General features: G+C 41.9%; 2 non-coding genes across 2 annotated transcripts; both read left to right on the forward strand.

Annotated features, from left to right (window-relative positions):
- The first annotated feature begins 24,486 nt into the window (after window positions 1-24,486).
- Window positions 24,487-24,593, forward strand: LOC120269878. Its single transcript, XR_005539507.1, has one exon. It is a non-coding gene; the product is annotated as a small nucleolar RNA R71 (small nucleolar RNA).
- Window positions 24,594-36,426: 11,833 nt separating this feature from the next.
- LOC120269825 lies at window positions 36,427-36,532 on the forward strand. The gene has a single exon (XR_005539458.1). It is a non-coding gene; the product is annotated as a small nucleolar RNA R71 (small nucleolar RNA).
- The last annotated feature ends 30,348 nt before the right edge of the window (window positions 36,533-66,880 follow it).

Genomic DNA, 66,880 nt, shown 5'->3' on the forward strand with positions numbered 1-66,880 from the left:
TAAAACCTATTCCCTAATTTAGATCAAAACCTTTCGTCCAGGCGAAAGATCCTTATTCACAATTAAGCCCAAGTACTAAGGATTTCTCAACACTTCACTTTGTTGCTCGTACAAGTAAGCCCCAGTGGAATAGATCTCTTAACACTTCACTCTATCATAACCGCAAAGAACTCTTGGAATGTGGAGGTAGGATAAATCATACCGAAAGGGAAAGGGGATGCTCCTCTACCTCTCGACTCACCCACTCAACCCTCTTCAATCTTGCTAAATCTAACCTAATGAAGTGTCACTCATTCAAGAGGTTACCAAGATGAATTCTCAACCTTAGTGTCATTCTAAGGGAAAACCAAACCAAAAATTAAACAATATTAAAACTCAATTAAAACATCAATTAAAGGAAACAAAATAGAAGTTAATGAAACAAAATCATCCTAGGGTATAAAAGTCAAAGTACCCAGTAAGGGTTTAGCTCTTCATGAAGCAATACAAAATCAAGGATGAAATCAAAAGTGGATGCAAAAACTTCATAAAGATAACCCCTTGCTTTCCGTGATGATGGTCTTGAAGAGCGGCTTCTACTTCAACAAAGACTCCTTTGTCGAGCCTAAGGCACACCTCGTCAAATCAATGCAGTTGAAAGCTCCCCCAATAACACTCCGTCGAAGAAAATCAATGTCGAATGCCGTAGAAATGCTCCAAAATCTGAGCAACAATCTCTCCTAACCCTAGCCGCACTCTCACCAAAAGATAGGAAAATAATAGGAAAAAGGGATCTCAAACGATATTTCGAAGCGGTATTTAAAGGGTTGAAATCGGGATTTCACACGCCCTTGTGGAAATTCCACATGGCCGTGTGAATTTCCAGGCTCTTTATTTTCCACGCGCTGTTAACAGTAATTGCTACAGTAATTTGCTACAGCACTTCTGAAATCATCTTCTACCATTGAGGCCGCATGGTTGAGCACACATCCATGCGGTAGATCATGTCGCATCCTCACTTTCCAACACATTAATGAAGCTCTTGAAAATACTACAAAAGTTGGAGCATGTATGTGTGACTGCCTTTGTGCTCCTCCAATTTGTAGGTTCACTTGCACACTTTTCGGAGGTTGGCACATACCCACATGCATTAATCACAACTTGTGCCTTGATCCTTGTTCGATGCAAGAGATTTCTTCAAAGATCATGTTCATGATCTATTTTTGTTTCTTTTCTTCCAAACTTGTCTCCACAACTTTAAATGCAGAAAAGAATACAAATACACACGAATGTGCCCTGTAAAATCCGATAAAAGTGATGTTCAATATAAGAAAAGTATACTTAGTAATACTTATACATATATACATATCAATTGGACATAAATTCAACCCAAGACCTTTTAGTGGTCTTGCGAAGTTCTAACCAATTGAACTACAAATAGTTGGTACTAGATTACTACAGAACATTATTATCATTTACTTGTACAAATACATTATTTGTTTGTAAATATTATTCATCTCCATTATTAATATTATTTAAATGAATGGAATATTTATACCAAATTATCATATAGAAAAATATTGTTATAGAAATAACATAATTTAATTGCAATGGTGCTTACTAGTATAAAAATATTATTAATTTAAAACCATAATCTTTTTTATAATAAATTTTGTGTATTTTTTTATGAAATCTCTGAAATATTGTGTATTTTTAAATGATTATCGGTTTAAAATCATAATATTATTTGAAATTATGACTAATAAATAATTAACTTAAATTTTTGTTAAATAAATAATAAATTTTTCATGTAATTTTAAAAAAAAATTAATTATAAAATTTTAACCATTTCCATGTTAACAAGATATTTCATCAAAAAGAATCTAATTTAAAATTAGGATTAATATATTCACAATAAGAAAATGTTAACAACTATCTCATTAGGAACTGTGGGGAGTTCGAACCTCTTAAGTTACAATTCACTTTCTGGATCCTCTGTGGTAGTTCTATGTAAGGAATGCCTCTCGTTCTCCCTGTTTGTACAACCACCATAACTGGTGCATCTCCGTTACCCGTTCGTCTTTTGCTTTGTCGACTTTGTAAAAAAAAAATCATTAATATTTAAAATTTTTGTAGATTTATCATTTTTATATTTGAATTTTTTATAGAAGAATAAATTTCTCATTTAATAAGATCTCTTCAATTCCCACTACCTAATGATCCAGTTTAATCAAATGATTATTAAATAGAATTACATTTAATCTTATGTCACTAACATCTCTTTTTGGAAATATTATAAAAAACATTACATAATAAGTATTAAAAAAAATAAATTGATAGTTATAAAATTTTTTAGTTGTTGTAATTTATATGAAATTATCATAGAATATTTTTAAATTTCAAAAAATTATATTGGATTTTTGGGGGAAAAATTAGTAATAGTTTAACAAAATAGATTAATAAATGAAAGTTTTTTATTATTACAATTTATATAAAATTATCTTAAATATTTTTTAATTTTAAATATTATATTTGTGTTTTGGAAAAAACAAATATTAACATTGTAGTTAATGGGATTCAAATTCATGACAACAACTATATAACATTATTACTCTACCAAACCTACCAACAAATTTTTTATTTATAATGTTCCTATACTAAATATATAAACAATATGTAAACTTTACACTATTAAAATTTAGTCCCACATCGACCAATGTAAGGAAAAATACATGGAAACTGCCTATAAAAAGGAGTTATGAACACGATCATAGTTTGGTATTGATTTTTACATTTTGATTATCTATTAAAATATAAAATTACATTTTAAATTTTATTTAAAAAAAATTTAACACCTAGTCGGCCAGCCCGTAAACAGGCGGCTTTTGGCCTGGCCCACCGGTTTGTAGTTGTGCCCCGAGCTGGTTTCTGGTCACCCTAACCCTCCTTGTTCTCCAGGCTAACTGGCCCAGTGGGGTGGCATTATAGGCCGGCCCGGTTTTGGATCAACCTTTGACCGCCCCGGAACTATAAACATTATGAAATTATTAGAATAAATAAGAACACTAAAAGGGCTAATTAGGGCACTATAAGGAGATTAGAACATTGTTAGAACAAATTAGAACAACAAAATGCCATTATGGCACTACTTGGAAAACCTAATGGACCAAAGTGTAATTAAGGGCAATTAATGCATATTTAGTGCTCAACCAAGAAAAATGAGAAGATTTTAAACTTTATGCCTTAAATTGGATAATTTATGATTTCTTTGCAAGTTAACAAAAAGAAGCTCCATTGGAGTGACTTAAAAAAGAAATTTGTCCTCTAATGCACTGAAAAGGAAAATGATGTCCTTCGAATAATTTGTACATATTTTCAAAGAAGAAGCTTTATTGGAAGTAGCTCTTTGCTATGGATGGAGAGAAAAAAAACTCTTCTTTGTTCCATTTGAAGCGGAAAGAAAAGAAGCGAGAAAAGAGAAAATAAAATATGAAAAAGGAAAAGAGAAGAAAATAGAAAATTAGAAATAGATAAGGGTACAATGGAAATTTTAAATTGTGATGGGTTAATATCTACCCATGGTTAGGGCCCTAGTTAAATTTATCAAGGATTGTTGATAAGTGCTATTTTATACATGTTTTATCAATTGTATTTAGAACTTCATCGATCATTTTGAGTTTTGTTTCTTTGGATAATTGATACTTAGTTGTTCATTTTATATCACACGTTGAAAGAAGCACAACAAGAGCTAAAGGAAGCAAATCAGGAGTAAATCGATGCCAAAACCATCAAATAGAGAGATACACGGGTAGGGTGCAAGCCCATGTACAAACCCATATAATGGTCTTGTCCTGTAGGTATAATAGAAGATTGAAGAGTTTTAGGGCATCCAAGTTTTGCGTCGAAATTGGGGGAAAAAGTTCTGGAGTTCTTCGGCTGTGGTTAAAGGAGGCTTGAAGGATTGAAGAAGGAGTTCAAAGAAGTCGCCGGAGTGACGATCCATTGATGACGATAGTGGCTCACATCATCTCCAACCACACAATATTGAGACAGGGGGTTTTCTTTATATGTTTAGGGTTTTAGAGATTGAGATTTACCTTGTATTGATGAACATGAGCCCATGGAGGTTTAACTGCCTTGAGTGCTCTAATTGATGTAGCTTTGGATTTCTTTTTCTTTTTTATTGCCTTTTTAATTTAGATTTATCTTTTGCTTCTAGATTCATCCTTATTTTTATTGTTGGTTTTGCGTATTGAAAAGTGGCTTTACCATTATGATTTCTCTTGTGTATTGATAAGTCCTTATGTGATAAGAATAAGAAGTGTTCTTTCCTTATGATGAGCATTACTTTTCTCGGGTTTTAACGCTAATATGTGCGCATTTATGTTACTTTCATTCATATAGGGTTGTGAAGCCGAAGCTTAGAGAAAAAAGCCAATGTAGATCGTGAATGTACCATTTGGAGGAAGTCTTGAGAAGGCTCAAAGGTGAAGACATAAGTCGAGTTGAAGATGCGAGAATGTGTGCCAACCTTCTTGTATTCAAGTTAGCCCAACGATTTGGAGGGGCACAAGGGCAGTCACATTCAAGCATTCCAGCTTGTGCATGTATAGCAAGATCTCCACCAACGTGTCCATTTATTGAAGAAGCAAAGCGATCAACGGCGTTAACGTGTGCCCGTTTACATTACCTCGATGAAAACATGGATTCAGGAGTGTTTCGAGCCAGTACTGCAGCAAACACTGTAGCAAGTACTGTTTATAGTCGGCCGAAGAAGGAGTAAAACAGAGAATCCATACGGGCTTGTGGAAATTCCACACGCCCGTGCGGAAAATCCACAAGGGCGCCGACATGGGCGTGTGGATTCCAGATTCCAGCTCTATTTAAGTCCTGATTTCAGTATTCTTTTCTCCATCTTTTCCCCAACTTGAGAGAGGGCTATGGCTAGGGTTTTGAGAGGTATTGGCTAGGGATTTGGAGAGGTTCTAGGCTCTGATATCGTGCTTTATTTGGAAGAAGGTTAGTGGGAGAGCTTTCGTCTGTACCGATCCGGCGAGGTGTATCTTAGGCCGGACAAAGGGATCCTTGGACGAGTGGAGGACTCTCCACAAGACCATCGCAACGACTATCGAGGGGGTTTTCTATGGATTCTTTGCTTTTACATTTGATATCATTGATTGTAATTAGCTCCATGGAGAGCTAAACCTCCTAGTGGGTACTTGGATATTTGTGAACCCTAGGATGTATTTGTTTCATTAAACCTTTTTATTATGCTTTCAATTAATTGATGCTTTATTTAAGTTCCAATCTTGTATGCTTGATTGTGTGAATACTCCCTTAGAGTGACACTAGGGTTGAGAGTTCATGTTGGTAACTCTTGTGACTGAGTGACACACCACAAGAGTTAGATAAAGCTAGATTGGAGAAGGTTGAGAGGGTGAGTCGAGAGGTAGCGGAGTGTCCCCTTTCCCCTCCGGTGTGATTTATTCTACCTCCATTTCCTTGAGCTCTTTGCAGTCATAGTAGAGTGAATGGGCTAAGGGATGACCTTCCGCTGGGGCTTAGTTGCAGGGGCAACAGAGTGAACCGTTGAAGTGATTTTAGCACCTAGGGCTTAATTATGGCTAGGGACCTTCCACCAGGACCAAAGGGTTAGGTCTACATCTAGGAAGAGGATTTATCACTTGGAATCCCTAGAACTCATTGCGATTCTATACGAGTGCGATGTTGAGATGTTATTCAATTTCTCCTCCGGGACATGTATAGAGTAAGGCATGGTTGACCTTAAATTTGGGACCATGTATTTAAGAATTTTCATGACTCATTAATGCATTAGTTAGAAAGCATAATAGAGGGTTTTTGCACTTGAAATGATTGTCCTAGGCGGAACAATATCTGGGTACCCCACTTATATCGATTGCCTTACCTCCCCTTTAGTTGCACTCTTTCTCTTGTTTCTTTTACTTTTGTTAGATCACATTTTGTCACACAAATCACTATTTACTTTTCATTTAGTTAAGAAACAATTTAATTATTTTTATTCTCTACTCTCTGTGGATACGATACCCACTCATCTGGGATTTATTGCTTCGACAAACCCGTGCACTTGCGGGACATACGCATGGGGCATTGTTATGTATTAAGAGATCCTTGTAATTAGATCACACTTGGATGAGTAGGTATCATTGATGCTCTCTAGAAATAGTAAAGGCCACATGTTCCTTTCGATTGGAATTTTGGTGGTTCATCCCCGATTCTTGACATGGAGATCCTAGAGACCATTGCAATCATGCAAGGATAGGAGTAGGAGAGATTCATTTCCATCCTCAGCATAGGTTCAAACACTAAGGATTCTTGAGATAACACTTGGTGTGTGTTTTGGTTTTCCATGTTCCGGTTAGCTAACATTTGGTTTTTATTGAATTGCAATCATCCTATTTGTTAAATTCCCAAGTGAAATCGATTCGGCACTTCTCTATTCATTGCATTTAATTCCTTACACTCTTATTTTGGTCTTATACTTGTTTTTATTGTTTCTTTTTAATTCTAAAAGTAAAATTTGATTTGTGTTTTAGTTAGCTAATGAAGATATGGTTAATACTTCTACTATCTAGTCTCTATGGATTCGACTTTGCTTTTGCATATATTACTTCAACACATACACTTGTATGCATCTACTTTACTTCGATCAGTTTTAATAAAAATGTTGATAGAAGTATTTAGACAACCGAGTGAGAAAGCTGGGTGCATACATGCAATTATCATTTTCAAAGGAGTGTATACTCAATCAAGATATTTTTAGAGGGTGTCACGGCCCAACCCGCGGACCCAGCACGCGACAAACATCACTGAAACTGGAGGAGAGATACACATACCACTCAATCCTCCAGTCGCCGCAAGGCTAACAAAACCCTAAAATAAACAACAATAAATAGCATATATAAAATAGAAAACACAAAGATACATAGGGAAAACATCAACAATATAATAACCTAATAGTAGAGTTCAAGAAATATACTGGTCATAAATACAACAAAATTTCCAAGAATGTAGATAAGGAAACAAACAATTCATATAGAGTTTGAACATGCTAGTGGATTCATGTCCTTATACAACATACTTATGTTCAACTGGAAATGAATAATGATAGAAGGAAAGTAAATACCAAGCACTCCGTCTCACCACCACGCGATTGATCGTTAGAGTCTGGAACGAAGAGAGAGGGTGAGGAACCTAAGTCACTTAGTGAGTGGGTTACCACAATTCTAAATGAATATAAAAACCAAATTGATAATTTGCAAAAAACCAACTTTTAAAATACAACTTATATCTCTGAATAAATCATTATGAATATAGCAACATACATATGCATATGATAAATGTAGATAACATAAAAGATCCATTTGGCTCAAATAAGGGTTTTGACATTCGAAAACCATTCTCAAGCATAATATGAGTTTTGAAGCAGCGAACCATAAAACTCGTTGTAAAACTCATTCTTTTTCATTTCAAGAATATAGGCGAGATCAATACAAAAATAATAGTTCATCACAAGAATATGAATTTCTCAAATACAATACTTTCGTCTCAATCAATCAATCATTGGTTTAGAAAATCCTCTAAACTCTAGCTGTAGTCATAGCTAAGTTTAGAGTTATCAAGGTCCTCATGTCCTTGATGTTGACCCACTAGTTTCGTATGGTGACTTCGGACTCCTGATGCATGGTCCAATTAGGGTTCTGCACACCACCTAAAGAGGACAAAGAAAATAGGTCCTCCATGCCACCTCTAAAGGCTGGTCTGTGGGGACCCCCTACTATTATAGGCGGGTTACAGACCCCATCACTATCCAAATCAATAAATACATGCACATCTCATCAAAGGGTCCATATTTAGGACAATATTTAAACATAGGGAATGCAATCCATATTCACAAGTATCCATGCTAGAAGCATGTTTAGATAAACAAGGGTCCATAAATCACTTCAACTCCAAAATACTATTATAATCATAAAAACATTCATCCAAACATTAAGGGTGTCATACATAATTCAATAGTATATAAATTCTTCCGAGCCGAGCAAAGCATCTATTTATTGTGATAGAGCCATCAATAACTCTCAAGAAAAACAATGAAGATTTTCAAGTATTATTCTAATAGAATCATGTAATCCCAAAACCCACTGACAACTTACGTGATTTAAACCTCAAGTGTACTACCCCTCCACTAGTTTCTTGCCTCAAATCGAGCTCTCACCAGCTAACAAAAACACACACACACACACACACACAAACACACAAAAACAAGCAAGAATAAGCTAAGAAACACAAGAATGAAAACTAGGTTCAACCATGCAAAGCAACCCTAAATCGATCCTAGGGTTGGCTCAAAATCGGGTTTCAGGGTTTCTAATAAATTCCTAAGGGTTTGAGCTTCACTCTAAATCAAAGACTCGAACGCACTCAAACGGACTTGGCCTAAATGACTGGGGCAAAAAAGAAGACCAAGAACCATATGAAGAATTGGTTCATGGATACAATTGATCAAGGAAGCATAACAATGCAAATTATTTTCTCAAGTTTGGATAGTGACAAGAAATCAAGAAGAACAATGATCAAGCCTTTCAAGCTTCCTCCATAACCCTAGATCCATTCATCCAATCAACGAAACAAGGAAGACAAAGAAAAGAAATGCTTACCTCAAGGTTTCAACGAGCAAGGATGAAGGATCTAGGAACTCCAAACCAGCAAGAATCACATAGACCCCGTCTCTATATCATTGTATTATGCCCATGAGCCTCATAGTCTCCAAGCCGAGGTGTGCTGGTATGATCGTTTTCTCAGTCCCTCTGATCATGTCTAACAAACCCATCCTGATGATAAGTTTAGTGATGTAAGAACCAGAGAAGAGGACGCCGATCCTGGCATATTGTCCCTGATGCCGTAAGTACTTTGCCAGGATGTATCCAAGGTGGATCGGTGTGCTTTGTACCATGGAATATAGATATAACAACTCCTGTCAGCTGAGTACACCGATGCTATCTCTATGGCCGTTCACTGATCTGCTCAGAACGGTGTGAATGTATCGGTTGTTCGGCCGGGAGAGATAGGTGGCCTATGAAACCCGTGGCTCATACTGACCCTGTCCGCACAGCGCTCTATGTACACGCTACGGTGTTAGGCTGCCGTGATAATCCGCCAGTAGCTGCTCATACTCCTCTGTACTAATGACGGCTCATCATACAGACCGAAATGGACTACAAACTGTGTGACACTCATACTATGATACTATCTGAAAGCAATGAACTAGATGACATCGATGCTACCAAAGCTGGAGTATGAACAGTCAAACTCGAACGATGCTAACACTTCCAATGTCAGCATCCGAATGGCAGGATCATGAATGGTCAATAATCTGCAGCAACTACTGACGGTGAGGAGCTTCTCAACCTTATCTGTCATATCATCCACCAGCTGAACCTCCTTGATCGCGCTCAAGTCTAGGAATCATGTTTGACCGAACTTGAGCTTCAATAGTCGCTCAAACCGAGCCTGGTGCTCCGAAATGGCGAACTCCATATGCTTTGGCTCAGGGGAATGCTCTTTAGGATGCTTGCCGGCTTGTTTCTTAGTTTTGGGTGCCATATCTGCAAGAATTGAAAAAGAATCGATCAAATTCACTCAAAGTAAAAATACTGCAGAAATCCACATGGTCGTGTGGAAATTCTACACGCCCAAGTGGATCCATGGGGCGTGTAAACCGCACGACCACTATGCAAAAGTCCACAAATACATCAAGAAATTCACTCAAAACTCTTTCTAAACAAGCACCAACTATTTTAAAATGCAACCAAAGTGACAATCACCAGTTTAATCAAACTAAATCAAGTACGGTGAAAGAAATCGAGAAAGAGGTCTTACCGACAAAGTGAATATGAAAAACCTTGAATATGGCCGGCAAACTACCCTAGATGCCTATATACAGATAGTGAGGAGTTTGGAGAGCCAAGAGAGTCACTGTTTGAGTGTTTTGGTGGTTAAGGAACGAAGGGGCATGAGCATTTTATAGAAAAGCCATGCCTCTTGATGTTCTATGCATCCACACGGGCGTGTGGAAATTACCTACGCCGTGTGACTCCACAGGGGAGCTTCACAGGGCATTCACACACCCCTGTGTGCTCTCAGGATAGTATAACTTACCTCTTAACACATCCACACGGGCATGTGGAAATTCCCTACGCCCGTGTGCCCAACCCACAGGGGCACCCACACGCCTCTGTGACTTCTTTGTCCACCCGAGAAATTTGGCTAAGTGTTCCACACGCCCTTGTAGAAACTCTGCACGGGCTTGTGGATCTTCACAGGGGTACTCATAGGGGCACTCTGATAAGTGCTTGATTAAACATGTTTTTATATGTGTTTTACATGCATTGAGTATCATTTTATACGTGGTTTATGTCTCATATCACGTATTGGGTGTTCTTTTATGCGAGTAGGTTGTGAAATACTTAGAAGATTCGAAAGGAAGCAAAGATAGGGTATTAAGGCACAATGTTGAGAGCTATTGTGCAATTCAAAGATAAAGACCCAAGAGTAGTTCATGAATGAGGAGATTTGTGCCAACTTCCAAGGAGATTCAAATCAATTCACCAGTTGGAAGTGCACAAAGGCAGTTAAATCTTCACATTCCTTCTCTTTGTGAAGGTTACAAGACCTTTTGAAGATGGGTCGATGAAGGAAAGTCTTATAGCCGACCACATGATCGTGTGCCCGAATATGAGGCCTTAAGAGGAGAATGTCCGGATCACGTTTGTGGAAATTACTATAGCCAAGGTTGAATTTCTTGACCTCGTTCATCAGCAAAGGTTCAAGCGTCTCTAGCACCTTAAGATTGGGCCATCGCGCTTCATCGACTGAGATGCACTAGAGGATATTAGTCTTGCTGAGGTGGTCAAAGAGCTTGTTAGTGTGGGAGGTTGGGACCGATTGTTCTCAATTCAAGAGTCTGTCCGGTGGGACATTACCTTGGAGGTTCTTCCCTCATTTTCCTTTATACGATTGCTCTTTATGCACTTTTCTCACTCATTAGAGCTATGAAGACACTAGTTCATTATTTTTTGGTACTTTAGTATGCTAGTTTTATTTTGAAAAAAAAAATTAGAAAATTAGAGAAAAAATTTCGCAACTGTGAGCTGTTTGTACATAGGGGGTGGAAATTCGTGCAGCCCACACAGGCGCGTAGAAAATCCACACGCGCGCGTAAGGGCTCGTGGTAGATGTGATTCTAAGCTATAAATACACCATTTGCTTTATTTTTTGGAGACTTTTTGCATAGCTTTCAGTGAGTACTTGGAGGGCAAGTCGGCTAGGGTTTGGAGAGAAGGTCTTTTGACAATGCCACTTGCGTGTGACCCGCAAGTGTACGTGTTTGTCAAAGTAATAAATCCCAAGTGAGTGAGGTATCGTATCCACAGGGAATAGGGAATAAAAATACTAAAATTGCTACTTAACCAATCGAAGATGAATAATGATTGTGTTGATAAAGTGTAATGTAAGAAGAAACAAAAGAAACAAGAATGAGAGGCCCAAGTAATTGAGAAGAAAAGCAATCGATAGAAGTGGGGTACTCGGATAATGCCCACCCTAGGACTAATGTTTCAAGTTCAAGACCTACTATTATGCTTCCTAACTAATGCTTAATGAGTCATGGAAATCCTAAAGCACATGGTCCAAAACCTAAGGTCAACTGTGACTAACTCTACACTATATCCCGGCAGAGAAATCGCTCAGTCTCAACACCTCATACTGTGCAAAGTTGCATGGAGTTCTAGGGATTTCAAGTGATAAACCCTATTTCTATGTGTAGATCTAACCCTTTGGTCTAGGCGAAAGACCCCTAGTCACAATTAAGCCCCAGATACTAAAGTCAATTCAATGCTTAACTCTATTGCTATTGCAACTAAGCCCCAGCGGAGTTCATCCTTTATTTCTTCACTCTATTATAACTGCAAAGGACTCTAGGAATTGGAGGTAGGATAAATCACACTAGAGGTGAAAGGGGACGCTCTGCTACCTCTCGACTAACTCTCTCAACCTTCTCCAATCTAACTTTGTCTAACCCTCATGGCGTGTCGCCTATCCAAAGTGGTTACCAAGATGAACTCTCAACCCTAGTGTCACTCTAAGGGAGAAATCATTCAACAAGCATTCAAGATTGAAACTCAATTAAAAACATCAATTAAGGAAGGCATAATAAAAGGTCAGAGAAATATTAACATCCTAGGGTATATAAAATTCAAGTACCCACTAGGGGTTTAGCTCTCCATTGAGCAAGATACAATCAATAATGAAATTAAAATTAAAAACAAGTAATCCATAGAAAACCCCCTTGGTAGTCATGTTGATGGTCTTGTGGAGTAGCCTCGTCTTCTCCAAAGATCCCCTTGTCCTGCTTAGGGCACATCTCGCCAGATCGGTATCGACAAAAGCTGCCCTAATAACCTTCTTCCAAGCGAAGCGCGGTGTCAAATCCGTAGAATTACTCCAAAGACTTGCCGAAGCCTCTCAAAACCCTAGCTGACCGCCTCTCAGAAGATAGAGAAATATTGGAGAGAAGGGTAAAAGATTTCTCCCAAAATCGGACTGAACCGCGGCTTAAATAGGGCTGAAATCCGGCATCTGCACGCCCCCATGGATTTTTCACATTGGCCTGTGGAATTTCCACACGGGCTTAGGGAATTTCCACAAGCCCGTGTGGATTTTCCAGAAACCTGATTTTTGGCTGGCTGTGAATATTAACTACTATAGTGTATTGTTACAGTGATTTGCTACAGTGATTCGCCAAAACACTCCCAATTACACACTTTTCATCGAGGCAACATAAATGGGCACACGTTTATGCCGTAGATCACAACTCTTCTTCAATCAAAGGCCTCATTGGTGAAGATCTTTCTATCAATGCACAAGTCGGGATACGCAAATGTGACTGCCTTCGTGCCCCTCCAACTCATTGTAATAATTTGAATATATGGAGGTTGGCACACATTCACGTATCTTAAAGCCCCACTTGTGTCATTATGTTTGTTCTTTCCAAGATTCCACAAAATAGTGCGTTCACAATCTACTTTTGGCTTCTTTTCTTAATACTTGGCTTCAAAACCCTACATGCGCAAAAGAACACAAATACACATGTATTAGCACTTAAACCTGAAAAAAATAATGCTCATCGTAAGGAAAGAACATTTCACATTCTTAACACACAAGCACTTATCATCTTTGCCAATTTGGAGGATGTTCTTCACCAACTTTGATAGTGTCCTTCACCATCATAGCACTTGGGAAGCCACCGGTGACCTAGCTTCAGAGAGGAATCCATCAAGACGTTGAGCTACACAACAAGGCCAATCTACATGAATTCAAGGGGCGTTTTTCTCTATGGATTTCATTGCTTTTTATTGTATCCATTATTGTTTTGTAATTAGGCCCATGGAGGGCTAAACCCTAGTGGGTATTTGGGCATATGAACCCTAGGATCTATGTTTTTGTATTGATTTGCTCTATGTTTCTAGTTAATCCGAGTTGATTTGAGTTTTAACCTTGTGATTTCATTGCTAGCATATGTTGTTGAACTTTGTGATTGATTTACATTGCTTGATCTATTACATTAATGCACGAGGTCTCCATTAGAGTTAGAACGTCAAGGTTAAAGAGGGTTGAGAGGGTGAGTCATGAGATAGTTGAGTGTCCCCTTTCCCTTCCGATTGAGTGTTTCCTATCTCCGTGTTCCATATACTCTATGCAACCATATTTGGCATGAGGTGTGAGATTGTTAGAATGGGTTTTGTCAAAGTTCATTCAATCAACCAACATAGGGTTCCAAAACATAGAGGCAACACTCTATAATCATACCGCTTCTTTACATAATTTGGAGAACCAAGTGGGGCAAATAGTCAAGTCATTGGCGGAGAAGCCTCTAGGAAGCCTGCTGACACGTCCGAATATGCGTGTGTGTACCGCAAGTGCACGGGTGTCGAAGTAATAAATACCCGGTGAGTCGGGGTGAGTCGAATCCACAAGGAGCAGGGGCTACTAGTACTAACTTCTTCTCGCTATCTAGCCTAATGATAATGGGATAGTGTGGTGATCTAATGTCTGAAGAGATAAACACCGGAGATGAATATGCAAGGGTAAAATGGAAGGAGAATCTCAATCGAGTAAAAAGTGGGGTATTCGGGCAATACTCCCCTAGGATTCGGTATTAGGTACCGGATAAGCAAAAATGTTTCTATGATGAGTAAGTTAAGTCGTGGAAATCCAAACTTAATCGGGTCTATCTCTAGATCACCGATACTAGTCCCCTACGAGGTCCCGGTGGAGAAATCGCTCAATCTCAACACCTCACACCACATATGACCCATAAAAGCACTCTAGGGATTCCAAAGCTGTATCCAATTCCTAAAGATTGATCCAACCCTAATTCCGGCGAAGGATCCTAACCGCCTACAAGGTCCCGCGGAGAAATCGAGCAATCTCACGCCTCCCACCAAATATGGTTGCATAGAGCTTAGGGAAATGGAGATAGAATACACCAATCGGAGGGGAAAGGGGACACTTCACTATCTCATGACTCACCCTCTCAACCCTCTTCAATCTTGAGGTTCTAACCCTAATGGAGATCTCTCTCCCACCAAGGCAACAAATCATGCAAACCAAATAACCATAAGATCAATAAGGCAAGCAAGCATTAAACATTCAAGAATGAAACTTAATCAAACTCGGATTAAATAGAAACACAAAAGCAAATCCACAAAAAGTTGAGAATCCTAGGGTTCACAAGCCCAAATACCCTCTAGGGTTTTTAGCCCTCCATGGAGCAACATACAAAAACACACCATCAATGAATGAAAGTACATTAAAAACCATAGAAATAAACCCCCTTATATATGAGCTGATGGCCTTGATGGAAGCTTCGACGTCTTGAAGGACCCACTCGAAGCTAGGTTCACCGGTGGCTTCCTTGATGCTATGACGGAGGAGGAATCGATCAAAGTTGGTGACGAAGCGCCTCTAAAGCCGCAAAGACCTCCTCTCCAAACCCTAGCCGTCTCACCCCTCAAGAGCCGCACAAAAGATGAGAAAGAATAGGGCAAAACGGCTATTTATAGGCCTTAGATCGCGTCAGTCACGTGCCCTCATGCGCCCGTGTGGATTTTCCACGCGCCCGCGTGGGCTGCAAGAATTTCCACGCGGGCGCACGGAATTTCCACGCGGCCGCGTGAACAGTACTTTTCACAAAACGCGATCCGAACACTCTTCTCTTAAGGCCACATGTCCGGGCACACGTCCATGTGGTAGGCTATAAAACTTTTCTTCATCGACGTATCTTTGAGAGGTCTTGCAATCTTCACAAAGAGAAGGAATATGAAGATGTGGCTGCCTTTGTGCCCTTCCAAATAGTGAATTGACTTGAATCTTCTTAGAAGTTGGCACACATCTCCACGTTTATGAAATGCTCTCGTGTCTTGATCCTTGAATTGAACAAGAACTCCCAACATTGTGTCTTTATAGCCTATCTTTGCTTCCTTTTTACTCTTTGAAGCATTCACAACCTATATGCATAAAAAGAACACCAAATACACAATATGAGACATAAACCACAGTAAAAATGATGCTCAATGCATGTAAAACATATATAAAAATATGTCTACTCAAGCACTTATCACTTGCCAAGTAACACCGAGACTAACCCAAGAGAGCAAATGAAGGCGATCAATTTGAGGAGTGGTCGTGAGCTCCAAAAAAAGCTCACTACTGAGAACAATTCTAAAATTCTTCAAGCTAAAACCCCCACTAAGAAGACTGCTGAAATTCCTCAAGAAAAGCCAAAAGATAAGGTGCAAGCCAAAGAGAAGGGGCTAGCTGTGTCACCCACTTCATTTACTCCAAGAATCCCTTATCCGGCACGTTTGAAGAAAGATCAAGTTGATGAGCAAAATAGGAAATTTCTGGATCTATTCAAGCATTTACACATCAACATTCCATTTGTAGAGGTGTTGTCTCAAATGCCTCATTATGTAAAGTTCTTGAAGGACCTCTTAACCAACAAGAGGAAGATGGAAGAGAGTGTGGCTGTAGTCTTAGAAGGCAATTGTTTGGTAATGCTTTAGAAAAATTTGAAAAAGAAAATGACTAATCAAAGAAGCTTCATCATACCATGTGCAATCGGATGATTGGGGGAAGAAAAAGCTTTGGCCGATTCGGGAGCTAGTATTAATGTTATGTGCCGTACACATTGTTTGAAAAATTAGGGTTAGGAGAACCAAGACCAACCCGCATGACCTTATAGCTAGATGATCATTCCGTTCGTTATCCTAAATGTATAATTGAAGATGTTTTAGAAAAGGTTGACAAGTATATTTTTACTGTAGATTTTGGGGTGATAGATGTTGATGAAGATGCGAAGGTTCCATTGATTTTGGGAAAACCTTTCTTACGCACATCCAAGGCACTCATTGACATAGATGGAGTCAAGATGACATTACGCATTGGAGAAGAAAAGATCACATACTGCCTCGCCGAAACAATGAAGCATTCTCTTGACTTTGATGATACTTGTTATTTTGTTGATGTCAATGATGAGATTGCTAATGAGTTCTTGCAGGAATGTTTGCATCCGGATCTATACGAGAAGTGGCCGGACATAGAGGAGGAGAAATTGAACAACAATGTACATGACAAGGTCCCCTTGCGTATATCCTGAAAGTGCACTGGTTTGTCGAAGTAATAATCCCGGGTGAGCGGGGTCGAATCCACAAGGAGTAGGGAGTAAAGACACTTAATTCGATTCTTAGCTACGTGGAGTATCAACAATGATAAGTTTTATAATAATTCAATTCTCAACAATTAAAAGCAACAAGTAAGAGAGAAAAAGTAAGGAGGAGGCAAGGCAATCGACAAAGATGGGGTACTCGGATGATGCTTCACCGAGGAAAATTCGTTTCAAGTGCAAGAACTCTCTATTATGCTTCCTAATCAATGCAATGGTGAGTCGTGGAGATCCTTACATACATAGTCCTAAATCTAAGGTCAACTATGCCTAACTCTATTCATGTCCCGGAGGAGAGATTAAATAACCTCTCAACCTCGCACTCGAATAAAGTTGCAATGTGCTCTAGGGATTCCAAGTGATAAATCGCTTCCTAATTATAGACCTAACCCTTTAGTCCAGGCGGAAGATCCCCTAGCCACAATTAAGTCCTAGATACTAAGATCCCCTCAACGCTTCACTCCATTGCACGTGCAACTAGGCCCAGCGGAGGTTCATCCCTTAGACCATTCACTCTATTATAGCCGCAAAGAACTCAAGGAACGGAGGTAGAATCTATCACGTCGGAGGGGAAAGGGGACGCTCCTGTACCTCTCGAATCACCCTCTCAACCCTCTCCAACCTAGTTTTGTCTAACGCTTGTGGTGTGTCACTCACTCACAAGATTACCAACAAGAACTCTCAACCCTAGTGTCACTCTAGGGGAAACGTTCATACAATCAAGCATTCAAACTTGGAACTCACAATAAACATCAATTTATTGAAAGCATAATAAAGAAGTTCAAAGAAACGAATACATCCTGGGGTTCACAATCACCCAAGTACCCACTAGGGGTTTAGCTCTCCATGGAGTTAAGTAAAATCAAAGAAATTGAATGTAAAACCAATGAATCCATAAAGAAACCCCCTCGATGGTCGTGTCGATGGTCTTATGGAGAGTCCTCTACTCATCGTCCAAGGATTCCCTAGTCCGGTATAGGATACGCCTCGACAGAAGCTCCCCTACCAACCTTCTTCCTCTGGAATGACGATGTCGGAGCCATAGAACCTCTCCAAAAACTTGGCCAATACCCCTCAAAACCCTAGCCGAAGCCCTCTCTCAAGTTGGGGAAAAGATGGAGAAAAGAATACCAAAATCGGGGCTGAATCGGCTTTAAATAGGGCTGGAATCGGGTTACTCCACGGGCGTGGACGCTACACGCGCCCGTGCGGAATTTCCACACGCCCATGTGGATTCTCTGCTACAGTCTTCGTCTTGAATAACTTCCCAATTCCATACTTTCATCGGGGTAACGCAAACGGGCACACGTTCATGTCGTGAATCACTTGCTTCTTCAATGATATATATGTTGGTGGAGCTCCTGTTCTTATATGTATAAGACGGAATGCTCGAGTGTGACTGCCTTTGTTCCCCTCCAAATGGATGTGCTCACTCAAATGCGAGGAGGTTGGCACACACTCTAGCATCTCACACCTGTCCTATGTCTTCGCGTTTGAACCTTAGCAATATCTCCTCCAAAATAGGTCCATTATGATCCACATTGGCCTATTTCTTTTATACTCAGCCTCACAGCCCTACCTGCGTAAAAGTAACATAAAAACAGACATATTAATGTAAAAACCTGAGAAAAGTAATGCTCAACATAAGGAATGAACTCTTCGCATTCATATCGCACAAGCACTTATCAAACTCCCCAACACTTAAGCTTTTGCTTGTCCTCAAGAAAACATTAAAACATTCTGTGCATCAATGAAGAAAATATTGAAAGTGCTTGGCCTTAGGTTCACCGAGGTATACAAAGAAAGTATTCTACAAGGAAAGAAAATTTCAACACTAAATACGAAAAATCAATGCTCTAGCTAAAAACTTGAATAAAAAAGGACAACCAACCCGAATTTCGTGTAAGTGTGTGAATTCACTCAAAACAACCCAAGTTATACTCCTCAAAGTTCTAAGTACAAGGGACTTATTTATCTACAAAAGTGATAAAAATTTTAAAAGATGGTAGTAGCTTCACACATCCTCTAAGGTAGCCCTTTCCAAAGCGGCCGCTAAGGTGGCTTTCACACTTTCGACGTGGTAGCTCTTTCTACCCGAGTGGTAGCTTTCACTCATCCTATGAGATAGCTCTTTCTCTCATTAGGGCATAACTAGTATCCGACTTGTGAGAGTAGCTTCATACTTCGTAGGTGGTAGCTCTTTCCACCCAACAAACACAAATAAACAATAAAACTATTTTTTTTTCAAAATTTAGCAAACGAAGTAAACCTAACTAGTCCCTTTAACATCAAACATGAGTTTCCAATAGAGTTCAAAGAGTGAGTAGTGCACTAAGTGTAAATCGGGCAAAAAAATTCCTAAAAAAATTCAAGCAACAACTAGAGCATGATTCAATGTTAACAATTCTCCTAGACTTAAGAATACAATCATTGCAACTAAGGTGAAGCGCCATTGGCTAAGTGAGCATATATCAATCAAGAACAATAGAAAAAGATGTGCACATTATGAAACTCCCCCTCCCCCACACACACACACACTTAAGTTATACATTGTCCTCAATGTACTCATGCAAGCTCACTCAAAATATATCATTCAAAAAAATAGATGTGGGAGAAGCAATCAAAAACAATACTCCCCCGACTCCCTAGTGTTGCGTTTGATGAAGCTAATTCAGTCGGGAGTAGTGTTTCAATGGGTTGTGAAGCTCGCACGGCCAAGTGCCGAAGCACCTTGGCCGTGCCCATGACTAAGTCTCAATTCCCAAGATGACAAGACCATCTCGCGACGCATACACGAGGGGTTCAAAGTGAAGCTCAAGAAAAAAACAAAAAAATAATTCGAGTGTATAAAAGATGAAGCAATGAATACAACTCGATAAATGCAACATAACATAAACTCAGAAGGAAAAATCATTTCTGAGTAACAAGTCTAAAAACAAGAAAATAAAATAAAGTAAAATGCATGAAAGTAAAAGAAAGGTCAAGTATCAGAGTCGCTCTCGGGTTCCGCTGCTGCTGCTGCTGAAGTGGAAACATATAGTGGGTCCTCCGGTGCTGGGGTCGAGGATGGAGGTGCTGGAGAAACTGAGGGGGCCTGAAGAGTCCTCGACTGCAGGACAAATGATAAGGCAATGTCTCGCTCTAGGATCTGCTGTAATATGTCAAAACGTGCCATGAACTCTGTGTACTGAGTAGCCTGCATAGCCCTAATCTCGGCAACCTCGGCTCGGACCATTCCTATAGCATTCTCAAGCCTCTCAAAGCGATCATTGGCTCAAGATGGTGAAAACATACACACTGGGGGTGGTTCCTCGGCCGCTGGAGATGCCTCGGTCTCCATCGATGCTGGCTGAGGCTCGGGGGCGGGCTGAGATGCTCCGGCGTCATCACTTTCATCCTCAGCTATCTCTGGGGCTGGTAGGACTAAAGCAAAAACCCCTGTCTGAACCCTGCGGAACATGCCCATCAACAGCATCGTCTCTAGACCCAGGGGAGCTGGTACACTCATCTTCTCGGCCCCGCGAATCGAATCCAAGAGACCCATATCCAGCACTAATCTTGTAATGTAAGGGCCCGAGAAGATCGCTCCCAGTCTAGCATACTGTCCCTGATGTCTGATGTAATCAGCCAAGATGTGCCCTACGTGGATCAGTAGGCGCTCTACCATCGAGAAAAAGTACAGCAGCTCTTGATGGCTCAAGACACTAGTACTGTCGCCATGGCCATTCACCGACCTACTCATGATGGCATGCAAATATCTGTAGGTAGGTCGGGAAAGGCATGTGGCCTTGGACACCCCCGGCTCGTACTGACCTTGACCACATAGCACTCTGTAAGCTCTCTGCGGGGTCAAGGTTCCAGGATAATCAGTAGGCAACTGTGCATACTCCTCTGTAGCTGTGAATGTCTCCTCGTATAGGCCAAGCAGTATGGTTGCGTCCAAATACTCTGAACTGAATGGTACCCAAACTATCGAAGCTCGCATACGCTCTATCAAACTCGAACGAAGAGAGCACCTCCAGTGTAAACTCTCGGATAGCTGGCTCTCTAATAGTCAGCAACTGCCACTAACCCTCTTCTGAAACTAGATCCTCGATCTCATCGGCGAACTCATCACCCTGCTGAAGCTCCCGCAGTATAGTAGCGTCCAAAAATCGAGTCTGTCTGAAACGGAGTCTCGACAATCGCTCATAACGGACCTAATGTTCGGGAATCGCAAATCGCATGCCACCGGGCTTAGAGGATGACTCACGTGGCCTCTTATCAGCTTGCTTCTTTGACCTAGGTGCTATGATCTGCAAAATATAAACAAAATTGGTCAAACAAATTGATAAAACAATACTGCAGAAATCCACACGGTCATGTGGGATTTCCGCACGCCCATGTGGATTCACAGGGCGTGAGAACCGCACGACCAGGCATCAACAATCCGAAAATACAACTCAAGAATATCTCTAACTTCGTTCTAAACATAATTCATTGTTCCAATTAAAGAAATGAAGCATTATTAACCAGATTAATCGATAGAAATCATGAATTGACGAAGAAGATGATAAAAACGGATTTACCGACGAAGAAAAGTGAGAAAATGAAGAGCCGGCAGGAAAGCTTTGCTAAAATCCCACCAAACTGGCACAATGGACTCAGAGAGTATTGTGAGAGTGTTTTCAAGTGAAAAGGAGTCGTGAAGAGGGAGAGAAATCATCCTCTTTTAAACAGAACTCGCGACTTTTGACATTCTGTGCATCCACACGGGCGTGTGGAAATTACCCACGCCCGTGTGCCTCACTTCAAAAGCTCCACAGGGGCGTACGTACGCCCCTGTGCGCTCTCAGGAAAAACTCTCACTGACTTAGAACGATCTCCCACGGGCGTGCGGGAAATATCCACGCCCGTGCTCTAGACCCACAGGGGCAAAAGCACGCCCTTGTGGCTTCCCTGAACAACTGAGAAAAATATCAAGTCTTACGCACGCCCGTGCGGAAATTCCCCACGGGCGTGGACATTCACATGCCCAACTCACAGCGGCAGCCGCACGCCCCTGTGTTTTCTCGGGATGGAGGGAGCAACCTGCAGAGTTTTGCACGGGCGTGCGGAAATTACCCATGCAAGTGTGTGGTTCACAAGGTCACCCACAGGGGCGAGTCCACGCCCCTGTGTGTTCTCGGGAAAATCTGCCCAACTCTGCAGGAATTCACACACCCGTACGGAAATTGCCCACGGGCGTGCGCCAGTCGCATGGTCATCAACAGGGGCAGCCACACGCCCCTGTGCCCTCTCTGGATGAGTTCGCAGTATACATCCACGGGCATGCGGAAATTGCCCACGCCAGTGTGTTTTCTTTGGATTACTTAGGAAAAAATTGCAGGCTCTGCAGAAATATTCTGAACATGTTTACACACTCAGAGCCTACCCTATTATGCAAAATTTACCAGATAAAAACACAAAATAGAACTCAAATGACAAAATGTCACCAATTCTTCATAAAACACACGATGAATTTGAAAAACCCACAATAAAATTGCAGCACAAAAATCTAAACATTAAAACACCAACACTTAACAGTTTAATCATGTAAACAACTAAACTGAAAGATACGAAAATAGTAAACACTTGGGTTGCCTCCCAAGAAGCGCTTGTTTAATGTTACTAAGCTTGATGTATCTTTCTTACCTCACGGGGGTTCATGAATGAAGGTTGCCCTCTTACCCATTGCTTGGAAGTATGATGAGCAAAGTCTCTTGAGGATAGAGGGTGTACTCTCGGGCTTCGGACCACCTAGCAATGGTTCATCCAACTTCCTTGGCTCATGTACGTCTCCAACAATCTTGGAGCGTTTTCGGTGGTGTCTCCAAGCCCTCTTCATTTTCTGGAACACCTTCTTCAAGATCCTCGGGGTAAATGTTACTTCTTCAATCGAACCAAGCATCATTACTTCTTCATTGCTCTCCTCTTGGTCGAACAATCCTTCATACGGATCCGGGTTGAACATTTCCTGCATATATTCATCAACAATTTCATCAGTAGTGTCTAGAAAGTATAGAGTATCATCAAAATCGAGAGAATGCCGCATGGCTTCAACAAGGCGGTATGTGAGCTTATCATCTCCAACTCTCAAAGTAAGCTCCCCGCCGTCCATGTCAATCAATGCTTTGGAAGTCCGCAAGAACGGTCTCCCAAGTATCAAAGGTACATCTGCATCCTCATCGACATCTAGCACTACAAAGTCAACCGAAAAAATGTACTTGTCCACCTTGACAAGCACGTCTTCAATGATGCCTCTCGGATGTCGCACCGTTCGGTCCGCCAATTGTAAAGTCATCCGAGTAGGCCTAGGCTCACCCAAGCCTAGCTTTTGCAAGAAAATATATGGCATGACGTTGATACTTGCCCCTGAATCCGCCAATGCCATTTCCTCACATAAGTTGCCGATGTTACATGGAATAATGAAGCTTCCTCTGTCTTTCTTCTTGTTCGACATGTTCTTTTGCAACACCGCCGAGCATGAAGCATCAAGCACCACTGAAGCACTCTCCTCCAATTTCCTCTTGTTGGTCAATAGGTCTTTCAGCAACTTCGCATACTTAGGCATTTGAGCCAATGCCTCAACAAAAAGAATGTTGATGTGGAGTTGCTTGAACAAACTCAGGAACTTCGCATACTTAGGCATTTGAGCCAATGCCTCAACAAAAGGAATGTTGATGTGGAGTTGCTTGAACAAACTCAGGAACTTCTTATACTGTTCATCCCCTTGGTCATTCTTCAATCTAGAAGGATAAGGGATTCTTGGCTTTAAAGGTGGGGTTGCCACCTCTTTCTTTTTGTTTGCTCCCTCCTCAACCTCTACAACCTCGGGTGCGTGTTCTTTTGGCTTCTCACTCAGAAACCTCCCTTCAACCTCACGACCACTTCTCAAAGTGATCGCCTTCACATGTTCTCTAGGGTTGGTTTCTGTGTTGCTTGGTAAACTTCCATATGGCCTTTCGGAGAGAGACTTCACAATTTGCCTCATTTGATTTTCAAGATTGTGCAAGGAGGCGTTGTGATTGCGAAGTGTAGCCTCGATTTATTCAAACCTTGTATTTGCCGATTGAACAAATCTAGCCAAGTGCTTCTTCAAATCTGTCATTCGGGTTTCCAAGCCTGAAATTCTATTTTCCACTTGAGGGGCTTGTTGTTGTTGTTGGAAACCTGATGGCCCCATGGTCTTCTGTGGTCCTTGATTACTCTATGAAAAGTTGGGATGATTCTTCCAACCTGAATTGTAGGGGTTGCTGTATGGATTCCCTTGAGGTCTCATTCCATTACCTACAAAGTCAACGTTCTCAATTGAAGAAACATCACCAATGATGATTGGACAATCGGAGGGAGCATGTCCTCCACCACAACCGGTGCAATTGGTCACGGTCGCAACTCTATTCGAAGCTATAAGATCTAGCTTCTTACTCAAACTCTCCACTTGGGCCGCCAATGAAGTTACCGCATCAATTTCATGGAGACCGGCCACCTTTTTCTTCTCCCTAGCGTTCCAGTGGTAGCTATTTAACCCTGTTTCCTCAATCAATTGACGAGCCTCATCGGGGGTCTTGCTGCCTAAGGTACCTCCTGCCGCCGCATCCAAGAGTTGCCTTGTACTCGGGTTCAAACCATTGTAGAAGGTTTGAACAATCATCCACTCCGGGAATCCGTGTTGCGGACACTTGCGCAGGAGTTCCTTGAACCTTTCCCATGTCTCAAATAGAGACTCCAATTCCAACTGCACAAAGGATGAGATCTCATTTCTAAGCTTTGCTGATTTTCCGGGAGGGAAATAATGGGCTAGAAAAGCTTCTACTATCTCCTCCCATGTAGTGATTGATGCTCTAGGTAATGAGTGTAGCCACTGCTTTGCTTTCCCCTTTAAGGAAAATGGGAAAGCTCTCAACTTGATGGCATCATCCGTCACACCATTTATCTTCAGCATGTCGCACACCTCGAGGAAGCTCTCTATGTGACTGTTTGGATCCTCATCGGCCAAACCGTTGAATTATGCGGACTGCTGCAGCATATGGATAAATGCCGGCTTTAGCTCGAAGTTTTGAGCTGTAATTGGGGGACACACAATACTCGATTGTGTCCCCAACACTGAAGGTTTGGCATAATCGGATAATGTTCGTTGTTGCTCATTTTGTTCTGCAATGTTTTCAGATCCTTCTACTTCCAAATCAGCTGGATTATGCTGTTCTTGCACAGGTTCTTTCCCTTTTCTTCTAAGTGTACGTTCAAGCTCAGGGTCTCCTTCAATCAATATTGATGGATTCCCTCGGGTCATAACCTAGAGCTGCACCAAAAATAAAGAAAAAGAAAATTAGAATGATGATAGAATAAGAAGATATGAATTAGAATGTGTGGTGAAATAGCTAAGAAAACAAAGTGCAAAATATCTCTAAACGCCTAGCTCCCCGGCAACGGCGCCAAAAACTTGACAAGGTCCGCTTGCGTATATCCCGCAAATGCACTGGTTTGTCGAAGTAATAATCCCGGGTGAGCAGGGCCGAATCCACAGGGAGTAGGGAGTAAAGACACTTAATTTGATTCTTAGCTATGTGGAGTATCAACAATGATAAGTATGATAATGATTCAATTCTCAACAATTAAAAGCAACAAGTAAGAGAGAAAAAGTAAGGAGGAGGCAAGTCAATCGATAAAGATGGGGTACTCGGATGATGCTTCACATAGGAAAATTCATTTCAAGTGTAAGAACTCTCTATTATGCTTCCTAATCAATGCAATGGTGAGTCGTGGAGATCCTTACATACATGGTCCCAAATCTAAGGTCAACTATGCCTAACTCTATTCATGTCCCGGAGGAGAGATTAAATAACCTCTCAACCTCGCACTCGAATAAAGTTGCAATGTGCTCTAGGGATTCCAAGTGATAAATCGCTTCCTAATTATAGACCTAACCCTTTGGTCCAGGCGGAAGATCCCTAGCCACAATTAAGCCCTAGATACTAAGATCCCCTCAACGCTTCACTCCATTGCACGCGCAACTAGGCCCCAGCGGAGGCTCATCCCTTAGACCATTCACTCTATTATGGCCGCAAAGAACTCAAGGAACAGAGGTAGAATCTATCACGTCAGAGGGGAAAGGGGACGCTCCTGTACCTCTCGACTCACCCTCTCAACCCTCTCCAACCTAGTTTTGTCTAACGCTTGTGGTGTGTCACTCACTCACAAGGTTACCAACAAGAACTCTCAACCCTAGTGTCACTCTAGGGGAAACATTCATACAATCAAGCATTCAAGGTTGGAACTCACAATAAACATCAATTTATTGAAAGCATAATAAAGAAGTTCAAAGAAACGAATACATGCTAGGGTTCACAATCACCCAAGTACCCACTAGGGGTTTAGCTTTCCACGGAGTTAAGTACAATCAAAGAAATTGAATGTAAAACCAATGAATCCATAAAGAAACCCCCTCGATGGTCGTGATCGATGGTCTTATGGAGAGTCCTCTACTCGTCGTCCAAGGATTCCCTAGTCAGGTATAGGATACGCCTCGACGGAAGCTCCCCTAGCAACCTTCTTCCTCAGGAATGACGATGTCGGAGCCGTAGAACCTCTCCAAAACCTTGGCCAATACCCCTCAAAACCCTAGTCGAAGCCCTCTCTCAAGTTGGGGAAAAGATGGAGAAAAGAATACCAAAATCGGGGCTGAATCGGCTTTAAATAGGCCTGGAATCGGGCAACTCCACGGGCGTGGACGCTACATGCGCCCGTGCGGAATTTCCACACAGGCATGGATAATTTCCACACGCCCGTGTGGATTCTCTACTTCTCTGATTTCTCGGCCGGGCTGTGAGCAGTCTTTGCTACTGATGATTGCTATATTGTTTCCACGGTTGTGCGCTACTGACTTCGACTCGAATAACTTCCCAATTCCATACTTTCATCGGGAGTAGCATAAGCGGGCACATGTTCACGTCGTGAATCACTTGCTTCTTTAATGATATATATGTTGGTGGAGCTCCCTGTTCTTATATGCATAAGACGGAATGCTCGAGTCCGACTGCCTTTGTGCCCTCCAAATGGATGTGCTCACTTTCGAATCGCGAGGAGGTTGGCACACACTCTAGCATCTCACACCTGTCCCTATGTCTTCGCGTTTGAACCTTAGCAATATCTCCTCCAAAAATAGTCTGCATTATGATCCACATTGGCCTATTTACTTCATACTCGACCTCACGGACCTACCGCGTAAAAAGTAACATAAAAACACACATATTAATGTAAAAACCTGAGAAAAGTAATGCTCAACATAAGGAATGAACGCTTCGCATTTATATCGCACAAGCACTTATCAGTACACACAGGAAGAATGCAACATTCCCTCCTTCAGTAGCATGTTTAAAAATTTTTCCTTATATGCAGAACTTCTATACATCATGTGTGCAGGTTGCTAAGAAGAAGGTTTTTCATCTTTATGAGCCACCATGAGGTAAGTACAGGTACATCAAGCTAAGTGACGTTAAACAAGCGCTTCTTAGGAGATAACCCAAGCTTTTAGTTTGTTTATAGTCTTAGAATTTTAATTCTGCAGAAATATTTCATGAGTGAGTGTGTTAATTAATTTTTGTTGATCACTTATTTTCTTGTGGAATTTTTTTCGGTGATTCAAATTATTGTACACGTGTATGACATGATTTAGGGTGAATTTAATGTTTATAGTTGAAAATTTTGTATTAATTTGGAGTTTCGGGCCTTGTATTGACTGTCTACAAAAATTTTGCAATCTACATGGCCGTGTGAAATTTCCACGCGGTTGTGCACAGTACCCATGCGGGGGTGTGGAATTTCCACAATCCCATGTGCCTATATGAAGATGAAGGGGTACTATTCATCATCATTCTTCTTCAAAGAACCTCTTCATGTCCCAACCCTTCAAACCGATAAAACCTAATTTTTCTTCAACTCCTTAGAGGTTTAGACGTGATTTACAAGAGTTTTTATCGAGTTTTCTTCTCCAATTTGTTCCAGTAAGCTTTCACTCATTTCCATCCCTTCGATATATTCATTGCCATTTTCATGGAGTTTTCATGAGATTTTTTTTTGTTATTTCTCATAGGAGATCATGCTAGATACTTGTCAATGTGTGAGAATGAAGTTGTATGAGGCGTTGGGGCCTGACTTTGGTGGATTTGGTCAAAGTTGGGTGCCCACGCGGCCGTGTAGCTTGGCCACACAGGCTAGTGGCTCGCCTTGGCTGAGCGCCAGCCCAGCCACACGCGCGCAGCTTGCCAGGCTATGCGCCCAGGCAAGGCATGCATCTCCGCGCGTGCCTCGGCCATGCGCCCATGTGGCTGAGGGCGCGCAAGCTCGCCAGCCGCACCTGCGTGCTGGCCAAATGGTAACTTGGCCCCCCCTGACCGAGAGCCCATGCACCCATGCAAGGCGTGCTTGCCCACGCGCCTGCGTGGGATGGGACAGTGGCCCAGTGGCCTTGTTTCTCCCCTGCTTCATGCCAAACTAATGTTTTTAAGTATTTTCATCACAGACATGGCACCACGGACCAAGAGATTGGCTCAGAAACGTCCTCACCACTAGTAGCTGAATTTCCTGACACCGTTTATCATCAAAGGTTTGAGCGTCTCTAGCACCTTAAGATTGGATGGTCACGCTTCATCGACTGGGATACACTAGAGGAGGTCAGAGTCTTTGTTAGTATGGGAGGTTGGTACTGATTGTTCTCCATTCAGCAGCCCGTCCGGTGGGATATTACCTTGGAGATTCTGGCCTCATTTTCCTATGACCGTGACGCCGCCGGCACTAACTTTGATACGGAGGACACCATTCATTTTTGAGCCTTCGTTCAACCGCATGGGATGTTTCTGACCTAGTTCTCAATATATCTCGGATTATATGATCAGGATTATGTTGATACTATCGAGTACACAGAGCTCTTCACTGATTACCTTTATGATCTCACTTCGAGCAAGGTTTTCCATGATTTATGTGGTGGCCGCCATTATGTCCAAGGGTAGTCGAAGGCCTTTTTTCTTACACGACCGGAACACAGGTATATTCATGCTATTCTTAGCCGGTTAGTGATAGGTTGTGGAGATGGTACAGGCTCACTTCGTAGGATAGATCTTTTGTATCTCCACTCCATGGTTTATGTGGTGCATGTCCATTTGGGATATGTGGTCGCTGACTATTTTCACCACCAGAGCAAGTATTTGTCACTAGGAGTAGTGTTTGCAAGACCCTACATTACTCGTCTCATGTTTAAGATGAGTCTGATACGCTCGGTCAAAGGTGAGAAGAGGATTAGAAGCTTAGTACTGTTGGGATTGGTTGCCCTTCATTCGATGAGCATTGTTAGACGTACAGGCTCAAAGGGATATGCGTTAGTGGAGTCATCATCTAAGGACATAGAGGAGCCTGCTGAGGATACTGATGAGTGATCCGCAAGTGCACCGAGTCGTCAAGTAATACCCCTCGTGCGAGCACGAGAGGGTCGTATTCCATGGGCCCAAGAATCTACTGTTACTTCCTCTTTGCGTATTGTCTAGCCGAATGATTCGAAGGGTTTCTCTAATCTATTACTTGAAATAAAAGAACTACAAATGGAGTCTATGATAAGGTAGGGGTATAAAAATCGGGGAAAGAAATGGTCACGGATGCGGATTCCCTAGGGGCTACTAAAGTGCAAAGGATGCTAAGAATGTCATGCAATTGAAGGTTTGGACCTAGAGATTTCCTAAATTAGATCAACCCGATGGTCACGGCAATTAACCCCTAATCCGGTATAAGTATTGACACAAAAATTTCTTCCGATCAAATCCTCATACGATTGCATTAACAAGTGGGAAATCCCTAATTAGGGGTCGGAACACAACTTGGTCTAGCCCTAATGGTGGAGGGAGTCAGAATACCCGATGGTCACGGCGTATTCGTACATGAATCCCTTCCAAACTTTGTGTGTCTAGTACAAGGGCGATGGTCACGCTACCATGTACAACCTAGCAGGTTGGTTTTACTGAGTTCTCATGTAAGCAACACATCAAATGCACCAAGAATGAATCACAAATACACAACAATTGCAATAGACAAAATTAAATCATCCAAATACACAAGTTCACCCCAAGGTTCACCGGCATCCGGTGACCTTGGGAGTCTACTACATCCATGCGAACAAATACAAGCAACAAGTCCATGAGAAAACAACTACAAATGGCATAAGAAAAACTCCCTCAAACAATAGAAGTAGGAAGACAAGCCAAGCTAGGTGGAAATGCTTCCACGGACGCCCTGCGATGAGGGGCGGCTTCCCTCAGTCGATCTACAAACTCCCAAAGAAGAGATCGATGAAGATCTAGCCAAAACCGAGCTTCTCCCTTTGATTTCCCTTCTCCAAAACGTGTGATCTTGCCTCCTAAAGACTGGTGAAAAATCGGCTCCAAGAACTCTCCCAAAAAAACTCCTCCCTTGCCCTAGAAAAAAATCGGGTTTCATTTATATCCCGTCGGGTCCATGCGGGCATCTATGCGGGCGCATAGAGCCCGTGAAGCTCCTGACCAAATGCCCGGAAAAACATGCCGTGCTACGATTGCTCGGCTACATTTTTTTCGCTCATGATTTTTTCGCTACGATGCAGAGTATTAAGAATTTCCAGCAAAACCTCACGGGCACCCATGCGGGCGCATGGAGCCCGTGAAACTCCTGACCAAATGCCCGCGGCAAGAACAATGACACGCTACATTGCCGCTCATGATTGCCACTACGGTCTTTGGGACCCCAAAAAAATGCCATTTTTCGATTGTCGAATTCATCCGATTTACATTTTTTTGAGCATCGTTCGACTCATTTAAGACCTGCAACACCAAAATAACCAATTTAGACATAAAATGGGCATCAATTCATTAACATATTCACAAATGTTACGAGATTAATACATATAAAATACATACATTTAGGCGTTTATCAAACATCCCCACACCTAAGCGATTGCTTGTCCCCAGCAAACACACATGAAAGAATAAGGGCGGAATGATAAACGACTAAAGCGTATGACCTCAAAGCTCAAATAGTGAAGAACCCCACGAGCACGAGATGAAATGAATTCAAGGAAATGAGTTGTACAATAACTAACTTTCGGTAGAGATAGTCATGATTCCTCTAGAGTGCTTTCCTCCTGAGTGTGTGTATGCTTCATCCCTCGCTCTCCCTATTCACACCACATTCAATGACTACCGGTGTTAAAAATGTTAAAGACACCCTCAATAGTAGGTCAAGAGTCCTTCGGTCCACATTCAACACTTTAGTAACTAAGTGAATGCCTGATTGAGTCCAGGAGAACAAATACTTCTTTCTTTATTTATTTATTTATTTATTTTTCGAGTCCGCCTAACGTAGACTGCACAAAATATCTTATAATCTTTCAGAAGGATGCACATGCTAATTAGGCACAAGAGCCACCCAACTTACTTGATTACAATCTACATAGACGCATTCATGCTAAATTAGCAGAGGAATACTGACATAGACTCATTTTTTTTCATTTTTCAAAATTTTTTTTTTTTTAGATAACAATTATATACATGTCTCCTGAGCACTTTCATGCAAAACTTCACTTAGGGATAAAAACAAAAATGAACAAAAAGAACCAAAAAGCTCTTAAAAAGACCATTGAGGGATGAATTTACCACTCTAACACTTTAAATCAAAGTAGTGGGTTAGGGCTGGGGCAAACAAGGTAGAAGTACTATGTCAAAGGCGTGAAGAAAAACACTAGAAAGAAAAACATGACTTCCTTATAGCACAAATAACACTACAACTCATTACTATCATTCATTCAAGCCAGGAGGTTCTTAACAATAAATCATAGCTATCACCGGTGAAGTAAGCATGCAAATAGCCCATCCCATCCCCACACCTAGAAATGTACATTGCCCTCAATGTACACTAATCAGCAGAACATGGTGTAGAATTCATAATAATTAAATAAAGCATGAAAGGGAAGGGAAAAGAGACTGCCCCATTTGGTTGATGAAGAGTGTTCAGTGAAAGCACAGTCATTGGGCAACAACGCTAGCAAAGGGGAAAGGAGGAGAGGCAACAATCCGTGAGAAGTCCTGTAAAAATAAATAAATAAGGCGATCACGACACTGAAGAGAATCAAGGGGAAGGAAAACATGCATAATAGTCAAACATGAAAGTAATACAAGCTTAGCCGGGAAAGAACCCAAGCTAACAAAAGAAGTTCAACTAACAAGCAACAAAATAACACAAAGTACAAAAAAAATAAACTCAAGTCCAGAAAAAGTCGTGCTCCTAAGAGGGGTGGTGCTCGTCAGCAGTGCGGTGGTGCTAAGGATGTGGTAGTCCACGAGGGTGGTGCCGGGAGGATGAAGAAGACACCGCATGCGAAAGAAAGGACTTCGCGCATATCCCTTGCCAAGTGTCTCAGTGTCTCGGTAGTCTCTTGATGTCCTTGGCGAAGGGAACGAATCTCGCCTTGAATCTCACGAGGCGAAGCTCAAGCTGAGGGTGGCTTGTCTTCGGCTCGAGAATCGGGGCTGTGGTGGAGAAGTGGTGATGCGCTCCCACAGCAGGTGAGTGTCGAATAATGGTATATGTGTCACCGCGTTTCTCAACCATCCCCATGGAAAACATAGTAGCCATCCCCAAGGGTGAAAATCCACCAACAATGTGTAAGTCCCGGGTGTGCTCAATCAAACCCATACCTCGAATCATACGTGTGATAAATAGCCAAGCAAAAAAATAGATCCAAAGGTGTGTATAAGTACCACGATGGACAAACAACTCGGCAAAGAGGTGACCAAGGTGGATCGGGTAGTGCTCAATGATGCTATATAGCATGAGTAAGTCGAGGCGAGTGATTACCCAGTCTTTGTCACCCGGCCACCAATACCTCGACTCAGCGAGTGCATGAACATAACGATGTGCGAGGATTGTGAAGGCGGGATGCTTTCCTTGACTCATTCATGTGCCGACCCGGAGATAATGTTCGAGAACCGTGTGTGTGTCATGGTGGCTGGGAAAGTCGGTCGGAAGAGCGTTGACATGCTAGTGTGTTCACGAATCCCTCATCATACAAGCCCAAGAAACATCCCAATTGTTCGTCAGTAATGGCGTGCATTATTCCAAAGGCTTGGAAGGTTATCCCGGATGGTCTCGCTAATTCAATCGTACTGAGGACCTCCAAGGTGAGCTCACGGTAGGCCGGATCACTAATTGAGAAAATTCTGTCCCAACCATCATGATTGATTAACTCCGCCACGGTCTCGGCCAAACCTAGAACTTCGAGGTCATTGTGGTCAATTGTACGGATGATACCAAAGGGCTTGGACTGTAAGAGATTATAGCGTGCCCTATGTTGTGGTAAGGCAAAGGATGGCACTCCACTTGATGCCGCATCGTGCCGTGGCCGCTTTGTTAGAACTCGCTTGATCGGCATACCTATACCACAAAAACAAGTGATCAAACCAATATTTTTATGAATACATTCATAGGAGATAACTATATCATCATGGAATTAATGAAAAATTGAAAGCACAACAATTTCTATGTGAAGAATGAAAATTTCAGCCATTGCTACAGTAACCCGCGAAAAATTTTTTTGCAAGAGTTTCTCCTAGACATCTAGCTTCCCAAAATTTACAAAATGAAGGAAAAACTCAAAGAAACAAGCATACACCACATCACAACAACCAAATATGTCATTCAAGCTTCAAAGATAAAGTGAGAACACAATTAAACCAAGTTTGTAGCAAAACCTAGAATTAGGGCTTGGAGGCTTGGGGTGATGAGATCTAGCGAAACGGTTGATAAAACTCCGATTAAAACCCAAGAGTGAGTTTGCAAGATGGAGGAGAGGTGATTAGAGAAGAAAAACTAAAAAAAAATGGTGAAGAAATGAGGTAGAGTGAGGGAGAGATGAGAGGAAAACAAGAGGAGAAGAAGGAGGAGAGAGTGGAGAGAAAGGGGGACAAAGCCCCTTTAATGGCCGACCCAGCCCATGCGGGTCCCATGCGGGCGCATGGTGCCCGCATGGGGCTGGAAAAAAACTTACTGAAAGGCTCACGGGTGCCATGCGGGCGCATGGCGCCCGTGAGCCTCAGCCCAGCGCGACCGGTGAGGCCGAGAGCCTCACGGGCACCCATCTTGGGCGCATGGCGCCCGTGAGGGCCCAGACCAGCGCCACGGGGTCCCCGCGAGAGGTCCCTTGCGGCCGCAAGGATGGCCACAAGGGCCCGTATGGACCTGGAAAATTGAAAAATTGGCATGGTTCCTCTCGTAAACTCAATAAAATACGAATTACAACCTCATGGACGCCGAAATAACAATGAAACACAACTAAACAATACTAATTCAAGGCCAAAGCTACACAAGCAAGCCTAAGCATGAGTTGAGCATAACAACAAAAATATGAGAACCTCACGAGCATATGCATTCAACCACAACAAAGAGACTAAGCAACTAAAAGAAATACGAAAATTTAAGGACGACGAATTTAAAGACTTGGCTTGCCTCCCAAGAAGCGCTTGTTTAACGTCATTAGCTCGACGTACCTTTTTCTTACCTCAAGGTGGATCAAATGGTGGGGACTTACCTCCAAGCCCAAGAGAAGTGCTCCAAGATGGGAAACTCATCGAGAAGCATGAAAAGACACAGAATTTACCCTTTCCCTCGAAGAATAGTCGATCGATCTCCCGTGGTGGTGATAGTGTGCAATTCATCCCCAATTTCTGTTTCTTGTCCCACTTACACCAAATTTTCCTTGTGGTTGATTTCTTCTTATTACTCGGCTACGGAAATGTTCCTACATAGCCTACATGGTTTACATGTGTGGGAAGTGGGTTGTTCTCCTTGCACTCATCGCTATCCATTCCTTCCAAGAATTCATCCAAGGGGTTAATTGCCAAGACCTCCTGCACACAATCAGTAATAATCATATCAGTTTCATCGATGAAAGTAGAGGGGATCGTCATGGTCCAAGGTGTGTTTCATGGCCACGGGAAGAGTGAGAATGACTTCCTCATCCCCCACTCTCAATGTCATTTTTCCCCCTTTTACATCAATGAGGGCACCGGCGATGTTAAGAAATGGTCGCCCGAGGATCAATGGGACTTCAACATCATCATCCACATCAAGAATAACGAAATCCACAGGGATAATGAGCTTGTCTACTCTAACTAGCACATCCTCAACAACACCATGGGCCTTCTTGATAGAGCGATCCGCAAGTTGTATCGTCATCCTTGTGGGCCTCATGTCTTCTAATCCCAATTTTAAAAGTAGCTTGTAAGGCATTACATTGATGCTAGCCCCAGAGTCTGCTAAGGCTTTTTCTTGCATGCCTTCCCCAATCACCCATGGAATAATGAAACTCCGGGATCGAGTCAATTTCTCGGGGAGCTTCCTCCGAATCATTAGGAAGCGAGTTCCGTGGTAGTGCAAGCTGTTTCTAATTCCTCCAATTTTTCTCTTATTAGTCGTAGGGTCTTTCATAAACTTTGCATACTTGGGCATCCGAGTTAACAGCTTCAACAAGAGGGATATTTATGTGCAACTGCTTGAATACATTGAGGAATTTCTTGAATTGAGCCTCGTCCTTATCTTGCCTCAACCTAGCCGGATAGGGGATCACCGGCTTGTACTTGGGTATCCTTGGTGTTGGTAGTTGAATGGTTCCTTCATCTTGTTTTTCCTTTACCCTTTCAAGTTCACTCTCGGATGGCTTAGGGTCTTCCCGATGCGGCTACCCCATTATGTTTAGTGCTTGAGCCCTCCTCGGCTCGTGCTTCAACCCTGCTTCCCGCTCCACGAGGTGGCGGCTTTCAAATGCCCCTTGGATTATTTTCAGTGTTACTAGGTAAGCTACCCGACGGTCGCTCCGAGTTTGCCCTAGCAAGTTGCCCACCTGGTTTTCCAATGATTGAATGGAGGCTTGAACATTCCTCAAAACAGTGTTTACTTCAGCGAATTGGTTGTTGATGTTCATAAATTTTGCCTTGGTATTGATCATAAACCTTGCTAACACATCTTCAATGGTGAACTTCTTCTCGAGGCTCTTTGAAGAGGTTGAGGTGGAAGTCCCACTGTGGGCTGCAGGGGGCGATGTTCTTTCGTTGTTGACCCCAAGAAAAAAATTTGGGTGATTCCTCCACCCTGGATTATATGTGTTTCCATAAGGATTCCCCGGGCCTCGGGGAGCTCCCCAACATAATCAAGCTGTCTCAAGCTGGGGCATCTGAGGGCTATTAAAATTGGGCACTGAGCAGTAGCATGCCCAGCCCCACAAGTCTCGCAAGACAAAAGCGCACGGGATTTGAGCTCGTACCCAACACAAAGCTGATCGAATCTCTTTGTTGGGGCCTCAACCTTGGCGGCTAGCGTAGTGTTGTCATTTATCTCATAAATTCCAGCTGCCTTAGGGGGTTTTTGCCTAGTAGACCAATGACACTTATTACTTGCCATGTTTTTCAATCAAGATTTCGAGCATCCTCGGGGGTTTTACTACTCAATGACCCCTACTGCGGCAGTCGATGAGTCTGTCGGTTGCATAATTCGAGGCCATTGCAAAAGCATCCGGATCCTCATCCACGAGGAAAAAGCCATGATGGGGACACTTGCGTAGGGAGATCCTTGAATCTCTCATGTGCCTCAAAGAGTGTCTCGAGTCCCCTTGTCGGAATGCGAAATCTCTTGTCTCAATCTAAGCGGCTTTTGCTTGGTGGGAAATACCTAGCAAGAAATTTGTCCACCATTTCCTTCCATGTGGTGATCGATCCCGGAGCCAATGAAGTGAGCCATCTATATGCTGCTCCCCTTAGACTAAAAGGGAATAATCTCAATCTTATCGCATCATCGGATCATTTGAGTTAATCTTGAAGGTGGAACAAATTTGGAGGAAGCGAGACAAATGAGCATGCGGGTCTTCATCGACCAACCCATCAAATTGTATGGAATTTTTGGACCATCCCAATTGTGCTTGCTTTGATTTCAAAGTTATTAGCGAGCACGGTGGGAGCATGCACTGCTGAATTCCTCACCCGATGGCCGAGGACTTTCATAATCAGACAAGGTATGCCTTGGTTCTGCCATGACTGAAGGTTCACTAATCTCAACTCGTGTTTCTTGATGTTCTGAACTCTCAGCCACCTCTCTCAGTCTTTGATGCAAGGTTCTCTCGATTTCGTTGACAGGTTCTACAAGATTTGCTTGATTGGCGCGTGTCATAAGATGGTGCCTTGTACAGTAATGAGAGTCAATTATTAGGAAATAAGAGGACGATAGTAAAACAAAATAAACGCAAGTAAAAGGAAAAATATGTGCAAAAATGACTAAAAAGAAGCAAATGTACAGAATTGAAGAAATAATGGCTAAATCAATAAACTCTAAGTTTTTCGAGTATTTCTTGTGGGTCCCCGGCAACGGCGCCAAAAACTTGATGAGCGATCCGCAAGTGTACGGAGTCGTCAAGTAATACCCCTCGTGCGAGCACGAGAGGGTCGTATTCCCTGGGCCCAAGAATGTACTCTTACTTCCTCTTTGCGTATTGTCTAGCCGAATGATTCGAAGGGTTTCTCTAATCTATTACTTGAAATAAAAAGAACTACAAATGGAGTCTATGATAAGGTAGGGGTATAAAATTAGGGAAAAAGAAATGGTCACGGATCGCGGATTCCCTAGGGGCTACTAAAGTGCAAAGGATGCTAAGAATGTCATGCAATTGAAGGTTTGGACCTAGAGATTTCCTAAATTAGATCAACCCGATGGTCACGACAATTAACCCCTAATCCGGTATAAGTATTGACACGAAATTTCTTCGATCAAATCCTCATACGATTGCATTAACAAGTGGGAAATCCCTAATTAGGGGCCGGAACACAACTTGGTCTAGCCCTAATGGTGGAGGGGTCAGAATACCCGATGGTCACGGCGTATTCGTACATGAATCCCTTCCAAACTTGGTGTGTCTAGTACAAGGGCGATGGTCACGCTACCAAGTACAACCTAGCAGTTGGTCTACAGAGTTCTCATGTAAGCAACACATCAAATGCACCAAGAATGAATCACAAATACACAACAATTGCAATAGACAAAAATTAAATCATCCAAATACACAAGTTCACCCCAAGGTTCACCGGCATCCGGTGACCTTGGGGTCTACTACGTCCATGCGAACAAATACAAGCAACAAGTCCATGAAAAACAACTACAAATGGCATAAGAAAACTCCCTCAAACAATAGAAGTAGGAAGACAAGCCAAGCTAGGTGGAAATGCTTCCACGGACGACGCGATGGGGGGCGGCTTCCTCAGTCGTCTACAAACTCCCAAAGAAGAGATCGATGAAGATCTAGCCAAAACCGAGCTTCTCCCTTTGATTTCCCTTCTCCAAAACGTTTGATCTTGCCTCCCTAAAGACTGGTGAAAAATCGGCTCCAAGAACTCTCCCAAAAAAACTCCTCCCTTGCCCTAGAAAAAAATCGGTTTCATTTATATCCCGTCAGTCCATGCGGGCATCCATGCGGGCGCATGGAGCCCGTGAAGCTCACAGCCAAATGCCCAGAAAACATGCCGTGCTACAGTACTCAGCTACATTGTTTTTGCTACATTATTTTCGCTACAGTACCGAGTATTGAGAATTTCCAACAAACCTCACGGGCACCCATGCGGGCGCATGGAGCCCGTGAAACTCACAGCCAAATGCCCGCAGCAAGAACAATGACCTGCTACAATACCGCTACAGTGCTGGGACCCCAAAAATGCCGTTTTTGGTGTCGAATTCATCCGATTTACATTTTTGAGCATCGTTCGACTCCTTTAAGACCTGGAACACCGAAATAACCAATTTAGACATAAAACGGGCATCAATTCGTTAACATATTCACAAATGATACGAGATTAATACATATAAAATACATACATTTAGGCGTTTATCAGATACAGAGGCACCGCCTGCAGCCGAGCCCATGATCACTGAGGTAGCACAGGTAGCATCAACCAAACCTGTGTTATCTTTCACTTGAGTTCACGATAGTCTGGCTCGACTCGAGGCTTCCGTAGCTATCATCATCGAGAACCAGGTAAGGATTCTAGAGTGATTTGATTGCATTCAGCAGACTCTTGACGAGGAGGTCTCATCTGCTTCCGTACCAACGCCCCGCGGCAGCACCAGCACAAGCTTTAGATACCGACGCTTGAGGCTCACACTCATGAGACTTTTATTCGCTTTCTATGTTTTTATTTGTTTTGTTAGTAGTTTTTGGACTTTTGTATTCAAAGGCTTCTCCTTTTGAGAGTTATTTTCATGTTTTTATTTATGTTGCGAGTATTTGCTTTACTGTTTTATTTGTGTGAACTCGTATTTTCTTTTCTATTTTGTTGAGCTTCACTGAACCTTTTTTATTCAGTACAGATGGCCTTGAGAGTGATGTTGATGATGTTTTATTCATAGACATGATCATGTGCATTGTCACATGGTCGTGTGAGCTTCACAACCCGTACAACACTCCCTTGAGTTAGACTTCACCAAATGATTAAGGAGGAGTTCAGGGGAGTATTGTTTTACTTGCATTCCCACACACATTTTGCTTCTATTGATACTATTTTTATTGTGCTTAAATGCGTACATTGAGGACAATGTACATTTTAAGTGTGGGGGAGGATTCACGATATACATGACTTTTACTTGTGTTTTCATGAACATGCTCTTATTGCCAATGAAGGTTCACCTTAGGGTTAAGAGTTTAATTCTTAGTTGTTGGAGGTTGTAATCAACAGATTTTATCATGCTCTAGTTTTCATCCAATTTTCTTGAATATTTTTATCCGATTGCTCGTTATGTACTTTTCTCACTCATTAAACCTATGAAGACTTTAGTTCATTATTTTGTGGGACTTTAGTGTGCTAGTTTTATTTAGAAAATAAATCAGGAAATTAGAGAAAATTTTTGCAATTGTGTGTTGTTTGAACATAGGGGTGGAAAGAGCTACCACCCATGATGTATGTAGCTACTCTCATAAATCGCATACTTGCTATGCCCTAATTGGAGAAAGAGATATCTCATGGGATGTGTGAAAGCTACCACCCTTGGTAGAAAGAGGTACCACCTCGAAAGTGTAAAAGCCACTCGGAAGGCGTTTTGGGAAAGGGCTACCTTAGAGGTTGTGTGAAGCTAGTACCTATTCATTTTGTTTTTAAATAAGTCCCTTTTTAGTAAGAACTTGGTAGTGGACATAGTCCTAACATGAGTTGAGTTTTTCGTACACACGCATTCGGACTTCATCTTTCATTTTTGATTGGATTGTTTCCTAGAGCATTGATTGTTTTTGTCTAGTGTTTTATTTTCTCCATAACTTTAGAATTTTATTCTTGTACCCTCTTGGTGAACCTAAGGCCATGTACTTCTCTTTAATGTTTAATTTTGCTTGAGGACAAGCAAAGGCTCAAGTGTGCCAGAGTTTGATAAGTGCTTGAGTAAACATGTCTTTATACGTGTTTTACATCATTGAGCATTGTTTTATATATGGTTTATGTCTCATATCGCCTATTGGGTGTTCTTTTAAGCTAGTGGATTGTGAATGCTTTGAAGATTCAAAAGGAAACCAAGATAGGCTATTAAGGCACGATGTTGAGAGTTCTTTTGCAATTCAAAGACAAAGACAGGAGAGGAGTTCATGAATGAGGAGATGTGTGCTAACTTCCAAGGAGATTCTAGTCAATTTACTAGTTGGAAGGGCACAAAGGTAGTCATATTCTCACATTCCTTCTCTTTGTGAAGGTTGAAAGACCTTTTGAAGATGCGTCGATGAAGAAAAGTCTTATAGCCTATCACATGATCGTGTGCCCAAGTATGTGGCCTCAAGAGGAGAATGTTCGGATCGTGTTTGTAGAAGTGACTGCAGCAAAGTACTGTAGCAAGATTACTGTAACAAATTTACTATTCACACGCACGCGTCGAAAATTCCTGCAGCCCACGTGGGTGGGTGGAAAATCCACATGGGTGCATGAGGGCACGTGACAGACGCGATTCTGAGCTATAAATATGCCATTTGCTCTATTATTTGGAGATTTTTTGCGCAGCTTTTAGCGAGTACATTGATGGCAAGTCGGCTAGGATTTGGAGAAGAGGTCTTTGCCAATTTGGAGGGTGTTCTTCACCAACATTTATAGTTTCCTTCGCTGTCATAGCACTTGGGAAGCCACCGGCGACCTAGCTTCGGAGAGGAATTCTCTAAGACGTTGAGCTACCCACCAAGGCCAATCTACACGAATTCATGGTGTTTTTCTCTATGGATTTTATTGCTTTTCATTGTATCGATTATTATTTTGTAATTAGGCCCACGGAGGGCTAAACCCTAGTGGGTATTTGGGCATGTGAACCCTAGGGTCTATGTTTTTGTATTGATTTGCTCTATGTTTCTAGTTAATCCGAGGTGCTTTGAGTTTTATTCTTGTGATTTCATTACTTGCATGTGTTGTTGATCTTTGTGATTGATTTACATTGCTTAATTGATTACTTTGATATGAGAGGTCTCAATTAGAGTTAGAACATCAAGGTTAAAGAGGGTCGAGAGGATGAGTCATGAGATAGTAGAGTGTCCCCTTTTCCTTCCGATTGAGTGTTTCCTATCTCCGTATTCCTTATGCTCTATGCAACCATATTTGGTATGAGGTGTGAGATTGTTAGATTCTTTACCTGGACCTTGTAGGGGGTTAGGGATCCTTCACCGGGAAAATAGGGTTGGATCTACATTTAGGAATCTGTTTCACTCTTAGGTATCCCTAGAGCTTAGTATGGTCATATGGTGTGTGAGGTGTTGAGATTGAGCGATTTATCAGCCGTGACCTTGTAGGGGACTAGTACTGGTTGCTTAGAGATAAGGACCTATTGTTCTTAGATTACCTCGACTCATTAGACTCGATTTAGAAGCATTTAGTAAATCATGGGCCTCATGAAAGATCCTAGGGGAAGCATCGCCCGAGGACCTTATCTTCAGTGATTGAGAACTCCTTTACTTTATTTCTTGCCCATTTGCTTGCTTGTTAACTTTTCTTGCAATTAGTTCACTCCATTACATTCATTGATTCTGACTAGATAACTAAGAAGTAGTTAATACTATTACTTTCGTTTCCTGTGGATTCGACAACCCACTCACCAGGGTAATTATTACTTTATCACCCGTGCACTTGCGATTCATACATAATTCGGGCACGTGTAACACTCACATGCCCCTGTGTCTTCTCGGGATAGATGAGAACTCTCTGCAAGGATTCACACAGTCATCCACAGGGGAAGACACACACATCTATGTCTTCTTGGGATAGAGCTCTGAACTCTGCAGAGAAAAAAACACCCGTGTGGAAATTATCTACGGGCATGTGACCATCACAAGGTCATTCACAAGGGTAGACACACACCCCTGTGTCCTCTCGGGATGAGCTCTGAATGGAGATACACACCCGTGTAGAATTTACATATGGCCGTGTGTCTTCTCTAGATGACTTAGAAAAATTTACATACTCTGCATAAAATTTCTACACACTCATACATACTCAGAGCCTGCCTAGACATTGTTAAATCTGACTAGAGAATCATGCAAAACATGCTCAAACGACTAAGAAACTTGACCTGTCATAATTAAGCACACTGAAACACTAATGATCCATGAGAAAAACATAACAATAGCATGTTAAAGATCAAGACACCAACACTAAAGCTCTTATTCATGCAAGTACTAAACTAAAACCTAGAAAAAGAGTAAGGACTTGGGTTGTGTCCCAAGAAGCGCTTGTTAAACATCACTAAGCTTGATGTATCTGATCTTACCTCACGGGGGCTCATAAAGAAAGAATACTTCCTTATCATCATTACTGACCTTTTTGCTAAAATATGGTTTGAGCCAGTGCCCGTTCTTCTTAAATGTACCTTTCTCTGGATGAGTAGTTTCAATAGCACCATGGGTTGATACTTTAGTTACAGTGTATGGCCCAAACCATCTGGATTTTACCTTCCTCAGAAATAGCCGTAGGAGAGAATTGAACAATAATACTTGATCACTGACTTTGAACTCTTTTGGATTTTTGAAATGCTTGTCATGCCAATTCGTCCAACTCATTGAGATGAAGCATTCGTTGTTCCCCTACTTTGCTCAAGTCAAAATTCATGGCCTTGATGGCCCAATATGCTTTATGCTTGAGCTCCATAGGTAAATGACACGACTTACCATACACAGATTATAAGGGGTGGTCCCTATTGGGGTTTTATATGCCATTCTATCAGCCCAAAGTGTGTCATCTAAGCAATCTGACCAATCTTGCTTTCCTTGTTCCATGACTTGGTCAAGATTCTCTTAAGCTCTCTATTCGTGACTTCCACTTGACCACTTGCCTGCGGGTGGTAGGGGGTAGTAAGGTGATGATGCACTCCATAACGCTTCAATGCCTTCTCAAGTTGAGTGTTACAGAAATGAGTTCCTCGATCACTAATGATAATTCGTGGGGTTCCAAATCGAGTGAACAACCTTTTCAAGAATTTAACCACAGTTCAAGCATCATTAGTAGATAGAGCTTGGGCCTTTGGTCAATCGCGACCAGAATATATTGATTACCATTAGACTTTGGGAATGGCTCCATGAAATTAATACCCTATACATCCAACACCTTACAAAATTGCATCAGATTCTGAGGCATTTCATCCCATCGCGATAGATTTTCGGCCCTTTGACACTTGTCACATCAAAGAACAAACTGATGTGCATCCTGAAATAAAGTTGGCCAATAGAACCTTGCAGCTAAGGCCTTTTAATAGTTTGGATTGAGGCATAATGGCCCCCACCTGTCCAGAGTGACAATGTGTAAGGATGTCCCAACTTTCTTCCCTTGATACACAACTTCGTACCAGATGATCTGGACAAATATGAAACAAGTACCGATCATCCCAAAATTAATTCTTCAAATAACTGAAAAACTTCTTCTTTTGTTGAAATGTGAGGCCCTACTTAAGTACCTTCTCTGATAAGTAATTTGTGAAATCTGCGAACCATGGAGTACCCTCAGATTCTGAACTCTGGACTGCATATAAGTGCTCCTCGGGAAAGAAATCATTAATTTCATTGCTTGATGGCTCTTGACCTTCACAACCCTCCAATAGAGATAGATGGTTTGCAACTACATTTTTGGTCCCTTTATTACCTTTTACTTCCATGTCAAACTCTTGCAACATTAGGATCCAAAGAATCAACCTCGGTTTTGCATCAGCCTTATTTATGAGATAACATAGTGCCTAGTGATCAGTAAATATAGTTACCCTGGATAAGATGAGGTATGGTCTAAACTTGTCAAAGGTAAACTGACAAGGTCGTTCCCTTGCGTATATCCCGCAAGTGCACGGGTTTGTCAAAGTAATAATCCTGGGTGAGCGGGTATCGAATCCACAGGTAGTAGGAAATAAAAATACTTAATTCGGTTCTTAGCTATGTAAAAGATCAATGATGATGAGTGTGATAATGATTAAATTCTCAACAGCAAAAGCAACAAGTAAGAGAGCAAATGTAAAGAAGGGGGGTAAGGCAATCGATAAAGATGGGGTACCCGGATAATGCTCCGCCTAGAATAACTGTTTCAAGTGCAAGAACCCTCTATTATACTTCCTCATCAATGCAATGGTGAGTTGTGGAAATCTTTAATTACATAGTCCCAAATCTAAGGTCAACTATGCGTAACTCTATACATGTCCCGGAGGAGAAATCGAACAATCTCAACACCTCGCACTAGCATAGAGTTGCAATGAGTTCTAGGGATTCCAAGTGATAAATCTCTTCCTTAATATAGACCTAACCCTTTGGTCCAGGTGGAAGGTCCCTAACCACAATTAAGCCCGAGATACTAAGATCACCTCAACACTTCACTCCGTTGCACGCGCAACTAGCCCCAGCGGAAGTTCATCGCTTAGACCATTTACTCTATTATGACCGCAAAGAACTCGAGGAACGGAGGTAGAATCTATCACGCCGATGGGAAAAGGGGACGCTCCTGTACCTCTCGACTCACCCTCTCAACCCTCTCCAACCTAGCTTTGTCTAACGCTCATGGTGTGTCACTCACTCACAAGGTTACCAACAAGAACTCTCAACCCTAGTGTTACTCTAGGGGAAATGTTCATATAATCAAGCATTCAAGGTTGGAACTCACAATAAACATCAATTTATTGAAAGCATAAAAAAGAGGTTCAAAGAAACAAATACATCCTAGGGTTCACAATACCCGAGTACCCACTAGGGGTTTAGCTCTCCATGGAGCTAAGTACAATCAAAGAAATAGAATGTAAAAGCAATGAATCCATAAAGAAACCCCCTCGATAGTCGTGTTGATGGTCTTGTGGAGAGTCCTCTACTCGTCGCAAGGGATCCTTTGTCCGGCCTAGGATACACCTCGCCGGATCGTTGCCGACGAAAGCTCTCCCAATAACCTTCTTCCAAATGACACGTGATGTCAGAGCCGTAGAACCTCTCCAAAAACCTAGCCAATACCCCTCAAAACCCTAGCCGAAGCCCTCTCGCAAGTTGGGGGAAAGATGGAGAAAAGAATACCAAAATCAGGGCTGATTCGGCTTTAAATAGGGCTGGAATCGGGCGACTACACGGGCGTGGATGCTCCACGCGCCCGTGCGGAATTTCCACATGGGCGTGGATAATTTCCACATGCCCATGTGGATTTTCTGTTTCTCTGGTTTCTCGGCCGGCTGTGAGCAGTGCTGCTACAGTATATGCTACATTATTGCTACAGTGCTCTGCTATAGTATTTGACCTGAATAGCTTCCCAATTCCATACTTTCATTGGGGTAACGCAAACGGGCACACGTTCATGTCGTGGATCACTTGCTTCTTCAATGGTGTACACGTTGGTGGAGCTCTTGTTCTATGTGCATAAGTCGGAATGCTCGAATGTGACTGTCTTTGTGCCCCTCCAAATGGATGTGCCCACTAGAATACGCGGAGGTTGGCACACACTCTAGCATCTCACACCTGATCTATGTCTTCGCGTTTGAACCTTAGCAAGATTTCCTCCAAAATTGGTGCATTATGATCCACATTGGCCTATTTCCTTCATACTCGGCCTCAGAATCCTTCCTGCATTAAAGTAACATAAAAACACACATATTAGTGTAAAAACCCGAGAAAAGTAATGCTTAACATAAGGAATAAACGCTTCGGATTCGTATCGCACAAGCACTTATCAAAAACACCACTGCTAGCAACTCTTTTTCTGTTGTAGTGTAGTTCTCTTGATTACTCATGAGAGTCTTGATAGCATAATAGATCGGCTGGAACTGTTTACCCTTCCTTTGCCCCAAACCTGCTCCAATAGCATAGTCACTTGCATCACACATGAGCTCGAATGTTTCATTTCAGTCCGGTGTGATTAAAATTGGTGCTTGCACTAATTTCTCTTTCAACAAATTGAAAAGCAGCCAAGCAATCATCTCTGAAATCAAAGAGCGCATCTTTTTCAAGGAGTTTCGTCAATAGTTGAGTGATTTTTGAAAAATCTTTGATGAACCACCTGTAAAATCCTACATGCCCCAAGAAACTGCGAATTCCATTCACATTTGTTGGTGGAAGAAGCTTGTCTATAACTTCAATCTTTGTCTTATCTACTTCCATTCCAAATTGAGAAATCTTATGCCCGAGAACAATGGCTTCTTGGACCATAAAGTAACATTTCTCCCAATTAAGGACAAGGTTTGTTTCCTCACACCTCACCAACACTCTCTCCAAATTTCTTAAACAAATGTCAAAAGAGTCTCCGAATACTGAAAAATCATCCATGAATACTTCCATGATATCTTCCAAGAGAATATCAAAAATAAAGGTCATACAACATTGGAATGTTGCCGGCGCATTGCACAACCCGAGAGGCATTCTCCTATAAGCAAATGTCCCATAGGGGTAAGGAAATGTTGTCTTCTGTTGGTCTTCTGGGGCAATAGGAATCTCAAAGTATCCCGACATACCATCAAGGAAACAATAATACTAATGCCCAGCCAATCAGTCCAACATCTTTTAACCTCCTGTAATTGATGCATATGTGCCATCCTGTAACCATTCTATTTGGAATTAACTCATTTATTTCATTTCTAACAACTGTCATTCCTCCTTTTCATCGGAACTACTTGAGTAGGGCTAACCCAAGAACTATCAGAAATGGGATATATATAATTCCTGCATTCAACAGATTTACTACCTCTGCCTTTACAACTTCCTTCATGTTTGGGTTCAATCTTTTAAAAAGGTTGAATCACAAACTTGTAATTATCCTACATCAAGTTTTTATGAGTGCAAAATGAAGGGTTGATGCCTTTTATATCAGAAATCCTCCAAGCCATGGCAGATTTATGCCTTTTCAATATGCTCACTAACTTGGCCTTCTGATCTGCAGAGAGGGATGAAGCTACAATAACCGGGAGTTTTGATCCTTCCATAAGGAAAGCATATTCCAAATGTGCCGGTAAAGCTTTAAGTTTTAACTCATGAGGTTCCTCAATGGATGGCCACAAAATCTGCTCTCCTTCAATCTATCAATTTCTTCAAACTGTGCTGAATTTTGTTCGATAACATTTTCGACGCCATCAACTTGTTTAGGTGAGTCTGAATGATCTTCAACAACAACCACATTCTCTGCCTTACAAATTTCCTAGACTGCTCTCGAAATATCCAGTGAGAAAATTTCATGCATTTGTTCTTGATGGAAAGAATCAAACTGAGCAAGAACCTTTTCCAAACTTCCTTCCCACTGGTAACTCTTAGACAACAACGCTGACCTTGACCTTTCAAACTGGTCCAACATACTATCTAGCTCCCGATTTGCATCCTGAATCACATTGATGTGATCAACAACTAATTCTTCTACAGGGTAGTTGCTTGTGAGTTTCTCTTGCACGAAATAGCATGAAGTCGGCTGTATTGTAAACAACTGCATTTTTTGTTTTATGCCCTCAATAATTCCTATGATTGTGTCAAACATTTTGGTTACATTGATCATCTTTTCAGATTTTAGGCGAAAGACCCCTAGTCACAATTAAGCCCCAATACTAAGGATTACTTCAACGCTTCACTCTATTGCTCGCGCAACTAAGTCCCAGCGGAGTTCCTCTCTTAGCACTTCACTCTATTGTGACTGCAAAGAACTCTTGGAATACAAAGGTAGGATAGATCACACCGGAGGGGAAAGGGGATGTTTCGCTATCTCTCGACTCACCTTCTCGATCCTCTCCAATTTTGCTTAGTCTAAACCTCATGGTGTATCACTCATTCACAAGGATTACCAATGTTGATTCTCAACCCTAGTGTCACTATAAGGAAAAATCAATTCAACAAGCTTTCAATATTGGAACTCAATTAAAGACATCAATTAAAGAAACATAATGAAAGATCAATGAAACAAAAGCATCCTAGGGTTTACAAGTCCAAGCACCCACTAGGGGTTGAGCTGTCCATGGAGCAAGATACAATCAATAATGAAATCAAATATAAAAACATGCAATCCATAAGTAAAACACCCTCGTATTCCGTATCGATGGTCTCGCGGAGTGGCCTCGTCTTCTCCAAAGGTTTCTTCGTTAAGCCTAGGGCACACCTCGCCGAATCGATGCTGACAAAAGCTCTCCCAATAACTATCTTTTGAAGGAATGTGGTGTAGAAGGCCGTATAACCACTCCAAAAGCCTTGCCAAAGCCTCTGCAAACCCTAGACGTGAGCACCTGTAAAGATGAGGAAAAGATAGGAAAAGGATTGGAAAAAGGATCCCTAAAACGTTATAAGTTGTAGCTTTAAATAAGCTGGAATCAGGTATCCAAACGACTGTGTGGAATTTCCACACGCCCGTGTGAATTTCTGGAACTTCAATTTTTTGTGAGCTACGAACAATAACATCTACAGTACTTTGCCTCTCTAAACCATGTATTTATTTGAGAACATTAGAGGTTGGCACACAATCATGTGTCTTTGAGAATAACTTATGTCTTCGCATTTGTTCACTTCAAGATTTCATCAACTAAGTACATCCATGATCTATTTTGGTTTCTTTTTTTCATAATTAAATCCACAACCCTACATGCACAAAAGAACACAAATACGCTTGTATAAGCAATAAAATCTGAGAAAAGTAATGCTTAATGTAAGAACAGAATATTTTGTATTATTATTACAAAAGCACTTGTCATACTCCCAAGGGTCATACACTTTTGCCAATGTCCTATAAGATAAATCACAATGAGCTTAAAGAAGAGAAAAATAATCAAAGTGGAAAGAAAGGTAAAATAATAAAAAGAAAACAAACAAGAAACGAAATATTCACAAACATAGACAATATGAACAAACTAAATCACCAGAATCAAAATTTTCCTAAAAGTTGCCAGTCCCTAGCAATGATGCCAAAAACTTGATGTGTTCTCTGCAAGTGCACGGGTTGCACACAAGTAATACAGTGGTAACTCATAAGGGGTAGGGTTGTTGAACCTCAGGGACTGGACTTAAAGTACTAATCTATCTTTTGATGTTCAGTTTAACAAAGATTTGGTAAAAGATTTAATCAAGAACTTGTAGTGAGAGAGTGAATGATGGTAGAAACCGGGGGATTAGGATTGTGTTTTCAACTACAAGAGAGCAATGCCCCGGGATGATCCCTATGAGTTATAGTATGTTGACTTGATTATAATGGTTATCAGGTACATTCTATGATTTAAGTGTGTGCCCTAAAGCAATGTTGCATCTATGGTTCTCAAACACACCAAATTATGCCAAGATAACTAAATTACTAAAGCAGTTGTGCAATTCAAGCCATCAAGATATGCAAACACAAGATTAAACACAAGAAACACAAGAACTCCGTAATCATTAATAATCAAGTAGTCAAATCATACAAAACAACGTAGTTCAACATCCTGAAGCACCGTGGACGGTGACAATGCCCCTTGCGTGTGACCCGCAAGTCCACGGGTTTGTCGAAATAATAAATCCCAGGTGAGTGGGTATCGTATCCATAGTGTGTAGGGAATAAAAATATCAAGATTTCTATCTAACTAAGAGAAGACGGAATAATGATTTTTTTTGATAAAATGTAATGAAAGTAAGAATAAAAGAAACAAGAAAGAGAGAAGCATAAATAGATGAGAGATAAGGCAATCGATAGAAGTGAGGAACTTGGATATTGTTCCACCTAGGACAATTGCTTCAAGTGCAAAATCAACTATTATATCTCCTAATTGATGTTTAATAAGTCGTAGAAATCCTTAAACACACTGTCCCAAACCTAAGGTCAACCGTGACTAACTCTACACTATGTCCCGGTGGAGAAATCGATCAATCTCAACACCTCACACTGTGTAGAGTTGCAAGACACTCTAGGGTTTCAAGTGGTAAACCCTATTCCAATATATAGATCTAACCCTTTGGTCCAGGCGAAAGACCCCTAGTCGCAATTAAGCCCTAGGTGCTAAAGTCACTTCAACGCTTTCACTCCATTGCCAATGGAACTAAGCCCCAGTGGATGGTCATCCCTTAGCCCATTGACTCTACTATAACCGCAAAGAACTCTTGGAACATGGAGGTGGGATAAGTCACATCGGAGGGGAAAGGGGATGCTCTGCTATCTCTCGACTCACCCTCTCCTTCCTCTCCAATCTTGTAATGTCTAACCCTCATGGTGTGCCACTCACTCACAAAGATTACCAATGTAGACTCTCAACTCTAGTGCCACTCTAAGGGAGAAATCATGTAACAAGCATTCAAGATTGAAACTCAATTAAAGACATCAATTAAGGAAAATATAATAGAAGATTAATGAAATACATCCTAGGGTTCACAAATCCAAGTACCCACTAGGTTTAGCTCTCCATGGAGCTAGTTATAATCAACAATGAAATCGAATGTAAAAAGAAGTAATCCATAGAAAACCCCCCTCGGTATTCATGTCAATGGTCTTCTGGAGTAGCCTCGTCTTCTCCAAAGATCCCCTTGTCCGGCGTAGGGTACACCTCACCGGATCGATGCCGACGAAAGCTCCCCCAATAACCTTCTTCCAAACTGAGCGCGGTGTTGAATCCGTAGCCGATGACCTCCTAAAAGATGGAGAAAAGTTGGAGAGAAGAGAGAAAAAAGATCCCAAAAATCGGGCTTAATCGCGGCTTAAATAGGGCTGGAATCAGGCATCCACATGCCCCTGTAGATTCTTGACACGGGCCTGTGGAATTTCCACACGAGAGTGGGGAATTTCAACATGCCCGTGTGGATTCTCTGGAAACCTTATTTTCGGCTGGCTGTGAATAGTAACTGCTATAGTGTATTGCTACAGTGAATTTCTATAGTAACCTATTACAGTACCCCGGCCAAAACACTTCCAATTCCACACTTTTAATCGAGGCAATATAAATGGGCACACGTTTATGCCGAAGATCGCAACTCTTCTTCAATCAAAGGCCTTATTGTCAAGATCTTGCTATTAATGCACAAGGCGGGATGCGCAAATGTGACTGCCTTCATGCCCCTCCAACTCATTGTAATGACTTGAATACATGGAGGTTAGCACACATTCTCGTATCTTAGAGCCCCACTTGTGTCTTTGCGATTGTTCCTTCCAAGATTCCACCAAATAGTGCGTTCACGATCTACTTTTGGCTTCTTTTCTTAATACTTAGCTTCACAACCCTACATGTGCAAAAGAACACTAATACATATGTATTAGCGCTTAAATCTGATAAATGTAATGCTCATGGTAAGGAAAGAACACTTCACATTCTTAAAACACAAGCACTTATCAAACTCCCCCACACTTAAGCTTTTGCTTGTCCTCAAGCAAACATACAACATTGAAGTATAGAAGAAGGAAAAATTGAAAGTGCTTGGCCTTAGGTTCACCATAGCATGTAAGGAGAGCATTCTACAAGTAAGGGAAATTTCAACACTAAAGACGAAAAATCAATGCTCTAGCTAAAAATTCGAATAAAAAAGGACAACAAACCTGAGATCATGTAAGTGTGTGTGAACTCACTCAAGTAAACCCAAGGTATACTCCTCAATATTCCAAGTATAAAGTACTTATTTAACTACAAAACATAACAAAACAATAGGGTGGTAGTAGCTTCGCACATCCTCTAAGGTAGCACTTTCCGAAGCGGTCGCTAAGGTGCCTTTCATACTTTTGAGGTAGTAGCCCTTTCTACGGGGTGGTAGCTTTCACTCATCCCATGAGATAGCTCTTTCTCTCATTAGGGCATAACTAGTATCCGACTTATGAGAGTACTTTATACTTCATAGTTGGTAGCTCTTTCCACTCCAAATGCATAACTAAACAATCTTTTTTTTTTTAAACAAAATGGAACAAGAAACAAAACTAATTAGTCCCTTAAATATCGAACTTGAGCTTCCAAAAGAGTTTCATGAGTGAGTGGTGCACAAATATTCATCGGACAAAAATTTCTAAAAATTCAAGTAAAAATTAGAGCATGAGAACATTCAATGTTAAAATTTCTCTTAAACTCAAGAATACAAGCATTGCAACCAAGGTGAACTGCCATTGGCTACATAAGCATGTATGTCAATCAAAACTTTTGTAAAAGACATGTGCAAAATGAACTCCCACCCACACTTAAGATGTACATTGCCCTCAATGTACACATGCAAGAACAATAGAAAGTATAGCAATCAAATAAAAATGTGGGAGTGGGCAATTGAAACAATACTCCCCTGACTACTAATGTTGTGGTTGATGGAGCTAAATCTTTGGGAGTAAAGTTCCAATGGGTTGTGAAGCACACACGGCCCACATTGGCCGTGTCCATGACTAGTTCTCAATTCCCATACTGACAAGACCATCAGCACACATACAAAAAAGGGGTTCAGTGAAGCTCAATAAAAACAAAAATAGCTTAAGTATATAAAAGTTAGGGTAATGAATACAACTCGAGACAACAAAATGAAAATAAAAGACATGCTCAGAAGGAAAATCCTTTCTGAGTTGTGCAAGTCTAACAATAATACAAAATGAAATAACAAGAAACAAGAAATAAATAAAGAAAAAGAAAGACGCATTAATCGTCAGTATCATCCGGTGTCGGCTCTGCTACTGCTGGTGGTGGTACATAATCAAATGGTGCCGGTGGATGGGGTGATAGTGAGGCTGGTGGGGCCGGGGGTGTCCGAGGTCTCTGAATAAAAGGTGAGGATGTGTCTCGCTCTAATAACTTCAGTATGGCGTAGCTAGAATGTATATTCCAGGCCCAAATCTGCACACTAAACCCATCATCCTAATCGTATCAAGTCCAAGTGGGGGGGGACCACTGTCTTTTTGGCATCTTTGATAGCATCTAGAAGACCCATCCCAGAATGAGTCTAGTGACGTAGGGGCCAACGAATAATACTCCCACTCTCCTATGCTGACCCTGGTGCCTCATGAAGTCTGCTACTATGTGCCCCAGGTGAATTGGCACATTTCGGACCATGGAGTATTGACAATACCCCTTGCTTATATCCCACAAGTGCATGGGTTTGTCGAAGTAATAAATTCCAGATGAGTGGGTATCGTATCCACAGAGAGTAGTGAATAAAAACAACTAAATTGTTTCTTAACTAAACAAAAAGTAAATAATAGTTGTTTGACAAGATGTAATGTAACAAAAAAACGATACAAGAAAGAGAGCACAAGTAAAGGGGAGGTAAGGCAATCGATATAAATGGGGTACTCGGATATTGTTCCACCTAGGACAATCGTTTCAAGTGCAAAACCCTCTATTATGCTTTCTAACGAATACATTAATGAGTTGTGGAGATCCTTCAATACATGGTCCCAAATTTAAGGTCAACCATGCCTAACTCTATACATGTCTCGAAGGAGAAATTGAACAATCTCTCAACCTCACACTCGTATAGAATTGCAATGAGTTCTAGGAATTCCAAGTGATAAATCTTCTTTCTAGATGTAGACCTAACACTTTGGTCCAAGCGGAAAGTCCCTAGTCACAATTAAGCCATAGGTGCTAAAATCACTTCAACGCTACACTCCGTTGCCTCTATAACTAAGCCCCAATGGAAGGTCATCCTTTAGCCCATTCACTCTACTATGACCGCAAAGAACTTGAGGAAATGGAGGTAGGATAAATCACACTGGAGGGGGAAGGGGACGCTCCGCTACCTCTCGACTCATCCTCTCAACCCTCTCCAATCTAGCTTTGTCTAACTCTCATTGTGTGTCACTCACTCATAATGGTTACCAAGCTAAACTCTCAACCCTACTGTCACTCTAAGGGAGCATTCAATTAATAAAGCATTCAAGATTGGAACTCAAATAAAATTTCAATTAATGAAAGCATAATAACAAGGATTAATGAAACAAATACGTCCTAGGGTTCACAAATCCAAGTATCCACTAGGGGGTTTAGCTCTCCATGGAGCTAGTTACAATCAATGGAATCTAATGTAAAAATAAGTAATCCATAGAAAACCCCCTCGATAGTTGTGACGATGGTCTTGTGGAGAAGCATCTACTCGTCCAAGGGTCCCTTTGTCCAACCTAGGATACACCTCGCCTAATCGGTGCCGACGAAAGCTCTCCCACTAACCTTCTTCCAAATGGAGCACGATGTTAAAGCCGTAGAACATCTCCCAATCGCTAGCTAATACCTCTCAAAACCCTAGCCGCCGCCTTCTTTCAAGTTGGGGAAAAGATGGAGAAAAGAATGCTGAAATTTGGGCTGAAATTGGCCTTAAATAGGGCTGGAGTTGGGAATCCACACGCCCCTGTGGATTCACTACACGGGCCTGTGGTATTAATGCACGGGTGTGTGGAATTTCCATTCGCCAATGTGGATTCTCTTGAAATCACTTTTCTCGGCTAGCTGTGAATAGTTCCTACTACAATGAATTGCTAAAATGTTAGCACCTCTGCCATTCAAAGATCTGCTAAGAACTGATTGTAAATATTTGTAGGTCGGTCGGGACTAACATGAAGCCTTAGACACTCCAGGTTCATACTGCCCCTATCCACATAATACTCAGTATGCTTGTTGTGTGGTCAGGGTACCAGAGTAATCCGTCGGCAAGTGTCCATACTCCTCTGTATTTGTGAATGCCTTATCATACAAGCCCATACTAACTGAAAACTCAGTTACACTCATGCTAAACTGACGTCCAAATGCTCTGAACTATACAACATCAATGATGTCGAATCTCCCAAACGACTGATAGAACTCAAAGGACGCCAATACCTCCAACGTCAATATGTGGATAGCTGGCTCTCGAATCTACAATAATCTCCTCCAGCTTCCCACGGCCAATAGCTCGTCAATCTCATCGGCTAACTCATCACCTAGCTGAACATCTCTCAGCACACTCAAGTCCACAAAATGAGACTGCCCAAACCTGAGCCGTCATAACCGCTCAAATCGAGTCTGATGCTCGGGATTCGAGAATTCAATGTATGCCATGTTAGGTGAAGTCTCCTAGGATAATTACCCTTTTGATTCTTTGATCTAGGAGGCATACCTGCAAAATTTAACAATAAATACGATAAAGAGTGTTCACCTAATAATACTGCAGGAATCCACACGCCCGTGTTGATCTGCGGGGACGTGAAAAACCGCTGCGGGTTCATGCCGGATATTCAAAAAAACTCATGATCAAAACATTCCTAAACCCCTTCTAAACATGTAATTACCCCTTCTAGAATAAAAAAACCAAGCATATTTGCCCACTATAATCCAATAAAAAGCAAGTAATGGTGAAGAAAAAAGGGGATTGAAAGATTACCGAGCGAGATGAGTTAAAAACTTGGAAAACAATCGGAAATCGAGTAAGAATCCCTCTAAGACAATGAGTACGAAGTTCGGGAGGATGATTAAGAGTGTTTTTCGAGAGATTTATAAGCGCAATGAAGAGGAGACGCGAAGAGATTTTAAGGAAAACTCGCATCTCTTGGAATTCTGCACATCCACATGGGCGTGTGGAAAATAACCCACGCCCGTGTGTAGCCCCTATACACTCTCGGGATAACACTTTGATATTCTGAACACTTCCACACGAGCATGTGGAAAATTCCCACGCCCGTGTGCACGACCCCGAGGACGGGGCCTTGCGCCCACTGTAGCTTCTCTGTCCAACCGAGAAAATTTTCTAAGTGTTTCACATGCCCGTGTGAAAATTCCACACGGGCATGGATGTTTACTGGGCAATTCACAAGAGCAGATGCACACACTGTGTTTTCTCATGATGAAGAAGAAATTTTCTACAGAGAACCACACTAGCGTGTGGAAATTACCCACAACCGTGTGTCTGTTGACGGAATCATCCATAGGGGCGAGTCCATGCCCTTGTGTCTTTTCAGGAAAAATCTCTAAGTCTCTGTAGGGTAACATAAGCTCGTGAGGAAATTTTGCACTCCTGTGAACCATCACAAGATTACTCAAAGGGGCGAGTCCGCACCCCTATACCATCTCTGTATGAGCTCTGAACGAAAATGCACTCTCGTGCGGAAATTCCACACATACGTGTGTTTTCTCTGGATACTTAGAAAACTTTGCAGGCTTTGCGGAAAATTCTTGAACACAAATATACACTCAGAGCCTGCCTAACAATACAATTTTAACCATAGAAAACACGAAAACACGCTCAAACGACCAAGATTCTTCACCACACATGATTAGGCACATGATAACACCACAATGTCCATGAGAAAATCACAGCGAAAGCATCTAAGAATCAAGACACCAACACTTAAAGCCTTATTCATGCAAACACTAAACTAAAAACTAGGTAAACAATAACGACTTAGGTTGCCTCCCAATAAGTGCTTGTTTAACGTCACTTAGGTTAACATACCTTATCTTAACTCATGGGGGCTCATAGATGATGGTTTCCCTCTTACCCATGACTTGGAAGCACGATAAACATAGTCTTTTGAAGGTAGAGGGAGAGTTGTCGAGTTGGTACCACTTAACAAGGGTTCGCCAACCTTATTCTATTCTTGCGCATTCCCAAAAGCCTTGGGGGCTTTTTCTTATAGTGTCTCCTTGCCCGTTTCATCTTCTGGAGCACCTTCTTAATGATTCATGGTGTAGATGGCACTTTCTCCTCTAGACCAAGCATCATTACTTCTTCATTATCCACCTCTGAGTTTAGCAACCACCGTATGGGTCCGGATTCAACATTTCCTACACATATTCATCAATTATCTCATCAGTAGTGTCAAGAAAATACAGAGTATCATTAAAGTCAAGAGAATGTCACATGGCTTCGGTGAGGCGGTATGTGAGCTTATCATCTCCAATCCTTAGTGTCAACTCCCTGCCGTCCAAGTCGATTAATGCCTTGGAAGTGCACAAGAATAGCCTCCCAAGTATCAAATGAACACCTACATCCTTGTTGATGTCCAACAGTACGAAGTCTAAGGAAATATGTACTTGTCCACCTTGACAAGTATGTCTTCAATGATGCCACTCGGATGTCTCACTGTTCGGTCCGCCAATTGCAATGTCATCCGAGTGGGCCTAGGTTCTCCCAAGCTTAGATTCTTGAAAAAGGTATATGGCATGAAGTTGATACTAGCCCCAGAGTCCACCAATGCCACTTCTTCACCCATATTACCAATGTTGCATGGGATGATGAAGCTTCCCCGATCTTTCCTCTTGTTTGGCATATTCTTTTTGCAACACCGCCCTGAACAAAAAGGCATCTAAGATCACGATGTACTCTCTTCAAACTTCCTCTTGTTGGTCAATAAATCTTTCAAAAAAACTTAGCATACCGAGGGCATTTGAGACAATGCCTCCACAAAAGAATGTTGATGTGCAATTACTTAAATAGACCCAAGAACTTTTTGTATTGCTCATCATTTTGGTCATTCTTCAATCTTGAAGGATAGGGAATTCTCAGCGTGTAAGATGGGGGTGCCATCTCCTTCTCTTTTTTTACTCTCTCCTCAACCTCCATGACCTCGGGCACTTCAACATTGGTCTTCTGACTAGGAGGTCTACTCTCAACCTCACGACCGCTTCTTAAAGTGATCGCCTTCACATGTACTCTCATATTAGTCTCGGCATTACTTGGTAGGATTCCTTGTGGTCTCTCCGATAGAGACTTCACAATTTGCCCCATTTGATTCTCTAGATTATGCAATGAAGTGGTGTGGTTGCGAAGTGTAGCTTCGACCGACTGAAACTGATTGTCTGATTTTTGCACAAATCTGGTCAAAGCTTTCTCTAAATCATTCATCTGGATCTCTAAACCTAAAACATGATTCTCCATGTTTAGGGGCTTGTTGTTGTTGTTGGAAACCCGAGTAGTGCTATGGCTTTTCATGTTGCCCTTGGTGGTTACTCCACATAAAGTTGGGATGGTTCTTCCAACCCGTATTGTAGAGTGTTGCTATATGGATTAACTTGGTTCCTCATGGCATTACCCACAAAAATCAACTTGCTCAGCGAAGATGCATCACTAATAGAAATAGGACAATCGGTTGGAGCATGTCCACCCACACAATTTGTGCAAGTAGTGACGACAGCCAATGATTCCACTTGGGTCGCCAAAGATGTAGTGCATCAATTTCATGGAGTCTGGCTACTTTCTTCCTTTCCCGTGTGTTCCATTGGTAGCTGTTATGGCCATTTCCTCTACCAATTACTAGGCTTCATCAGGGGTCTTGTTCCCCATTGTACCTCCTATGCAAGTATCTAGAAGCTGTCATGTCCTTGGATTCAACTTTGTTATAAAAAAAGTATGAATGATCATCCGAGTCGGGAAACCACTGTTGAGGGACACTTCCATAAGAGGTCCATGAATCGGTCCCATGTCTTAAAAAAATGATTCGAGCTCCATCTGTATGAATGAGGATATCTCATTACGAAGCCTTCTTGACTTTCCGGGGAAAAGTGTCGGCGAAAGGCTTGACCATTTCATTCAAGTCGTGATGGAAGCCTTTGGCAATGAATAAAGCCACTGCTTGGCTTTTCCTTTGAGAGAGAATGGGAAAGCCCTTAATTTGATAGCATCATCCGACACTCCATTAATCATCAATATATCACAAATTTCCAAGAAATTTTCAATATGATTGTTTGGATCCTCATCCGCCAAACCATTGAACTGCGCTGACTGTTGAATCATTTGGATTGAATGCCAGTTTCAGCTTAAAGTTTGGAACTATAATCGGGGGTCGCATAATACTCGAATGTGTTCCTAAAACTATTGGTCTAGCTTAGTCGGAAAGTGTTGTCTATTGCTCATTCTGTTATGCCATATTATCCGACCCTTGACCTTCTACTTCAGCTCAAATTGACGATTCTTGTATAGGTTCTTTTCCCCTTTTTCTAAGTGTACGCTCAAGCTCAGCATCTCTTTTAACAATTTGTGAAGGGTTTCCTCGGGTCATAACCTGGAGCTGCAACCAAAAAGAAAAGAAAAATTAGAACGATGATAAAATAAGAAAATGTGGAATAGAATGAATAATGAATAGCGAAAATAGCAAAATGCAAATTATCTCTAAACGCCTACTCCCCGGCAACAGTGCCAAAAACTAGACAACGCCCTTTGCGTGTGACCAGTAAGTGCAGGGTTTTGTTGAAGTAATAAATCACGGTGAGTGGGTATCGTATCCAAAAGGAGTAGGGAATAAAAATAGTAAGATTGCTATCTAACTAAGGAAAGATGGAATAATGATTTTTTTTTGATAAAATGTAATGAAAGTAAGAATAAAAGAAACAAGAAAGAGAGAAGCACAAATAGATGAGTTGTAAGACAATCGATTTAAGTGGGGTCACCTCAACGCTTCACTTTGTTGCACGCGCAACTAAGCCCCAGCGGAAGGTCATCCCTTAGACCATTCACTCTATTATGGCCACAGAGAACTCGAGGCGGAGGTAGAATCTATCACGTCGGAGGTGAAGGGGCGCTCCTGTGCCTCTCGACTCACCCTCTAAACCCTCTCCAACCTAGCTTTGTCTAACGCTCGTGGTGTGTCACTCACTCACAAGGTTACCAATGACAACTCTCAACCCTATTGTCACTCTAGGGGAAATGTTCATACAAACAAGCATTCAAGGTTGGAACTCACAACAAACATTAATTAATTGAAAGCATAATAAAGAGATTCAATGAAACAAATACATCCTAGTGTTCACAAATACCCAAGTACCCACTAGGGGTTTAGCTCTCCATGGAGCTAAGTACAATCAAAGAAATAAAATGTAAAAGCAATGAATCGATAGAGAAACCCCCTTGATGGTCATGTCGATGGTCTTGTGGTGAGTCCTCTACTCATCGTCCAAGGATTCCCTCGTCCGGTATAGGATACGCCTCGACGGAAGCTCTCCTACCAACCTTCTTCCTAAGGAATGACGATGTTGGAGCCGTAGAACCTCTCCAAAACCCTAGCCGAAGCCCTCTCTCAAGTTGGGGAAAGATGGAGAAAAGAATGCTGAAATCATGGCTGAATCATCTTTAAATAGAGCTGGAATCGGGCGACCACATAGGCCTATGGATTTTTCACACGCCCATGTGGAATTTCCAAATGGCCGTGTATAATTTCCACACGCCCGTGTGGATTCTCTGAATTCCTGTTTTCTCGGCCGGTTGTGAACAGTGCTGCTATAGTACTTTGCTACATTTTTCTGCTACAGTATCTACCCTGAATAGCTTCCCGAATCCATGCTTTCATCGGGGTAATGCAAACGGGCACACGTTCACGTCGTGGATCACTTGCTTCTTTAATGACGGACAAGTTGGTGGAGATCTTGTTCTATGTGCATAAGTCAGAATGCTCGAGTGTGACTGCCCTTGTGGCCTTCCAAATGGTTGTGCTAACTCAAATACGAGGAGGTTGGCACCCACTCTAGCATCTCGCACCCGACCTATGTCTTCGCTTTTGAACCTTAGCAAGATTTCCTCCAAAATTGGTGCATTATGATCCACATTGGCTTCTTTCCTTCATACTTGGCCTCACAACCCTACCTGCACAAAAGTAACATAAAAACACAAATATTAGTGTAAAAAATCCGAGAAGAGTAATGCTCAACATACACAAGTACTTATCAAACTCCCCCACACTTAAGCTTTTACTTGTCCTCAAGCAAAAATTAAACATTCTGTGCATAGATGAAGTAAATATTGGAAGTGCTTGGCCTTAGGTTCACCAAAGTGTACAAAGAGAGCATTCTACAAGTAAGGGAAATTTCAACATTAAATACAAAAAATCAAAACTCTAGCTAAAAAAACTTGAATCAAAAAGGACAACAACCCGAAATTGTATGCGTGTGTGAACTCACTCAAAAACAACCCAAGGTATACTCCTCAAAGTTCTAAGTACAAGGGACTTATTTATCTACAAAAGTGACAACAATTTCAAAGATGGTAGTAGGTTCACACATCCTCTAAGATAGCCCTTTCCAAAGCGGCCGCTAAAGGTGGCTTTCACACTTTCGAGGTGGTAGCTCTTTCTACCGGAGTGGTAGCTTTTCACTCATCCTATGAGATAGCTCTTTCTCTCATTAGGGGCATAGCTAGTATCCAACTTATGAGAGTAGCTTCATACTTCATAGGTGGTAGCTCTTTCCACCCAATAAGCACAACTAAACAATAAAAGTATTTTGTTCTTTCTCTTTTCCTTTTCTCTTTCTTTTTCCAAAATTTAACACAAGAAACAACTATAACTAGTCCCTTTAACATCGAACATGAGTTTCCAATAGAGTTTAAAAGAGTGAGTAGTGCCTGCGAGTGTAAATCGGGTAAAAATTCCTAGAAATTCTAGCAAGAACTAGAGCATGAAAAACATTCAATGTTAAAAATTCTCCTAAACACAAGAATACAATCATTGTAACTAAGGTGAACCGCCATTGGCTATGTGAGCATATATCAATCAAGAAAAATAGAAAAGGATGTGTGCACTATGAAACTCCCCCACACTTAAGTTGTACATTGTCCCCAATGTACATATTCAAACTCACTCAAAAATATATATTAATGAAGAATATATGTGGCAGAAGAAATCAAAACAATACTTCCCTGACTCCTAGTGTCGCGTTTGATGGAGCTAAGTCCTTGGGAGTAATGTTCCAATGGGTTGTGAAAGCTCCACGGGCAAGTGCGAAAGCACCTTGGCCGTGCCCATGATTTTCAAAAGTCTCATTTCCCAAGATGACAAGACCACACTGCGCGCATACGAGGGGGTTCGGGTGAAGCTTAATAAAGACAAAAATCAACCCGAGTATATAAGATAAAGCAAGGAATACAACTCGAGATGCAAAATGAAAAATAAACTCGGAAGGAGAATCCTTTACGAGGTGAACCGATCTAAAATGAAATACATAAAAGTAAAAGAAATAAAAGTCAAGTGTCGATGATCGTCCTCACAGCTCAGCTGACGCTATTCTTTGGTGGTGCTAAATCGAAGGGTCTTGGCGGAGTGGTGAGGAGATGCTTAGGGAGGAGGTGGTGGGGGAACCGGTGGCCCACCCATCAGTAGCCGCTGTATCATGTCGAAATAGTCTAATATCTCAGTGTACTTCATTGCCTGGATAGCTCAGATTTTCGCTATCTCGGTCCGAATCTCACCCATCGCTCTCAAGCCTCTCAATACGGTCATAAGCTCGAGGGACCCCGTCGTTTGTGAGGGATGCAGGAATCTTTTGAGGAACCCTACTGTAGTATCTCCTCCATTCCTGGCGGTCTCTGGGGTAGCTATGGCAATAATATAGATCCACAGCCCACATCTACAGTGCCAACCCCATCATCCTGATCATCTCAAACACAAGAGGGGTAGGCACAAATGTCCTCTCAGCACTACGTAAAGCATCCCCCAAACCCATTCCCAAGATGTGCTCGGTGATGTAAGGGCTGACAAATAATAAACCCACTCACGAGCGGCCCGCGTGGTACCTTAGAATATCTGCTAATATGCACCCCAAGAGAATCGGCATATTGCGGGCTATGGAGTATAAAAAGCGCAAATCCTGCCTGGTTAGAGCAGCTGTGTTATCGGCTCGACGACCTGAGACACTACCCAGATAACGCGTGCAAATACAGCAGCTCAACCCAAGGGATAGGCTAGTGGCCTTGAAATCCCGGTTCATACTCCCCATGTCCACCGAGAATCCTATACACATGATGTGGAGTCAACGTCTTTGGAAAATCACAGTGAGCGTCCATACTCCACTGTACCTGTATATGCAACATCGTACACGAGCCCATCCGAATCGAGAACTCGGTGACACTCATGGAAAAATGGATGTCCGAATGCGGACTCGTATAGCCTCCATAGTGTAAAATCTCCCATGTATTAGATGAAACTCAAAAGGCGGCTAAAACCTCAAGTGTCGATGCGAGGTAAGCTAGCTCAGCGATCGTCGGGTAGCCTCCTCCGACTTCCCTCTGCTAGCATCTCATCAATCTCATCGACTAGCTCATCACCTCGCTGAACATCTCTTAGCACTTTTTAAATCCACAAAAGCAGAGTCGACCAAAACCAAGTCTTTGAAAGTTTCTCAAATCGAGTCGATGCTCGGGATGCAGAAATCCATGTGTATTGGCTCGCGTGGGGTGACTCTAAGGCGCATAACCCGTTCTTCCTCGATGGCGGTACCATACCTATAATACAAAAAGGGAGAATGATCAAAGAATCTCAAAGAGCGATTGTCTTTGTAGAATTCCACACGGCCCTGTGGAAATTACCCACACTCGTGTGATCTCCAGGGCGTAAAAAAAACCGCACGGGTGTATAATAATTCTCAAAAATTTAACTTTAATAGCAGCTTCTAGGCGCTTTTCTAAACATGCACCATGCATTGTTAAATGAAAATTCATGCTCATGAAGACATTTAATCTACGACAAGAGTTGGCGAAGATTACCCGATGAAATGGATGCGAAAACTACGAAAAATCGACCACGATATACGAAGAAAAATCATCCAAAACAATGGTGATCGGTCGGGAAGATGATCATAAAGTAGTTTTCGAGCGGCTGGAGATGAGGAATAAGGCGGTTCACAAGGGTTTTTAAGGAAAAATCGCGTCTCTTAAATTACTGCATCCACGCAGTGTGTGAAGTACCCATGCCCGTGCGCCTCATTACAAGATAGCCACGCAGGCGTACACCGCCCCTGTGCCCTCTCGAGAAAAACACTCCTACGACTACATTGCTCTTGCAGGCGTGCGGAAAAATACCGCGCACTGCGCCCAACCCGATGGCGGCCCGCCACTGTGGCTTCCACGAGCTGTCCAGGAAATTGCTAAGTGTTCTACATGCCGTGCAGGAAATTCCGCCTTGGCGTGGTCGTTAACATGCCCAACTCACAAGGGCAACCACCGCCCCTGTGTTTTTCCGGGGTGGAAGAACTCTCTGCTAATTTCACTGCGGGCTTGTAGAGTACTTGCGCCCGCGTGTGTGTTTCATAAGGTCACCCACAGGCGAGTCACGCCCACAGTGTGCTCTCGAGATAATCCGCCCAACTGCGAGAATTCACGCTGCGTGCGAAAATTACCAGGCAGTGTGACGGTCGCATGGTCATTCAAAGGCGGCATCGCCCACAGTGCCTTCTCGGATGAGCTCGCAATACAAATTCAGGCGTGCGGAAATTCCACACACCGTGCGTATTCACTGGATGCCTTAGAAAAAAACACATGAGGCTCTGCGAAGAAATTTACGAACATGTTCCCACACTTAGAGCACGCCTAGTATGCAAGTTTTACTAGTGAAAAAACATGGAATAAAGCTCAAACAACATAACTTCGCCAATTCACATGAAATCACACGATGAATACTCAAAGCCCACAAGAAAAATCTCGGTGAAAAGCATCTAAAAATCAAGACACCAACACTTAACAAATTATTCATGCAAACAAACTAAACTAGAATATAAGAAAAAAGCGATGAAGCAGTTGGGTTGCCTCCCAAGAAGCGCTTGTTTAATGTCACTAAGCTTGACGTACCTTGTCTTACCTCACGGGGGTTCATGAATTAAAGTTGCCTTCTTACCCATGCCTTGAAAGCATGATGAGCAAAATCTCTTGAGGGTAGAAGATGAATTATCGGGCTTGGACCACCTAATAATGGTTCATCCAACTTCTTGGTTCACGTATGTCTCCAACAGCCTTGGAGTGTTTCCGAGTGGCGTTTCCTAGCCCTCTTTATTTTTGGAGCACCTTCTTCAAGATCCCGGGGTAGATGGTACTTCATCCAGTCGAACCAAGCATCATTACTTCTTCGTAATCCTCCTCTTGGTCAAACAAACCCTCGTATGGAGTGCGGATTGAACATTTTCACGCATGTATTCATCAACAATCTCATCGGTAGTGTCTAGAAAGTATAAAAGTATCGTCGAAATCAAGAGAATGCCGCATGGCTCGGCAAAGCGGTATGTGAGCTTGTCATCTCCAACCCTCAAAGATAGCTCTCCATGATCCATGTCAATCAATGCCTTGGAAGTCCGCAAGAACGGTCTCCCAAGTATCAAGGGTACATCCGCATCCTCATCGACATCTAGCACTACAAAGTCAACCGAAAAAATGTACTTGTCCACCTTGACAAGCACATCTTCAATAATGCCTCTCGGATGTCGCATTGTTTGGTCCACTAGTTGCAAAAGTCATCCAGAGTAGGCCTAGGCTCGCTCAAGCCTAGCTTTTTGAAAGAAGGTGTATGGCATAATGTTGATCTTGGCCCACGAGATCCGCCAATGCCATTTTCCTCACCTAGATTGCCAATATTACATGGAATGATGAAGCTTCCCGGATCTTTCTTCTTGTTCGGCATGTTCTTTTTGCAATACCGCCGAGCATGGAAAGCATCTAAAAATCAACGATGCATTTTCCTCCAATTTCCTCTTGTTAGTCAACAAGTCTTTCAAAAACTTCGCATACTTAGGGCATTTGGGCTAATGCCTCAACAAAAGGAATATTGATGTGGAGTTGCTTGAGACAAACTCGGGGAACTTCTGTCTTGTTCATCCCTTGGTCACTCTTCAATCTAGAGGGATAAGAGATTCTTGGCTTGAAAGGTGGGGGTGCCACCTCTTTCTCTTTTGCTTGTTCCCCTTCTACCTACTATAACCTCGGGTGCGTGTTCTTTTTGCTTCTCACTCGGAAGCCTACCTTGACTGCGACCACTTCTCAAAGTGATCGCCTTCACATGCTCTCTAGGGTTGGTCTGCACGTGTTGCTCGGCAAGCTTCCATGTGGCTTTTCGGAAAGAGACTTCACAATTTGCCCTTTGATTTTTCATGGTTATGCAAAGACGGTGTGGTTGCAGTGTAGCCTCGTCGATTCAAACCTTGTATTTGATTGCACAAATCTAGATCAAGTGCTTGACTCAAAGAGTTCAGAGGCGTGATGGTGGGGACGCACAATGCTCGATTGTGTCCCCAACACTACAAAGGTGCAGCATAATCGAGATAATATCCATTTGTTGCTCATTACGTTACGCCATGGTTTTAGATCCTTCCACTTTCAAATCAACTAAATTAGATCTGTTCTTGCAGGGCTATTTCCCTTTATTCTAAGTGTATTTTCAAGCTCGGGATCTCCTTCGATCAATATTGAGGGATTCGCTCGGGTCATAACAAGGAGGCTGCCCCAAAAGAAAGAAAAAGAAATCGAGAAGAATGATATAATAAGAAGATATGAAATAGAATGTATGGTGAAATAGCTAAGAAAACAAAGTGCAAAGTATCTCTAAATACCTATTCCTTGAGCAGCGTCAAAAACTTGACAAGGTCCCCTTGCGTATATCCCATAAGTGCAGGGTTTATCAAAGTAATAATCCCGAATGGTAGGGTGTCGAATCCATAGGGAATAGGGAATAAAAACACTTAAGCCGTTTCTTACCTATGTGAAAGATCAATAGTGATAAATAGTGTCGATGATTCAATTCTCAAAAAGTAAAAAGCAACAAGTAAAGAGCGGGAGTAAAGGAGGAAGTAAGGCAAGGGAACCTCTAATATGCTTTCCTAATTAATGCAATGGTTAGTCGTGAAATCCTTAATTACATAGTCAAAAATCTAAAGGTCAACTATGCCTAACTTTATATA

Source organism: Dioscorea cayenensis, chromosome 9 (assembly GCF_009730915.1).
Source record: "Dioscorea cayenensis subsp. rotundata cultivar TDr96_F1 chromosome 9, TDr96_F1_v2_PseudoChromosome.rev07_lg8_w22 25.fasta, whole genome shotgun sequence".
NCBI lineage: Eukaryota > Viridiplantae > Streptophyta > Magnoliopsida > Dioscoreales > Dioscoreaceae > Dioscorea > Dioscorea cayenensis.